Genomic DNA, 72089 nt, shown 5'->3' with positions numbered 1-72089 from the left:
TTGATCACTTATAAAAGACATAAGCAATCTTTTGAAAGATGTTTATAACAACCATTTACACAAATATCATTATGTTCAACTTGCATTCCCCCCTTAAAAGCATTTAAAACAGTTAAAAGATTCATTACGGGGTATGAACTCACCTGATGTGGGTGATTCAAACGAATATGCGCGTAAGGATGAGAAGTTCCACAAATGAAGTCCCAAGACTTAACGAGTCCTAAATGACATATAATGGCATATATTGACATAAATATAGTGTTTAGAAGCAACCAAATGCAAGGAAACACCTCACGGGACTAGTAAACACTTTGACCAAGTGTTGGAATCACATGTGATTCACTAAAAGGGAATGTACGACCAATATGAAGAGTGTACGGACATGGGTGTATGGCCAGGGAGTGTACGTCCATACACTCATGGTAAAAAGTGCACAAAAACCTTTTCCAAGGGTAGAAATGCTTCTGGGACAACTTCTCTTCAAGTGTTGAAGCTAGGAATGCAGTTTGAAGCCCCTTTAAGGGTGTTTTGAGGAGTGTACGGCCACACATGTGTGTATGTCCGTACACACCTCATGTTCATGAATTCTGGGCATTTTAAGGTGTTAATCTAGTGTTCTAAACAAGATTCAAGCATTGGAAAAGAGTACTTACAATTTGGAGGATCAAAAGGGTTCACAATCACCAAGAACAAGTGTGTGTTCTTGGTGAGATTTGAAGATCTAGTCAAAAGAGATGTTTTCATGGATGAATCAAGAGATGATTATAATACTAGGAAGCATATCAAGAAAGATGGAAGAATCACTTACCACTTTTGAAGATCTAGATGAAAAATGGGATGATAGTTGAAAGAAAACTCGATATTCTTGACTTGGAAACTGAAGAATGGCTTAGAAATGAAGGGATAACATACTTAAGGAGGGGTGTACGGCCCAACATGGGTGTACGGTCGTACACTCATGTGTGTTGGGGTACAAAGTTTTCCATGAATGACTTTGTAATCTTTGACTTTTGTAAAACCCACTTACATGTGGAGTATTAGCCTTGTGACACATGAGAGATAGAGAGTGAGAGAGAGAGACATGTTAACACCTCTATATAAGGTGGGTTCATACCACTTGTAGAGGTGTGCTTGAGAGATGTAAAAGTGAGTTTGTAAGTGTGTGTTATTTATGTAGTCTAGATCTAGATCCTTTTTGTGTAACACCATATACAATCAATACATCTCTTAAACACCCAAATCACCATGTTCAATTGTGCAAGCTTTAATTCCGCATGCCAAACCATGTTCTTATTGTTGGATTAGTGTCTAAGTCCATAACTATTTTGGTATGTACTTGACCCGATGGTGTATGGTCCTTTTGGGTTGCCTTCACCAAAGCAACTTGATTGGAGAAATAAATAAAGAGAGAGGTTATTATGATTTATTAATATGTTATAAGAATAATATATTAAAGGAGCAATCATATTTGTTTAATTAATATTGGTCAATAATTAATTAAGAATTAATTTTGTGATCAAGTGTAATTAATTAAACTAGAGGGGCTGAATTGTAATTATGTGATAGTTACAAAATAAGGTAAGGATTATCTTATTAATGGGTTGGACGAATTTAAGGTGATAAGGCCTTAGAATTCGACTAGGATAAGGGTTTTTAATGCTTATCTTATGGTTACTTGGTGGATAGGCAACTAGATAAGGATAAGGACTAAAACCCTAATCTCTACACCTATATAAAGACCCCAAGGCTCATGAATTCGTCCATGCCTTCCCAAGAGGTCCTAGAGACGAATTCTTATACCTCTCTTCTCTCTTTATACCTTCTCCATTTTCTCTTGGTGTTTGTAAGCCATTAGAGGGGTGACACTTGTGACTCTAAGCCTTCCAAAGTCAATTCAAGGAGGAATTGGGATTGTTAATGCTACATAACAATCAAGGTAATATCTTAAACCTAATTATATGTTAATATCGATTTCCATATGCTGGAATTAGGGTTTATAGTCTTGGATTCAAAGCATGTACAATAGAGAAAACTAGATCCAAGCATTAGGGTTTGTATGAGCACATAGGATGTCTTATGACCAAAACCCATCAGTGGTATCAAAGCCTTGACTGGTTTCTATTGTATTGATGCTTGATATGTTTAAAAAATTCGATTTTTGGTGTTCTGCTTGATGGACTCGGCGAGTCCCACTGTGGACTCGGCAAGTTGCCCCTACTCGGCGAGTCCATGGGGGTACTCGGCGAGTTCGAGCGTCAGATGGAGCAAACTTTGGGATTTCTTGTTGTTTTTGCTTATGGATAGTTACCTTATCATATTAGATCAATATAAATCCGATTTTATGATATATTTGACTATATTCTTGATCTAATTGAAGATATTTATCAATTAATAAGATAATTGTTTCCTTATGTGATAATTGATTAATTATTTTGACTAAATTGATAAATTGTTTTGCAAGAAATCATTAAATAAATCAAATATGGATAATTATGTGAATAATTGTTAATATTATTTGTTATTTGATCCTTGTGCTTTGAAAAGTTTCATATTTTCCCTTTTAGGTTTTATAGTTTAAATTTGAACCTAAAAGTTTTGTTGTTTTGAAATTTAAATAGTTAAAACCCTAATGTTTTGAAAAAGGTTTCAAAACTTGCCCTCAAGTTTTGGAATTTAAATTTTGATTAAATGGTTTAATGTTGATGTATATTTAAATTCTAAACCCTAATGTGTTGAAATGTTTCAAAACTTGCCCTCAAGTTTTGGAATTTAAAAGTTGATTAAAAGTTTAATTAGGAATGTTAAATTCTAAAACTCTAGTATAGTTTTGAAAAAGTTCAAATCACACCCTTATGGTTTTATTAATTAATTAAGGTGTATAATTAAAAGAGGTTTAATAAATCCATAAAAGTTTATGTTTACAATTTAATTGAATTAAAAGTATAATTGTTAAATTAGACCACCTTGTATTTTGAAAGTGTAAAATACACCCTATACTATATATATAACATTAAAAGTCTAACATTATATATATATATGTATGAGTAAAAGTCAGTCTTACCGTTAGTAGGCCTCATTCACGAAGCTGGTCTATAAGGGGTGTTTAAGGAAATTGCCTATAAAATGGCGATTAAATGGGTATCCACTCTTACCCACCGCACTCTTGACTAGTGGAGGGTCGTTAGCCGAACGGGTAGGATAGGACGAAACCTTCCATTATAAGTATAATAAAGTATAAAAGTAACTAAATGTTTTCATAAAATTCTCAATCTTAGTTACTTAGGCAAAAGTGAATTGATGCAATTCCATGAAATTACACTTTGTGCCCTTGCGAAGACGTTAGTGGAGCGTGTGTGGTTTACCGGCACACTAAATGGTTCTAAGCAAAGGTAGCAAAGGGTGACTCAATGTTTGTCATAGTTCGGTGGAGCGTGTGTGGTTTACCGGCACATCGAATAGGTGACTGTAACATGTGAGGGCACCATGTAAGTTTGCATGGTTATTCACACCCGCTTTGTGATCCTCGGCATCCCAGTCACGAACAAGAGGGGCATATCGAGAATTAAACATGTCATTGAAAGTTCAATGAATCTCAAAGGATCTAGGAGTTTTCATAGATTTAAAATTTAAATTTCTTTTTCATTTTTCATGGTGGAAATTAGTGAATCGTCATTCACTTACCTTCAAATATTCTTCAATTAGGGTTATGACATCCCTCTCCCGAGTTGTAGAATATTGTGTTGGGTCCTAGCCTTAATATCTCATTTGGGTGATTTACTAAGGACTCAATCTATCAACTAACTTGAATTTGTTTTTCTCCCGTTTTGTAGATGTCAAAGTTCGACAACTATGGTCTTCCCAAATCCCATGGAACAAGCATTCCACATGAAGATGGTATTCCACGATTCAATCGAGGAACGAGAAATCATGCTTCACTTCCTCCTCCTCCTCCTATTATTCTCCCCAACCCACAAGATCGAAGAATTGAAAGGTTCAATATCACTAAAGCCCTATTGGAAATGAAACATGAAGATGGTAAACCCGTGTGTGCCCATGTTCTAGGAATGAAATCACACATTGATAGGTTGATAATGTTGGGTGTGTCATTCCCAGATGAGTTGGCTGTGAATTGGGTTTTGCAGTCACTTTTTGATTCATATAATGAGTTCAAAAGAAAGTATTATATGATGGATCATGACGACAACATCATTGACCTAACTTACATGCTCATTGCTGCTGAATCAGAAATGATTTGGCGAAGCAATGGAGCGTATTTGTTGGGAAAGTCAACCGATCATGCTTCCGAGGACGTTCTAGGAGAACCGACCTGCGTTTGCTACCAAAAGATAGGGCGTTGGATACAAGTCTGCCCAAAGAGCCTGAAGAGTCCAGAAGATGGGAGAGTCAAAGAGTATGGCTACGCTTCAGGTAAAATCCACTGTCTAACTCCATTAAGTTCCTATTCATTGATTCTTAATACATAATCTGATAAGATTGCATTTGAATGTTTTACACGATCGGTGAAAAGAAAGGAAGCTTGGTGAAAGAGAAAGATGAATCTAATCACAAGGAATGGATCTTAATCGCATGGACTTGAAGATTAGATTTCGAGCTTAGATAGTTATGATAGAGTTGTTAGAAATTTTTTTCTTTTGAAATACATAGTTTTCAATGGATTTTGCATTGTAAGGACAAATGTTTTCCTCTGCTTTTATAAATAAAATAAATTTTAGTTTGACTTATTTATTTATTTGTTTATTTCCTTGCAATGAAATCATTATGAAAATCGGTGTTTGCAACAAATGGATATGATTCTTATGGTGTTTATGGAAAAGTCGAGAATTTACCAAATAGGGAGAGTTTCTCATCACCCAAGTTTCAATTGGACAGAAACTTGGAATCATGCAACGTGGATGCACGATGAATGAGAAATTTCGTATTTGGAAATTAGACTAATTCATTGACAAAGTGTCAAGTGAAGGACTAGGAGATCGAGTACACAAAGCTGTGTGTTGATCAAAGTCCACCATAAGAGTAACAAGATATTCGTCATGATTTACTAAAGATTTAGTAAATATGATTATACTTACAAGATTAAGTGTAATTCTGAATTGATTAAAGGGTTTAGATCAATAGCAGAACGAATAAGAAGAATCAAGTAGGCAGAAAGATAAAAGTTTCTCCATTCTAAGAAGATGGGAGAGTACCTTTTATGCTTTATGATAGGTCTTAATGATTAAGAACCATATTTCAATTGATCCTCTAAGTACAATTGTATGTTTAAAAAGAGGAATCAAGAATTGAAGAAATGGTTAAATCAAAAAGTCAATCATACTTCGTTCCAAAACAAGTCTTAAAGTTAAGATTGTGACATTGAATGAAAAAGTATTAAGAAGGTTTATAACACTAATTTAATGTGGTAAGTTGTGATGTCTTGGATAAGACAAAGACCAACTAGGACCAATTTATGAAGTGTTTTGATATAAGCTACACTAACTCTTGAATATTTGTTTGTCAAGAAATGGTTATTGACAAGAGAATCTTATATGTCAAGGAGTCAGTGGGAGTCTTAATGGTCTTGAAAGGTTTCAAGAACAAATCAAATAAACCTTATCGATCATCACTAGCACACGAGTTGAGGTTTACAACCTATCGTGATGACATTATTTTGGTTATGTGCCAATCCAATCGAGTTAATTATGCATGAGAGTTCTATGTGTTCTCATTTTGAACGCATAAAAGGCAAAGCACCTTAATCAATGAAAGGTACATTGATAGGAAAGGATGAGATGCTTAACTACTTGGAAGACATGGTGGCCAGCTGTGCTACCATAAGGCAAGAAATCAAGATTAAGAAAGTTCGATCCATATGAGTTTGAATTTGTCGTAAACTTTGGTTTTAACAAATTCACATGGATAGGAACACATACACCGTTTAAATCTAAGTGTCATAAGATTTCCTCCTTCATGAAAAATGATTGTGAGGAAATGCTTTCACTAAGAAAGATTTTAAGAAGATAATGATTGTAAAATTGCATTCTTGAATTCGATTATGGTTACGGTATCCCTTTCCATAATTTGAATTGTGAGGTTTAGCAATTAGTCTTAAGTGTTTAGACACACATATGAACTATCGAAGGCAAAGGTGTATAAGTTCAATAAGCCTTGATAAAAGATTATCAAAGCATTAAGTATTAGAAACATGAACTTAAGAAATTCAATAAGTATTGATTTTTTTTAGTTAAGATGATTATGAATACATGTCGAAGCTAGTGGGAGCGTAAGTGTTATGTTTTATAATAATCATCATGATAGTGGGAGCATAAATGTTATGATTGTATGATTATTAAGGCACGTATTGCAAAGTTGGCAATATTAATTATAGAAAACAAGAGTTATACCTTGCAAAGTAGTAAGGGTTATAAAGTTGTTTTGCTATAATTAAGGGAGAGAATATTATGCTTCATTGACCCGATGGTGTATGGTCCTTTTGGGTTGCCTTCACCAAAGCAACTTGATTGGAGAAATAAATAAAGAGAGAGGTTATTATGATTTATTAATATGTTATAAGAATAATATATTAAAGGAGCAATCATATTTGTTTAATTAATATTGGTCAATAATTAATTAAGAATTAATTTTGTGATCAAGTGTAATTAATTAAACTAGAGGGGCTGAATTGTAATTATGTGATAGTTACAAAATAAGGTAAGGATTATCTTATTAATGGGTTGGACGAATTTAAGGTGATAAGGCCTTAGAATTCGACTAGGATAAGGGTTTTTAATGCTTATCTTATGGTTACTTGGTGAATAGGCAACTAGATAAGGATAAGGACTAAAACCCTAATCTCTACACCTATATAAAGACCCCAAGGCTCATGAATTCGTCCATGCCTTCCCAAGAGGTCCTAGAGACGAATTCTTATACCTCTCTTCTCTCTTTATACCTTCTCCATTTGCTCTTGGTGTTTGTAAGCCATTAGAGGGGTGACACTTGTGACTCTAAGCCTTCCAAAGTCAATTCAAGGAGGAATTGGGATTGTTATTGCTACATAACAATCAAGGTAATATCTTAAACCTAATTATATGTTAATATCGATTTCCATATGCTAGAATTAGGGTTTATAGTCTTGGATTCAAAGCATGTACAATAGAGAAACCTAGATCCAAGCATTAGGGTTTGTATGAGCACATAGGATGTCTTATGACCAAACCCCATCACTTATGTCACTACAATTGGTATCAGAGCTTGGTGTTCACGATCAACGTGACTTTTGAAGAAAGATTCTCGGTTTAGCAACTTTTGTCGCAATTTGAACAATTTTGGTGAGTCTCTTTCTGTTGGGCTGAAAATTATTTTGAAGATTGCGTCTTTTGGGCTCGACAGATTATGTTACTTTGTATTCCGGTTTGGGCCTGTCCAACCGTGAACCTTTTATGTTTTGTATATAAGTTTACGCTTGCATGCATATTAGGTTAAGGTTTGAGACATCTGAAAAAAACGATACATCTAGACGATAACAGGTTTCTTTGATCATTGTTGTAACCTTCCAATCCTCTACAGTTGATGTTCTTAATCGAGCTATTCTGAGGATTTTGTTTAATCATTCGACACGTTTGATTCCATCTTGACTTATTCTTTTTATTGCGTTCATATTGTTTTTGTTTATATACTTGTTCAAGATCTAATCGATCTTTATAGATTAAAGGTTAGTTTAATCTCATCAATTGGTATCAGAGCAGGAGGCTGTGTAATCGATACACATCTTTTCTGTGAAAAATATTTCAATTAGGGTTTTTCTGCAATTATCAATATTTATTGAGCCGTCATCTCTTTATTGACGTATCTTGATATTTATTATTTTGCCCTAATCTGCTTTATTACAAGTTTGATCTTTGAACAGGTTTTTACGATCATAATGGACGCGACGCAATCAAACCTTATTAATATTTCCAACAGCATCGGTTCGACGACAAAGATTCCAATCTTATACACCCATGACTATGAAGTATGGGCGCATCACTTTGAAGACTACGTGATTGGATCGGAGGATAATGGGTATCTCATATGGGAAGCCATCACCAATGGACCGTTTTCTCATTCTGCATCGTCCAGAATCAGCAAGACACAAAAGGAGTACAATGATCTGCTAAAGGACGTGAAGGACATTGCACAAGATGAAAAGGATAAATTCCAGTGCAATATCAAGGCATTAAGGTTGATCAGATTCGCCCTTCAGTCCGACACATTCAGGTTGGTTAGCTCATGCACGACGGCAAAGGAAGTTTGGGATAGACTTCGTGAACTGTATTCTACAGACGAGGATCTTGAACATTCTATTCAAACTTTGCTTTTATCTGAGTTTGGAGAATTCAGGCAAGGAGCCGAAGAAACGGTGACCCAGACGTTTGATCGTTTTAATCATCTTCTCAGCAAGATGATTAAACACGATATTGAAAGGAAGCTTATCGAACAGAAGGTTACTTTCTTGAACGGATTGAGGTCTGAATGGAGAGCAGTAGTTTCCACAGTCAAAGCCCATGAGCAGTTTAAATCATACTCTTTGGCGAAACTGGTGGGTATTCTTAAGTCCCAAGAGAAGATTGTGGTGCAAGAAAAGAATGTCGTTACTAGTCTTGGTTCGTTGGCCCTCCTATCTAAAAGTAAAGCTGTGATGGAGGATGAAGACCTCAACCTGGAGGAATATGATCTCACGTCTGAGGATTATGTCATGATGGTGTCCAATCCCAAGAGATTCATAAAGAAGAGATTCCCCAGCAAAAAAAACCGAAACTGGCAGGGGAGTTACAGCTCTGAAAAGGTGAACAATGAACCGAAGGCTGAGGAGCACAAGAAGGAACCGATGGTGGATGGCGATTCCGGAGTAAGCTGTTTCTACGGTGGTGGGAAAAACCATTATGCCAAGGACTGTGTCCTTAAGAAGATGGCTGAAAAAGATGATGGAAATGATGAGGAAGCTGTGTTGCAGAAAAGATTGGACGAGTTGAGAAAGAAGAAGTCTACCGCTAACCCTTCTGTTAATTCTCTTATTGTGCAGGGTTCGGTTAAAGGTGACGAGTTCGGTAGCACGGAAGTTTGGTCTACCGACTCAGAAGACGATGAAGTGAGGAAGCCTACCCATGGATAGGCTTATGTGGCTAAGGAGAAAAACAGTGGAGGAAGATGCTTCATGGTGACTGACGTATCTCAAATGAGGGGATACAACACCGATGGAGGAAGCGATGGACCGAAGGTACAGGAGGATATGTGTTTTGCGGCCAAACCACTTAGCCAACAGTTCAGTGAGCTCGATGAACTGATAAAGAAGGTACAATCTGTTTTTGTTTCATCCAAAGTACCATCAACCTCATATGAGAAAGAACTAAAAAATGTTAATACAAGAATTTATCATCTAGATAGTAGCTTAACTCAAACTCGAGTCACCAATTCTAACCTAACTGATCAATTGAGCATGGTGGCATCGAAAAATGAGGAGCGGAGAATGTGGATCGAGTTAAAGGAGTCGGAATTAGTTAAAGTTAAAGACGAAAACATTTATTTGCAAAGAGACAATTTAAAATTGTTAAAACAGCGGAATGTTTTTTGTTTGATTGCTAAACGTTTGTACTCTAATATTACTCAGCTTCACTTGGATTGTGAAATAGGCCAAAAGATCCATCGCATGATTTTGCCCTTCCTAGAGTCTAAGGAGGATGAAATCGATGCCGAAGCCTACAATTGTGAGAGTGTGATATCGTCTGATGATGTCAATCCGACCTACATGTATGGACTGGACAAAATTGAGTCCTTCATTAAATCCAAGGACCACAAGGACATGCTTAAAAACCTTTTGGATGAAAATGACAGACTTAAACTGAGAACCGAAACCATGCAAAAATTTAACTCTTTAAACGCCAACGTAAGCTTAGAAAACAAAATTGATGTTGAAAATGCATCTGAGCTTAACGAGGACGAAAACATGAGTGAAATTTCTGTAGAGGACACGGTTGACTGCTCAGAATTTACTAAAAACGAACCTGAAAACCACAAGAATCTTATTTCTGAAAATTCAGTAGAGTTCGCTCGTTTGTCCCATCAAAAGTCCCCAGTATTAGTTGAGAAAGCAGTTGTGTATCAAAAGGTCAGGACCACTCCGAATCAAGTATACAAGGTGACAGGAGTAACCGAACATCAAACAGCTGAACTCACAGCTATTGTAAACGAAGACAATGCTGATGGCTGCGATGAGTACTTCTGGGAAGCTCCAATAGATAATGCAAACGAAACCATTGGTTTATCTGAAAGAACCTCCTGGAAGAGCAAAGGAAGATACATACCTGAACCCTTGAATAAGCTGGATAATTTCAATAAGCCAAGCACCAGTGGTACAAAAGATATTCCTCAGGAGGATGATCGTTCGGCAAAAGAACACGCTACATCTACTCCCTCGGCTCAAAGTAAAACTCCTGCAGTTCAAAAGGAACCAGCCAAGGAGACACCGAAACCGAAAGCAAATGTTCATCATCAACCTACACAGATGAGGAATAGGAAGAGAGAAAGGAACAATAGATACAGGAAGAACCTTTCTGAAAGGAAACAATTCTGGCATTCCCAGAATGCATATTTCTCACACCAAGACAAGAATCTGAAGTATGAAAACAATCCTGTAGGAAAGCTTGAAAGTCACAAAAACCGAAAGCCAAGGTTCGGTTCACAAGAAGATATCAACCGAAGGCAAAGGTTTGGTTCTGAAAAAGACTTCAACCGAAACCAAAGGTTCGGTTCCAAAGACAGCTCCAACCGAACGCAAAGGTTCGGTTCTGAAGTCAAAAGAGAACAAAACTCTAAGGTCAGTCCCTCCAACGATCAAAAGCAAAAGGGTCACCTAGAGTCTCCAGCCAGGAAATCCTCTCAATCCAAACCCTCTCATTCTAATTCTTCTCGTTCTTCTAATTCTTCTACTTCCACCGATTTATCTCCATCTTATTCTAAAACTGATTCCTCTTGTTCTCAAAAATCTCATTCATCAGCTGAACAAAAGGGAAAGCGTAAGGTCAATGAATCCAAACCAGAGACCAAACCAAACACACCCAATCCTAACAAAATAAAAGTTTTTACCATTAAAAGGAAAGATGAAACAACTCTTATAAAACGAACTTATCTTGTTGACGTCTCTCTTACTGTTCCCGTTCCCATGCAAAGCTCACGCGGACCCAAGAAACTTTGGGTTCCTAAATCTGCATAATTTTTGCAGGTTATAAGTGACGAGCAGTTCGACGAAGAATGGTACATCGATAGTGGCTGCTCACGTCACATGACAGGGAGGAAAGAGGAGCTTAGGGAATACAGATCTCTTGCAAATGGTGGCAACGTCAAGTTTGGAAATAATTCTTTCGGCACCATAAAGGGATACGGGATGATAACAAATGGGGACTTTACTATAAGGAAGGTGGCTTATGTGGAAGGACTCCAACACAACCTCATTAGTGTATCTCAGCTTGTTGGAGGTACAGGTCTCAAAGTCTCGTTCGATGATGAAGGTTCTGAAATCATAGAGAAAAAGACAAAGAAAGTGATTCTCAAGTCAGAGCGAAAGGGTGAAATGTTTCCCTTAAACCTTAAACCCATCAAAAGAAACCCAGCTATATGCTTGTTGTCAAAAGCTCAATCCGACGAAAGCTGGTTGTGGCACCGAAGATTATCTCATCTCAATTTTAAAGATATCAACCGACTTGTCACTGGAGGTCATGTTAGGGGTCTTCCATTGCTCAAGTTCGACAGAGATCATTTGTGTGCTGCATGCGAAATGGGGAAGCAGAGTCGTCAAAGTCACCCATCTATAATCAATACAAAAGTTGTTGAACCACTCGAATTACTTCATATCGATTTGTGTGGTCCTTCATCTATAGAAAGCATCGGTGGTAGCAAGTATATTCTTGTTATTGTTGATGACTTTTCACGATTTACATGGGTGTTCTTTCTAAAGCTCAAATCTGAAGCGACTCAAAAGCTGAAAGTGTTTATCAAGCAAATTGAAGTACGGCTCAAGAAGGTTGTTCGCAACATCAGAAGCGACAATGGTCTCGAATTCAAGAACAGGGAGTTTGAAGAGTTTCTTGCAGAAAAGGGAATTAGTCACAATTTCTCAGCTCCCTACACACCGCAACAAAACGGAATAGTTGAAAGACGAAACCGATCTTTGTGTGAAGCTGCCCGAACTATGCTAAGTTTCGCTTCCTTACCTCTTTATTTTTGGGCTGACTCTATTTCGGCTGCTTGTTTTACACAGAACAGGTCCTATCTCAACAAGAGGTTCAAGCTCACTCCATATGAGATACTGAACAACAGAAAGCCCAATGTGAAATTTTTCCATGTGTTCGGCTCAAGGTGTTTCATCTTTAATTCTAAAGAACACCGCAACAAGTTTGATGTCAAAGCCGACGAGGGAATTTTTCTGGGTTACTCACTCACATCCAAGGCGTACAGGGTCCTAAACAAGCGTTCGAGAAGGATTGAAGAAACATACTATGTGACCTTTGATGATAGCTATGTCAAGAAGCTACAAGCCAAAGAAGACACCGCAGGGGAAATCTTTCCTCTAACTAACAAGGTCACAGTTTCGGTCGCCAATTTATACGAGACATTTCTGGAGCTCTTTGACGAACCAGAGAACGCTTCACTCTCCGAAGCAGGTGCAGCAAACAACAAAGTTGATCATATGAAGCAGATTGTCGAAGATGCTGCAAGAAGAATGCATAAAGGAGAATCGACCACTAATGACTCTCCATCCAACAACGCTTCTGTCCAGGGGGAGCCAAGCTCTCATGTCGAGTGGGAGCCAAGCTCTCATGTCGAGGGGGAGTCAAGCTCTCATGTCGAGGGGGAGCCAAACACTCATGTCGAGGGGGAGCCAAGCTCACAAGTCCAGGGGGAGCCCAATTCTACAACTTCAACCGAAGGTCCTTCATCAACCGAAGGTGCTTCTCCAACCGAAGGTGCTTCAAAACCTGGAAGCTCAGTACCACAAGAAACACCTGAACTTCATGTTTCTCAAAGCTCATCAATTGAGGGGGAACATAATGATATGACGCTCGGTTACGATAGCCAATCTGAGCCAGAAGAAATGATTAATGCTGAACTAGACCCAACCTTTGATCCGAATTACCCTCCTCTTATCAAATGGACCAGAAATCATCCTATTTCTCAAATAGTGGGTGATGTCTCTGAAAAGGTTCTGACCCGATCACAACTGAAGGCAAAACAGACATCCTTATTTTCAAAAGTTGAGTTTTGTATGTTTAACTCATTCGTATCAAAAGCTGAACTGAAGATTGTTAACTCTGCTCTAGATCACTCTGATTGGGTTCAAGCAACGCAAGACGAACTGAACGAATTTGAAAGGAACAAAGTCTGGCGCCTCATTCCAACTCCTCCAGATGCTTCGGTTGTTGGTCTCAAATGGGTTTTTAGGAACAAAATGGACAAGGAAGGTAATGTTATAAGGAACAAGGTAATGTTATAACGCAAGACGAACTGAACGAATTACCTTCCAATCCTCTACAGTTGATGTTCTTAATCGAGCTCTTCTGAGGATTTTGTTTAATCATTCGACACGTTTGATTCCATCTTGACTTATTCTTTTTATTGCGTTCATATTGTTTTTGTTTATATACTTGTTCAAGATCTAATCGATCTTTATAGATTAAAGGTTAGTTTAATCTCATCACTTTCTATGATCTCTCTTAATTTCATTGAATTCGTGCGTTACGTTCTTTGTTGTTTAATTGTTTTGTCTCGATGGATCAAAATTCATTTTCATCCCATTGATTGATCCATTTGTGTTGTTTAGATCAAAAAGTTTTTAAACAAAATTATATTTGATCCATTAAAACACCCAAAATTCACCTGATTCTCATCATGAGCCCAAATCCAAAATCAATTACTGTTCATGTCCATTTTTTAGCCCAATTTTGATATCTTATCACAAGAAGCCTAAAACGTGATCATTAAGCATGTTTGTTCTTTATCATGTGCATTAAAGAGTTGTACGTTCTTGACTTGTTGTGTTCTTGTTTCAAATGTTCCGATTCCATCAAATTTATCATTCTGAATGATCGATTGCCATTTGTTTTGATCAATAAAATAGCTTTCTGAATCGATTTTGTGTTATATGTTCAATCTTTAAATCGATTTTGTTCAAGTTTTGTTTAGAAGTCGATATCTAAATCTTTGAGTTCCAGTTTCGTTTCATGATTTCTTAACTAATCGATTTGAAGTATCGATTAATATCAAGTTATGAATCGATTTTATATAAAAGGCTCATTCTCAAAATCGATCATGATCAAGTCAGTTGAAAAATAGTGAAATTGATCCCTTTGATTTCTATGAAACTAACCAAGAACACTTGAAAGAAGTGAAGAACAGTTGGTTGAACAAGTTTTGATCTGAAATTTGTGGTTAGATTCGTCAATTTCGTGTTTCTTGATCTTTGACTTTGAAAATTCAATCCCAAAAAAAGTCAAACTCGACTTCTATGGGTTGATTCAATGAATTGGAAGAAGAAATTGGAAGATATAAGTTGTTTTTGAACTGTGAATGTCAAAATCATGTTCAATTTGGTGTTTAATTTCAAAATTTCTTGGATTAGAGCTAATGGTGTCGATGCCTGTTCTTATGTTCTTGGTTGATTTTGGAACTCGATCTTGGAATTTATTTGGGGTCGAATGTTCTTAATGTGAGTCAAAGTTGATGTTTTAGGTGAATGAAGAATGAAGAACGATGAAGTTGGAATAGATGATCTCAATTAACGAATTCCTTGGAGTTTGAGTTCGTTATTGCAAAGAATGTATTGGGAAGATGTTACAGGAGAACGAACAATTGATTGCTTGTGTTTGGGGTGTGATAAAGAAATGGGTTAATGGTTTTACAATCGGATGAGATGGTTTGGGAATGAACAAGGAATGCTTGATTTGGAGTCAAGAAGTAGAATTTTTTTTTTTATGTTGATGAATTGGGTTGGAGTCGATTTGATGAATAGGTGGCTGACGAAGGCTAGATTGAAGAATCGATGTGCGAAAACTTGTTTTTGAGATGGTCGATGCTGAATCAAGTATTTGGGAATCGAATGTATGTTGCTGTCGATCGATGCGAAGTCAAGAAAATGGAATTGATTAATTTCCAAAGTCGTGATTTGGGTCTCAATTGAGTTCGCATATGAAGATGATTGGGTTTGGATTTTCGCATATGAGTGAATGAAATCAATGTGAAATTTTTTATAGCAAAGGCAGTGAATAGCAAAATCGGGTTCGCATAAGGTACTTTGGTCAATTCACATGTAAGGTCAAGAATGTTCGCACATAAGGTCACGATTTGTTCTTTGGGGTTAATTGAGTTAGAGATGCGAAGGCTTTGTATTGTAAATTGGATGATTGGGTTTAAAGGTCAAAGTGTTTCGTTCGCATCCATGTTTCAGTATGCGAAGAATTGTATATCGACGTGCGAATAATTTGACAACCTATGAAGCGTTCCCTGTTATAATTCGTTGAATTGAAGAAGAAAAAAAATATTTTCGACTTGGGTCCCTGATGTTTTCACGAAATGACACAAATGGTCCAAGTTCGAATTGATGTTATAAGTTTGTGAAGAATGCAGAATTTTCAAAATAAATCCTTGTAGTTTCAAAATTTTGTCAGATTATACCCAACTTCGCAAATGGGTAATAAAAGCTGAGAAATTGCAGAATTTTCAGTTCTGGTCCCTGCAGTTTGTGCGAATTTTATGCTTTATGCCCGGTTTCGCAAATGGGTTAGAGTTTCGCATTTTTGGCTGTTTTTGGGTGCAACGGGTCACTGCAAAATTTTGAAATTGACAATTTCTACCCATTTTTGAGAAATTTTGTCAAAGGTGATCCGTGAACGAAGATAAAAATTGATTATTTTTTGGATTTTACGGATTGAAGCACAAAGTTTATGCCACATGTTAAGGGGGAGTTTTGACATGAAAAATTCCGAATAGAGCACGTTCTTTTTCCTTGGAGTTTTATAATCAAATTCCGATTATAAAAAGGGGGAGAAGTTTTATATGGAAATTCGAACTTGAATTTTTCATATTATGCGGATTTGAAGACCGGAGTGATCTTGAAGTTTTGAAGCCACGAGATGATGCAATTGGAAGTTCGGAAGTGATGTATTCGAAATGGGTTTGGTTTTATTGAAGATTTTTGGGGTGTGTTTTTATGCACAACTTTACGGTGATTATTTGGAGTTTGGGATACTCTTAATCATTCGTTGATGCTCGGTTTGTATGGTCTCACATCCTAGAGCCCAAATTGAAGAATCATAGAAGAATTGAAGATTAAAGTTCGTTTCGACATGTGTCACCTTTGAGGCTCGAATCCGCGTAGTTGCTCGACTTTGGAAGAATTGAAGTGGGTCATTCATTCCTAACATTGAGGGGGAGAATGTTAGGGTACAAAGTTTTCCATGAATGACTTTGTAATGTTTGACTTTTGTAAAACCCACTTGCATGTGGAGTATTAGCCTTGTGACACATGAGATATAGAGAGTGAGAGAAAGACATGTAAACACCTCTATATAAGGTGGGTTCATACCACTTGTAGAGGTGTGCTTGAGAGATGTAAAAGTGAGTTTGTAAGTGTGTGTTATTTATGTAGTCTAGATCTAGATCCTTTTTGTGTAACACCATATACAATCAATACATCTCTTAAACACCCAAATCACCATGTTCAATTGTGCAAGCTTTAATTCCGCATGCCAAACCATGTTCTTATGTCACTACAATGTGTATGACCGTACACTCCCTCAAATGGAGTGTATGGCTTGTTTGTTGGTTTAGAAGTGTACACGACCCAATCCTATACTCGAGGCTTGAATGTACTGAGCTTTGAAACTTTAAATAGACTCTAAACAAGGCTAAATGATAGCAGAAACGAGTCTGACACTCAGTTGAGTTGACTGGCCGGGCTTTACAAGGCAAGAAATTTCGGGTTGTCACAGTTGGTTCCATGATGATTCGAGCCACTCTTCCCATCTCCTTCTGGGGGTATAACTTAGAGATAGCCACACATATCCTCAGTCTTGTCCCTACTAAAATGGTTTCCAACACACCTCATGAGATGTGGACAAGGAAAGTTCCCTCTTTAGCACATATCAAAATTGTGAAGCTTTCGTTAGACGAGAGACTCATGACAAGCTAGAAGCTAGAAGTCAGAAGTGTATTTTCATTGGCTATCCACAAAAGTCTTTTAGATATTTTTCAAGGCTGCAAAAATCGCTTGACGGTATCTCGGCAGTGGACTAGGGTTAAGGGATTAATTGGCTATGAGGGAATTAATCGGGGACCATTAATTATTAAGAAAATTATTCAAAAATTAATAAATCTAAATTTAATCCTAATAATATAAGTAAATAATCATAAAAGTTTAATAACAAGTTTAATAAGCACAACAAATTATCATCCAAAAGACCAAAACAAACATAAAAGGTTAATAATAAGTTCAATAAACACACCAAATCATCATCCAAAAAGTTCATAATAAGTTTAAATAGAGCAAAAATAAAACATATTATCTCATAATCCTCTCCACAAACATCCATTATTTGAACCCCATCCGACTCATATTCGTCTTCTTCTAACACTTGCTCTTCACTCTAGGACTTAAAATCTTTATCGGAAAGCTCCCTCGTTCTTGGACTTTCTCGAGGTGCTTGATTATCAATAGTTCCTAGATCTTCATTAACTATTTCAGGGTCTACTTCATCTACATCAATAATCCATTCTTGAGCCGAGAGTGAATCATTTGCTAACAACACCTACATATTTCTATCTTTTCGCTTTTGTTTTTTTCCATTAAATTAGCATTGAATTGAACATAAACAAGATTGTTCAATTTGCTTGCCTCCAATCTATTTCATTTTTTTTTTGTATGTAACTAGAAATGTAAACACAACAAAGAGTTGAAATGTGCTTAATATTTAAATTTTATAAAATATAAATTTAATACTTTATATTACTAATCCCTTCAAACGGGTTCCAATTCCTTTCACAACCCGATGAACTACTAGTCAAAGAAAGAATCCTCATCACAATCTTTCAAATGAGGAGTTGTGCCACCAAATAGTCCTCACCAACTAGCTACAATTTTTTAAATAAAAACACACTATTAATCGATAAATATCAAAATTTTATAAAATACTAAAATAGATAACTAAAAGTAAAATGAATTACCTGGATCAAAATCGACATCATTCACCCTATAATTTTTAATTGCAAGATCACAACCAAATCTATCAACTTTTTTCTTGTACTTTGGCAAGTCAATTGTTACAACTTGCATTTGCATCTCAAAATTGTCACAAAGTAATGTATCAAAAAATCAAGAACCACGTTCATTATATCGGGATCATATTGGAGTTGTAGATCCTTATAATGATAATACAAATTTAAAAGATAAGACGTTAAATGTAAACTTGAATCTAGACGACCTTTCATCTTTTTGTGTATGATATCTATAATAGGATTGCCAGCTTTCTCGTTAGCGCCCAATGATGTGAATTTCGTCTTTAGCAACTTTAACCTCCACGTAAACAAAACCCATTGAGGGCTTTCAATCCGCGTCAACCATTCGAAGGACTTTCATCAAAGGGGAGAACACCTTTAAACATTGTGTCACACCAGACCAAAACTGGACACTTGACACCGTTTTATATGAGGCAATCCCTTTAGGCGTACTAGAAAAATTTACATTCCTCTCATTCGGTGCTAGAGAAGATATGTCTTAGTTGCTCCTTTTTTTGGCCAAAGTTTGTAATATTAGAAAGCCAGAAGCAAATCTCGTGACTCCTGGTCGGATAATTTTTCTTTTGTTGGTGTAACTTCTCATCACCACCAATGTTTTGTGGTGAGCGTAAATGAAGATGGTTAGTTTCTTTGCTTGATCTAGAATTTTCTTAAACCTTGGGAGTGCACCGATACATTGAAGAAATAAACACGATTAAATAACATATTATAGTATAAAATTAAACATTTTAAAACAAAATAAAGTAATAAAGTAATAAATACAATAAATAAACAAAATAATGTAAGCAGGGGCGGAACATGAGCATCGAAACCGGAGGGGACGAAATTAAAAACAAAACTATATAAACAAATTTAAAGTAAACCGTCAATAAGAGAATGCTTTTCCATGCTATTATGCAATACAAACATTATTTAAAAATTAACAAACTAAAGTAATAAAATAACATAACTTATATATATTAAACTAACAACTAAACTTAAAAATATACAAATTAATATAACTAATCGGTGATGGGTACATATATTTTATATTCTAATATACTAACCATATTCATGAATTTCTCGTTACCAATAACATGACTTTAGTTTAGCTACCTATAGGAAAGTAGGAAAATAATTGTTTATTCAATAAAATAAAAGCTGTCATTTGCAACTTTTAGACTTTGGTCTGTTTCATATCTTTGAGATAGATATTGAGTGTTTATTCACCAACACTTTCTTATTTATGATCGGTAACCGGAAAGAGAAATGCTGAAAATAAAAAGGATACATAATACCTAATACATACACCTTCTTTGTTACTCCGGCGAAGAGGAGACCAGAGAGGAAAACGACAGCCTGCAGAAGCACATCGGAGGTGACAGACGGCATTCTGGTGACCAGCAGAGAGCAGAGAGAGAGAGAGAGTCTACGGAGGCGGCGAGCAGTTTGACGAGAGAGAGAGAGAGAGAGAGAGAGAGAGCATTGAAATGGCGAGCCGTCCGGCAACCGGTGGGGATGTTAATAGTGGAGAGGGCGTTATTATTCCAGTCAACTTGAGATGTTTTATTATGGGGTTTTCTTCTTTAGGTCAGCGTTGAGAGCTCTTTTTTCCGGTGGCCGGAATGAATTCTTGAGATTTACCAACAGTTAAACTCAAGGATTGACTAACAAGGTTGTAAATAATATTAGATTGTTGGTTTTTTTATATAGTTTTAAGAATAATTTCTTGATTGATTTAGTTTAGAAACAAGGTTATATTTGATTTTATGCAGCGATTTTTGGAAATTCTGTTAATTTTTATGTGATCTCTTAGTTTTTTTTTAACGACATCTAATCTCTTAGTTGATAACAACTTAAAACAAGGGGCCTAATCAGTGAACTTGGTGATATTTCATAATTAAAACATATATATATATAGGTATAAGAAACCCCAAAACCGGGGGGGGGGGGGGGGGGGGGGGGGGGGGGCGCATGGCCCCTAAGAACCTCCGCCTCTGAATGTAAGTACCTTCATGCATAATAAGGTTGATGGTATGTGTCGCACACGATGTCCAAAATAGATGGTCTTTTCTTTTTTAGCAACTTTGCCGCCCCCATGTTATTCGTGGCATTATCGGTCACAACTCAAACAACACGCTCATGACCAACTTGTTGAATGCAAGACTCCAAATATTCATATATATATTTTGGCTTGTATGTGCTTCGTTGGAACATTCTTTTGAAGATAAAAAACAGTCCCCATCTTCGAATTAACACATAAATTCATAATGCTCCTTCTCTTTCAATCAGACCAAACATCCGTCATAATCAAGCATCCATCCTCTTTCCAATCTTGTTCGTTTTTTTCAACAAGTTTTTTGTTCTTTCCACCTCATGCTTTAGAAGCATGTCATTCAAAGCATATCGGTAGAAGCCCGGTTCCAAATTAGCCAACAACCTCCAACATCATTTTGAAGCTATCCCTTTTTAAAGGCATGAAAAGGAATTGCACTTTGATATGCCCACCTACTAATGTATTTATGGACCGCGAGTATTCTTTCTTTCCAGGCAATATTGTTAAGATCAACATTTTTTCCTTTTTTCGCATTCAAATCTTCTTCTGGGTTTATTTTGTTTGCCTAGCCATCCATGGGGCCTATAACATTTGGTGTTTTCAACCCCAAAGAAGCTTCTACTCCATCCACGCTATCATGAAATTCTTGTCCCACCTTAAATCTTAAGGCTTCATCTTGCAAATGTTTAGCTTTCTTTTTTAACTTCCCTTCATTAATAGAATTTCGACATTTCAATTGATCATCTTTTGTAGAACTTGGACATGAAGATACATTCCCCTTCACATGAGCAATATATTGTTTCATTCTAGTAATCCCTCCGCCAAACACTTTTCCACACAAATTACATTTCAATTTTACATTTCAATCTATCCAAGTTGCTTTTATCCGGGATGAAACCATATTTACAACCAATATCATCCGAATTCCGTTTATGTGTATTGGTGGTGATTGATCCCACAGACGGTGTAGTCGAAGCATTAGAAGTCATTGATTGTCAACGGTTAAATCATCACATTAACACATTAAAAAAATGAACACCTTAAAAATATAATATAAATGCTTGACACAATGATTATCAATCAACCAAACAACTTATAGATTCATGTTAATGCCTTAATGCTAAAGTGCTAAAAGAAATACTTAACAGATTCATGTATAGCAGATTTCAACAAATACACAACAGATTCATACTTAACAGATTTCAAAAAAAAATGTTAAACAGCTTCAACAAATGTTCAATTAACCAGATCCCTGTTTAAATCAGTAAATGTTTAAGAAAAGATTCAACAAATGTTTAACATATACCAATTTTCTTAACAGATACCAAATTTCTTATCAAATGGTTAACAGATACTAAATTTCTTATTAAATGTTTAACAGTTACCAAAATTTCTTATCAAATGCTCAGTAACATTGAAGCTTTTGGAGTGAATTGATTTATTTTTCAACAGAAGAAAAATGCCTATTTATAGGCTAATTACTGAGGATATCCTAGCTGTACACTCAATGTTAATTCCTGTAAATCAGAGATTCTACCTATAATTCAGGGATTTACAATAACTAAGATTATTTAGTAATTAATACACATAAATCTACACTCCCCCTCGAGTTGGGTTATATATGTCAAACATTCCCAGCTTGCATACTAGTTTATCAAAGATATTCCTTGGAAGGGACTTAGTGAGAATATCAGCTATTTGAAGTCTTGATGGAGTATAAATGGTTTGAATTGTGGCATTTTCAATCTTCTCAGTGATGAAATGTCGATCTATCTCAACATGTTTTGTCTTGTCATGATGGACAGGATTCTTAGTAATGTTAATTGCAGCTTGATTATCACAAAACATTTTTATAGAACCTCCTGTAAAAAGTCCTAATTCCACCAGTAGTCTTTTTAGCCAGATTCCTTCACAAATACCTAAAGCCAATGCTCTCAACTCTGATTCTGTTAAACTTCTAGAGACCACAGATTGTTTCTTGCTTCTCTATGTCACTAGATTACCCCAAACATAAGAGCAATATCCTAAAGTACTCCTTCCATGAGTTGCACCTCCAGCCCAATCTACATCGGTATAGATGTTAATCTCTTTGGTGCTATTTTTCTTGAATATTAGACCTTTTCCTGGATTCATCTTGAGGTACCTAAGAATTCTCGTAATAGCCTCCATGTGTTCTTCAGTAGGATTGTTCATAAACTGGCTGACAACACTAACTGCGAAACCAATGTCAGGTCGTGTATGTGATAGGTAGATCAAGCGTCCCACTAATCGTTGGTATCTCCCCCTATCTGTAGGTGGGCTATCAATTACTAATCTAACCTTTTTGTTGGATTCCATAGGAGTTGAGGCTGGTTTGCAAGCATCCCTGTTTCTTTTAGTAAGTCTAGGACATACTTACGTTGGTAAATAAAGATACCGATTTTTGATCGAGCAATTTCCATGCCCAGAAAATATCTAAGATTTCCAAGATCTTTGATCTCGAATTCCCTAGATAAGAAGTGTTTCAATCTTTCTATCTCTTCCATATAATCACCGGTCAGTATGATGTCATCCACATAAACAATTAGGATATATATCCTTTTATCGGATGAAATCTGACAAATAAAGTGTGATAAACTTTACATTGAGTGTACCCATTTTCAATGATTGACTTGGTAAATCTACCAAACCATGCTCATGGGGATTGTTTAAGACCATATAGGGACTTCTTGAGTTTGCAAACCTTTTCTCTATTCAAGGAGTTCTCGAAGCCCGGTGGAATATTCATATAAACTTCTTCTTCAAGGTCACTGTTCAAGAATGCGTTTTTTATGTCGAGTTGATGTAGGGCCCGATATTTATTTGCAGCAAGGGATAGCAGTACACGAACAATATTAAGCTTTGCAACAAGAGCAAATGTCTCTTGATAGTCAATCCCGTAGGATTGAGTGAAGCCTTTAGCAACAAGGCGAGCAAGCTAAATTGTTGAGATGTCCCAACAGAAAGAGCGTCATCTTGTAAGACATAGAGCCCATAACACGTCTTAGCACTCCCAGTCATCGTCCCCGAACCCAGGTCCCGAAACACACAAATATTTGGGTAAAACTTAGCCACACAATTGAGTTCACGTGTAATTTTACGAATAGATAGTAAATTATATTCCTATTTGGGTACATAAAGAACAGATTTGAGGGTTAGATTTGGGTTTATTTTGACTGAACCCACACCCGCAACTTTGGAGGATGTTCCATCTGTAATTTTTACTGTGTGATGTTTTGAACTTGCATGAAACTCAGAAACAATGCTCGGATTTCCTATCATATGATCTGATGCTCCATAATCAAGAATCCAAGGGTTAATATGCTTTTTACTGACCATAAGGGCTAGTGAATGGTTACCTTTAGTGATCAACAACCTTATACCGGGAGTGGTGTTTGGTTGAATGGACCGACTTAGAATTTTCTGAAGTGCCTCCAATTGTTCTTTGGTGAAAGGAGATGAGTTTGATGTGTCCCCTTTTCCTTCAACAACACTTGAAGGAGTAACAGCCACATTTCCTTGAGTTTCTTTGTCTTTCCATGATTTTGGTTTCCAATCAGTAGGTTTTCCATGAAGTTTCCAACATGTTTCTCGATAATGTCCATATTTATGACAATGTTCACACCATGGTCGTCCCTTTTGTTGTCCCCGGGCAGCAAGAGCAAATGAATCTTGAGTTGATGGATTAGGGGAAGCACCAAGCATGAACTTTTTCCTACTCTCTTCATGTCAAACCTCTGAGAATGCTTCCTTAACATGAGGAAGAGGCTTGATACTCATGATCCTACTCCTGACGGCATCAAGTTCTTTATTGAGTCCATGAAGAAACTTGAAAGTTCTCCTTTTCTCAACGATATTCCGGTATAGAGTAGTATCATCAGTACACTTCCAGAAATAGGTTTCAAATAGATCTAGCTTCTGCCAATACCGAGTAAGAGTGTTAAAGTATTGTGTGACAGAGGTGTCGTCTTGGCGGAGGTCATAGAGGGTGGCTTCAATTTCGAAAAGTTCTGATGTATTTTCAGAACTGGAGTAGGATTCTTTGACATCATCCCAAAGTTCTTTTGTAGTCGGATATAGAAGAAAGTTTTCTCTTATATCATTATTCATAGAATTAATCAGCCATGACTTAATCATGTGATTATCAGCCTTCCATGTTTTGTACTTTGGATCATCTGATTTTGGAGTCTTAATCTCTCCAGTAAGATATTCCTCCTTTCCTTTTCCACCAATATACATCATCACAAATTGTGACCATTGAAGAAAGTTATGGCCATTAAACTTGTGACTGGTAACAAGAGATACGACTTCATTACCGTGAGAGGATGAACCAGAGATGTTGAGGTTATTGAAGGTAGAAGGATGTGAAGAAGCATCTGATGTGAGACTGCTTTTTTCATGAGCCATTAGTTCTGTTGAAGAAAGAGAAGGCTAGAACAAAGATTGTTGGAAGAGATGAAGGTGAAAAAGAGGCTTCTAATGCTCTAATACCATGAAGCTTTTGGAATGAATTGATTTATTTTTCAACAGAAGAAAAATGCCTATTTATAGGCTGATTACAGAGGATATCCTAGTTGTACAATCAATGTTAATTCCTATAAATCAGGGATTCTACCTATAATTCAGGGATTTACAATAACTAAGATTATTTAGTAATTAATACACATAAATCTACAAACATCAATCCTAAAATCAGTAAATTTCTTAACAGAAGAAGCTGTCAAATGCTATTGTTCAACAAATTCTGGATAAACTGTTGTTAACAGAAGAAGTTGTCAAAGAGAAGTAAACCTAACCTTTGCTGGATAACTCGATTAGTGTCGACGGGAGGAGTTGAAGTCGAAAGAGGAGCTAATCTGGAGTCGAGAAACTTCGTGAAATGGAATCGTTACTCGAAGGTGATGATAACAGGAGCTTGGAAGGGGACTGCAACGTCGTTGCTCGAAGGTGATGACGAGCCGGAAGCCGGAGCTAAAGTCGACGACGTGAGAGAATGTTAATCGGAGTTAAATTCGAAAGTGAACGAAGAAGAAGTGTCGATTTCACTTCTTTCGTTCTTGCTTTTGGTTTGAGTCTAGAGAGAATGTCGATTTTTTTACTTCATCAAATGAGAAATCGAAAGAAATCCTAGAAGCAATTGTTACATCTTGACAATTTTGCCCTTAATTTTTTTAAATTACGTTGACTTGCGTCGACCGATTTGGGCACCTAGACCCACCTAGCCCCGTCTTTGACCGACTTTGACTACGTCTGATTATATAGTCCGATTAGCTATAAACGTCGATGGTAGTGGACCGCCAAGCGCCTAGGCGCTGATTAATCGGCTGCCTAGGCCGATATTTGCAACACTGATATTTGTTCTACAAATCTAGTGAGAACGTGGTCTTTGAAGCACAAAGATGAGTCTTTTACGAGAGAGAGATCATATGCAAAGAGGACAGTGGGAGCACAACTGACCTTGAAGAGATTCAAGAGCCAATCAATAGAGGAACCTTAGAAGATATTAGCACTCAACCAGAGGAAGAAATTCCAGTTGAGCCAACTGACAATTCATTAAATCTTCATCGTTCTACTAGAGTTGGTGTGCCACCAATATTCTATAGTTTTCATATAACATCAGATGGTGATAAGTTTATCGGTGATCAAACACTAGTAAACTTGGATGAGCCAATTAACTACAAGGAAGTAAACTTGGATGAGCCAACTAACTACAAGGAAGCAATGATAGGCCCTGAGGCTTTAAAGTGAAAATAGGCAATGAACATGGAGATCAAGTCCATGTATGACAACCAAGTTTGGAATTTTGTTGATTAAGAACCTGGTCGAAAAAACAGTTGGTTGCAAATAGATCTTCAAGAAGAAGACCGACATGGATGGAAATGTGCACACATTCAAGGCACGACCGGTTGCAAAGGGCTTTACGCAAACCCTAGGGATTGACTATGATGAGACATTCCCACCAATGGCCATGATAAAATCTATTAGGATAATGCTCGCCATAGCTGCCTTTCATGATTATGAAATTTGTGAGATGGATATCAAAACAAATTTCCTTAATGAGAAGTTGGCTGAAGATGTTTACATGAGTCAGCCAGAGGGTTTTGTTGTTGCAAAGTTTCCCAATAGAGTGTGTAAGCTTGTATCAATCCATCTATGGATTGAAACAAGCATCTCGCAGTTGAAATCTTTTCTTACATGAGAAAGTCAAAGAGTTTGGTTTCTCTAGAAGTGAGAATGAGTCATGCGTATATGTCAAATCTAGTGGGAGTATGGTAACCTTTTTAGTATTGTATGTTGATGACATACTACTTATAGGAAACAAGATTCCAACCTTGCAAGAAGTGAAATCTTGGCTTGGAAAGTGTTTTGCTATGAAGGATCTAGGAGAGGCATCCTATATTCTCGGGATAAGAAATTTGAGAGATATAAAGAAAAGACTATCTGGATTTAGTACATACTTGGACAAGGTACTAAAACGATTTTGATGATATTAGGTCGATTAACATGGCCTAGACAGCTCTAGCGCGCCAGCCTTGCCTTGCCAGCCCTGCCTGACACTCTTGCTAGCCTGCCTGACGCTCCCTTGTCAGCACTGCCTGGCGCTCCTTTTCCAGCACTGCCTGGCCCTATCCTTCCAGCCATGCCTAGCGCGCCTCAACAACTATAAGGTCATGTCGCTACTTAATGGCGTGGCATACACCCACACCAATAAGTAGCCGCTTCACGACCCACCCAAAAACCCAAACTAACTCAACTTAAAGAAGATCAAGAGACAACTCACAAACCAAAAACGGGTGTTACACAAAACTAACAAGTTAACATATGTATTTTGTAAATAATAATAATAATAATAATAATAATAATAATAATAATAATAAAGAGTAAACATAGACAAATTAAAAATAACATTACCTTTTTAATTTATTTTTCATAAAAGTATTATATAAATCACTTTCGCTTATTTTACCTTTTTAATCCATCAAAACAACCATTTTAACCTCAAAGAGTGAACCAAATCATTTTCTAAAAAAGCGCCAAATGCCCTTCACCCTTTGACACCCCCTGACGACACTCACCTCCCATGATGCCCATCAATATTCACAATCGTGGAACCTTTCATAATTCCCACAGTCACCGACCTCTTCCTGCGCCACTGTAACCACAGGCACCACCCTCACCCTCAACATTGTCTCAAGGCTTCAACCATCGGCATTGAAACTCTCAAAGAGGATTATCAGAGTTATTATTCCGTCACAGGTAAACAATATTCGTATATATTTGCAATTCCTTTGAGAAGTTCAAATTTGGTATCATATTTGGTGTTACCCTATTTGAGGGCACTAGTTGGGTTCTGTGAGGAAGGTGGTCATTTGGGATTGTATATTTGGCTTAAATTAGTTAGGATTTATAGGGAATCTTAGGGTTTTCTCCTACTGCATTTGACATCATCTTTGTTGTAGAAAGGCCGAAAAGGAGTGCACTCTCCGTGTTCGATGAAATATGTAATTTGGGATGTATTTTCAAGCCATTTTTAACAATTTTCTGATTTTTAATTCTTTCTTCAGAGTTTACAGGATGCATAATTGGATTTTTAGTGTGGATAAGTTGGGACCTGTTACGGGTATAGGTATAAACACTTTTTACTTATGCTACTTAGTAATTAGTTTATAGTTTATACTATTTATTATCATTAGTTCCCATGTTATATATAGATGGCTTTCACCAGGTATGCCTGCTACATTTGGACTTTACTCTACACCACAACTTTTCCAATACAACATTGCTTTCATGTATAACTGTATTCTTGAGAAGTGTTGTTTACTTGTTTTGATGGTTAGGAATATGATTTTATTTTCATCTGTCAATTAGGATTCTATTTGTAATACGAACCATATGCTTATAAGAAAAGTGAGTGAATTACATTTTTAACCATATGGTTTAACATGTTTAAGCCACGTAAATTGATTGCACATGTTAGTCAATTTATGCAACAAAATAATTTTTTAGACATAATATGCATTATTCAACTATGTTTCATTCTAGGACCAGTTTATGCACCAATGTTTTTTTAGACAAATTCTACAACAATGTTTCACATTCATTACAAATTTATGCAACTGACATAAAGTATGCAACATTGATCATTACGCAACTTTAAATAAATGACCAAAGGTTTGAAGATTGTGAAGAAATGGAAATATAATGTTTTTTCATCAAATATTTCTAACTAAGCCCGCCACCACATAAAATCAACTTGACAGGTAACGTCTTTTAATCCAACTAAACCAGCCACCACATAAAAAATTCATTTCATCATATGGTACAACCGTATGTCGACAAAAACATGCACAAAGTGACAAATTAAACAAGGGATAATGTCACTGTAGCACATGGAACTTTTTACATTTGGCTAATTTGGTCCTTAAAGTTTTTTTGGTACATTAGACCAGTAAACTCGTAATTGACCTTTTAATTACACCATTTTATCAACTTTAAGAAGGTTTCCCGGTTATACGATGCCATTTTATCAATTAATATATATTTTTTGTCTAATCCGATGCCACATGAGATATGTCACGTCAATTAATGATATACGAAGCTTAAAGCCTTTCATCTTCAGCTATCGAACTTCACTCGTCTTCGTCTTCGTTATTCAGGTGTAAAAGAAACTGATTTAGGGTTTGTGAAGCATTCCTGTGATCGAGCTGAAAGAAACAAAGAAGTCACAGCAATGGCACAATCGGAACCTAATGGACTGTTTGCGATGGTGGAACTCAACTACCAAGAGGTATTTAATCGAAATCCTTTCTCTTACACTGGTGGTGTTCTATGACTTATTCTGAGTTTGTGACCTTCTGCGAACGTTCCATGCATGAAGAGTGTAAAAAGTTTTACTACTGTGAACCAGACATGTCCCTGATGGAAGGGCTTAATCCTATTTCAGATGATGTGGAATATTCTGCTTTTATTTTTGATGCTTATGGAACAGATGGTGTAATTTCAGTTTATGTGGATCATATTGGGGTTGGTGTTGATGGGTGGCATGATGATGAAGATAATGATGATGATGACCATGAGTCTTGTATTGATGGTGAAAATGAAGACAACGTAGATGAACTTAGAAATGTTGCCTTTGAATTTAATAAGGATGTAGTGCATATGAATAGGACATCAAATGATCCTTTCTTGAGTAAGCTATGTGTTGATGATGAGGATGCAAACAACATTGTAGATGATGACAATGGGAGAGAAGTTGAAGTTAACATACAAACTCATTCCATATTTAATGAGCTATTACACTAGAAAAAACAAAAACCAATTCTAGGGATGAGATTTAAGGGTCCAGGGCAAGTAAAATCAATGTTGTGTAACTATGTTGTAGCTAATAGATATCAATTGTGTTTTGAAAAAAATGATAGGACTAGACTTTTGGTGAGTTGTAGCAAGGGTGCTTGCACATTTAGATTATGGGCTTCTTGGATGAGTGATGAAGAGAGTTTCCAAATCAAGTCACTAAAAGTTGATCATGATTGTGCTAGGAACTTCAAGTTTGGATCATTGGTGACATATGCATGGATTGGGAGTCACTATACCAAAGAGATTGTAGAAAGTCAAAAAATAAGTGTAAGGAAGCTTAGGTTAAAGGTAATGGCCAAGTTTGGTATCCAAGTTAGTATGGGGCAATGTAGAAGAGCAAAGAAGTATGCACTAAAACTTGTTGAAGGTAACCTTGTTGAACATTCTGGTAAGCTATGGTCATATGGTCATGAGATTTTAAGGACAAATCCTGGGTCAACTGTGAAACTAGATATGGAGGATGGTTCGGATGGAAAGAAATATTTTAGCAAGTTCTATTGTTGTTTTCAAGGAGTTAAACAAGGTTGGATTGAAGGGTGTAGAAGGGTAATTGGTCTTGATGGATGTTTTCTTAAAGGTGTTTGTAAGGGAGAATTGCTTTGTGCTATTGGGAAGGATGCAAATGACAAGATATATCCTATTGCTTGGGCAGTGGTTAATGTGGAGAACAAGCAGAATTAGAAGTGGTTTCTAGAGCTTCTCATTGATGATCTACACTTGAATTTAGGCAATGGTTTCAGTTTAATGTCAGACCAACATAAGGTTAGTATTTTACATAGTAATGCATTTATGTTAATTTTACACTATCTGAATTAAACCTTTTTACTACTACAGGGTTTGATAGAGGCTGTTAAAGAGTTGTTGTCATATGTAGAGCATAGGCAGTGTGCTAGACATATTTGCCAGAATTTGCAGAAGAGATTTACTGGTGCCATATATCATACCTTGTTTTGGAGAGCATCTAAATCCACAACTGAGCATGCTTTTAAAGTTGTGATGAAAGAAATTGAGACATTGAACCCAGATGCCCATCAATATCTCATGGAGAAAGATCCTAAAACATGGTCAAGAGCTTTCTTTCAAACTGGAAGGTGTTGTGATGCAGTTGAAAATGGGTTCTCAGAATGTTTTAATGTTGTAATAGTAGATGCCAGGAAGAAGCCCATGATAACCATGTTAGAGGAGATAAGATTATACATGATGGACAAAATCTACAACATGAAATTAAAGGGACAAGAATGGGGAAATCATATTTTTCCAGAGATAAGGGATAAGGTGAATTTGCTTAAAAAAAACTCAAAGGCATTATCAGGTACTACCAAGTGGATTAAACCAGTTTGAGGTAAGGGGAGCAATATATGCATATGAGATGGACTTAGAAAGGAAAACATGCTCATGTAGGTTGTGGCAATTGAATGGATATGGATGTGCTCATTCTGTAGCTAGCATATCCTTTCTTAATAGGGATGTAGAAGCCTATGTAGACAACATGTTTAGCACAACCACATTTAGGAAGGCATACAATTACATAATTACTCCCATGAATAGCAGTGACATGTGGCCAGAGACAAACTATACTCCACCATTGCCTCCTATTAATAGAAGGATTTCTGGTAGGCCAACTACTAAGAGGAAGAAATCCACTACAGAGAATACAGGAACACATAGGGTTTCTAAGGCTGGAAAGAAAATCAGATGTAGTATTTGCAAGGAGATAGGTCACAACAAGGCCACTTGTCCTCAGAGAAGGCCCCAAAAGTTAAATGTGGAGAAACAGAAGAAACAAAAACTATGTGTGAAGCAAAATGCAGGACATGTAAAACAATTTAAAATATAAGATTAATTACATATAATTTGTTACTAACATAATTATATCATGCCATGTAGGGTAGTACAAGTGAACCACAATAACATGAAGAGGTTGAAATGACTCCAATTGAGATGGATACTACTCAAAATGATATGCAAGTTGCTCCTACTGATGTTGAATCTAGTAGTGCATGGGATTTTAGTCATTATATGCAATTTACTCCACCTAGATGTTATGAAGGTGATGAGGGTGTTATGGTTGAGGAAGCTGTTGTGGTTGAGCAAGTTGTTCAATATGAGGAGGCTAAGGAGGTTGATCCTGTTATCCAGGTTGATAATGTAAATGTTCAGGAGGTTGATGAGGTTAATCCTAAAGCCCAAGTTGATAATGGTAATGGTTAGGAGGTTGCTCCTGTTAGCCAAGTTCAGCAGGTTAGTGTTAGGCCAATTTCAGAGATTTTGAAGAGGATAAGGAGAAGAAAGTCAGAGAGAATATTGAAGCTGAAATTAGGCAAAACAATTGGTGGTGTTGATGATCCAGGAAATTCGAAGGGAAAAGCTCTTGTAATTGATTAGTGTTTATTGTAATGTGTGTTTAAAGTTTATGTAATGGGATGATGGTAAATTGGATTTAAAGTTTATGTAATAGGATGATGGTAATTTATATTTAAAGTTTATGTAATAGGATGTTGGTAATTTATATTTAAGTATGTATGACATTAAAGGGTATTTTAGTCATTTAAGTATGTATGAAAGAAAAGGGTGTTTTGGTCATTTAATTATGTATGAAAGAAAAAGGGTATTTTGGTCATTTAAGTACGTATGAAAGAAAAAGGGTATTTTGGTCATTTAAGTATGTATGAAAGAAAAAGGGTATTTTGGTCATTTAAGTATTTATGAAAGAAAAGGGTATGTTGGTCATTTATTTATTTATGACATATAAGGGTATGTAGGTCATTCATTTATGTATGCAAGAAAAGGGTAATTTGGTCATTTAAGTATGTATGCCAGAAAAGGGTATTTTGGTTAGGGGTGCAAACGAGCCAAGCTACTCGCGAGCTACTCGAGATTGGATCGTTAAAAGCTCGACTCGAAATCGATTTTAAACGAGCCCGAGTCGAGCTCGAGCTTAATATTAAGCTCGTTTATTAAACGAGCTCGAGCTCAAGCCTATGTCATTAAGCTTGATTAGGCTTGCGAGCCTAAACGAGCCTTTATATAATATAATTTAATATTATTTATATATATTAAAATAAAAACATATTAGGGGAATTATGGATTTAGGGTATTAGCAAACGAGCTTCTTAACGAGCTCGAGCCGGGCTTAAGCTTATTTAGATACGTCAGATAAAAAACGAGTCGAGCCCGAGCTCGAGCCGAGCTTGTATAATTCTTTACGAGCTCGAGCCGAGCTCAGCACAAGGAAGCTCGAATCGAGCCGAGCTCGAGCTCGAGCCTCATATAACTTAAACGAGCCCGAGCCGAGCCTGGCCAGGCTCGGGCTCGGCTCGGCTCGTTTGCACCCCTAATTTTGGTCATTTAAGTATGTATGACAGAAAAGGGTATGTTGGTCATTTATTTATGTATGACCGAAAAGGGTATGTTGGTCATTTATTTATGTATGACATGAAGTATGAAAGTATGTTACCATTTTAAGTAAAATCATGACATTTGGCTTTCAATATTTATGCATGGAAAAAATTGGAATAATGTGCATGCATGGGGATGTTTTATATGGTCCTGGATATGGTTTTTTAATGGCTTCATAGGTCCCATCTTTTCATTATTAAAACACTCACTCACTACAAATGGTCCCCATACACATAGTGTACTTCCACATGGACCACTCCCTAATTTGTTCCCAAATTTAAAACATGCACAACAACCAATCTAATTAAATATATTTGTTGGGAATATAGACCATGCATATGCTTGATAAACATAATCTGATTATACAAAATGCCTTACAATTGGGACTTTGAATATTTTTTTACATTACTTCATATGCCCTTTCATTAGGGACTTACCACCTTACAACATCAACACATTAAGGTTGATAACCCCAACTTGTAACTAAAACCAGCTTCAATACATACAAAATGCCCATAATTACTGACTTTCTAGTCTGCCTTTACAAAAAATACAAGGGATCCCAAAAAAAACAAAAGCTTACACTAACCAACCAAACTAACTACATTGACCCCCCTAACTTCAAAACACATAGGGCCAAGCAAGCAAACAACAAGGCAACTATCATCCTGTACCTGCCTATTGCCTTCCTTGCATCATGAACTTCTTTCTCACTCTTTGCCACCTTATACTGCTCCTGTGACAGCAGAAACTCCACTTCAGCATTCCTTCTCCTCAATTTGTTCATCTAAGACAGTTCATCTTTGACATCCAGTTTCTGCTTCAGAGAATATAGCAGGTTTTTGTAGTACCCGTCTGCCTGTTCTTCATCTTTCCATTCAAAGAAGCTACATTTCCTCAACCTAGTCTATAAAAACCCAATAAAATTAGGGTTTGGCTGACAATCACAAATCAACTACCTTTAATGTACCAGCGAAATGGGTTTTATTCGCAGTGATCGTCAAGAAGCAAATAAAATTAGGGTTTTTAACAGATGAAACAAAATACAAATACACCATTATCGTCTTTACAGAAAGAAACAACACATCAAACCATAAAATACTAACTTATCAAAATCAAGAGAATCGGGACCTACCATACTGTTTTGACAATTCCAGAATCGCCTCCTAGGGTTTGTTATCTTCCAATAGGTTCGTTCTTTAGCTGGAACGACACAATCACAAACCTTTACCCCTTCTTGCGACTGAACATGAGTGACTTGTAGCTGATTCCTTGACGTCGATGAGCTCGAAGACATTCTTCTTCAAGATGGAAATATTCCGGGAGGGAGAAGTCTTTGACTTTTCAGAGATGGGTAAGTAAAGATTTAAAGGAGGTCCGAATGAGGGTTTGAATTAATAAGCCTATATCGACAACTGGACTACTTCGACACATAAGCTTCCCACGTAAGCTTATTGGACACATCAGCGTTCCACATAAGCATTGTAACCGGGAAACCTTTTAAAATGGTGTAATTAAAAGGTCAATTACGAGTTTACTGATCTAATATACCAAAAAAAAAACTTTAAGGACCAAATTAGCCAAATGTAAAAAGTTCAATGTGCTACAGTGACATTATCCCATTAAACAATGAATGAAAATATAATGTTTTTTTCATCAAATAATTTCTACATAAGTGGCATTTTCAAAATCTGAGTGTGATTATAAATAATGACAACTCCAATATCAACCTAAATTTGATTATAAAAAAAATGTTACACCTCAGATGCATCAAAAATCAGATAATATGCATCAGTGTTCTGTTTCTCAATAGGTTTAAAATAATCAATGGATGGCTCATAGTCATGGGCATAATTGTCACTTATATGGGTTTTGTGAACAATTGTCAACTCAAAATCATCATGAGATAGATTCATTGAAGGTGGCGATGGAAACCGGCACTGAACATAAGATATTTGTAACCAAATTTTATTCTTTTTATTTCAGAGATTGAAAAACAAAGCTTTTATATGGGTGACACTGACACACTCAACTTACAAGAGAGAAATGGAGTCGCTTCCTCAAGATTTAAGTGCTCATATACAAAACAAACATTAATACACTTGACTTAAAAAAGGAGCCAAAAGTTTATGGGTCTTTTTTCATTGAAGAATTTTATCAAACACCGGGCGTTCATAAAAATTAAGAGCACAGATCTGTCGAATTAAGAGAAGTTTTATGTTCTAGCAAATTAGCTTCATTTTTTTTTCTTTCTTACCTGGTGTGAGCTAAGAAAGTTTCATGTATGATGGATTATCATTCTATGCACCTTCAACCACTGAATTTATTTACTATTTAAAATAGTGGAACATGTACAAACCAATTAATAAAAACTTGTGTAATTATTGCTAAGTTGGTCACAGCTTAATTAAATACAAGAAGTGGACACATCATAGATAAGATTACTTGAAAATAGAAGTTCAATAACCCGAATTGAAAGAGTAGTAAGCAAGCAACTGTGACAAAAAGTCAATTCAATGATCAGATAACTAAGGTGGAGAATCATGTACATGATTGGGAAGAAGGAAATAAGTGTACAATGTAATCTTACCTGTGCTATATAGCTAACTTCAAAACGAACCAAACCACACGTGTGAATTTGATGTTGCTCTAGAACTCCCATCCCTGTAGGAGAGGAGATTACAATAAGTTGTAAATTCGAGAGTAAAGTAAACGTTTTGTTCGATCAAACATATTAATCTGTTAATAATAACCAAAGGAGACACCACATACCTCTTGTTGATAGGTCTTTATAAAAGAGTTGGGGTCTTCTGTTACATGACACAATCCAAATGTTGTATCTATTAACTTTAGCTCCGGAGTAGTTGATTGCCCATTTGTGAAAACTGTTATTTTTGGACAATATTTGATTTTCAAAGTATCTAATGATGGCCATTCAAAAGCCTCCTTCCCCAGGCAAAATCCCATGAGATTTGGAAGTTTGAAAAGTGTTATGGATTTTAGACAAGGGAACACAACCTCAGTAGTCGGTCTGGTTTCGGAATCTTCAACTTGCTTCACAATCACTTCCATACTCTTGCAGTAACTTATTTGTAGCTCTTGGAGCTGCAATAAGCTACCAAGCATGCAACTACTGAAAACGTGTCCAAGAAGGTTACAACTTCCAATTGAGACCTTTGTAAGGTTTGGAAAGTTCAACACTATCCTCCTATTGGTCTTCCACATATGTTTCAGATTATTTAATTCACCCAAAGTCACCTCTTTTAGCTTCTCAAATACCACAACAGATTGTGTTTCAATATCCACATCTTCATTTGTCCCTTCTGCTACTTCAAATACCTCCTCTATTACAGATTCATAGCCACGGGTAATAGAAAACTTTTCAAGATTCTTCAAATTAAGCAACTCCTTGCATGGAAAAATTATGCGGCTTTCCAACAATTTGTCAATCCATTGTGCATCTACTTCAACTAAATTTGAAAAAGACCACGGGAATTGAACTAGCTTCATCAAATCTGGAGTAGAGCACATAGGGAGTTGAGTCTGCTAAGAAAAATCAAACATAGATAGATCATCACAAACACGACAATTACTAAAGAAAAATACATTTAATATTATAAAAATAATAAAGGATTGCAAGTTATGTTATTCTTCAATGAGCCAACATGTATTTTCAATCAACAACCTAGTTTATGACACTGGTTACATTATATTTTGTGAAGATGAGCATCATGAAGAAAATTTCTGCATTATATATTGCATTTGCTCAAACAATTTAGATTGCTATCGATGATTGTTGAGTCTTTTTAAATAAAAGTAAAAATTATAGTTTGTGGGTGAGTGGGTGGGGGGGGATAAAATAAAAAGTAAAAGTTAAGTGTTTTGGCTACTTCAAAAAGGGTAATTTTTCATGTACTGGATATTTACATCCAATTTTTTTAGGAAAAAAGATAATTATGTTATTGTATTTTTTATTGCATTGTCAAATACAACAAATGATATACTTACACTTTTAGAATCATCTTAGTTATACTATTTTCGTCAATTTTAGGAAATAAACGCTAAAAAAATGTTTAGCTTGTAAAAGATGAGAGAGAAAAGAAGAACTTGATTAAGTAACAACTAACATCACAATATTTGTAAAATATGTTAGATAACTGAATTAAATTGGATGAAACGATATAAATGATTTAATTACAATATATACTTCCATACAAAAATCTATTTGTTAACAGATATGAGTGAAAATATGTAAAATAAGGCAATGCTTTAATTTCCATCTATTTTGTGTTTTCTTTTCTTAACCGAATGAAGATGTTAGTTCTAAGTTCCTAATTAATGATTTATGTCAGGTACCAAACGATCACATTCTATGAAATTTACAAATGATTTGAATAAGAATGAACTTGAAAAGTATCATTTGTAATACACAAGAAAATAATTTTTTATGTTCATACATTTGATATAAATTCTTAAGTCTTGTATTTTTAAGGAACGTAAATATTTTGTGAATTTTAGAAGCACTTTTTCTTAGGTGCTTATTTTGTTATTCCTTTAATTGAATACTTTGTTTTTCTACAAACCGATCAATTTTTTTGTCAAATTAAAATACGTTTTAGCGAAAACTGCAAATTTGGTCCCTGTATTTGTTGATTTTTGTGGTTACAATAGAGACACTGTAAAGAAGAAGGGGTTGTTGATCTGATTCTGATCAATCGGAAACTAGTATAGTATATGTTCAAAAATCTTTGGACATGGAAAAAACCACCCTCAATGAATGCGTCAATTGGGCCTTTTGTCTTTACTTCATCTAACTTGATTAAAATATTAAATTGCTAACTTATGAATTAGTGAATATAACATCTTTTATAACATAAGAGACCACTTAATATCTTAGGAATGAAATATTAACTTATATTAAAAAAAATTGCATATTTTCGTTACTTTTTATAGATACAAAAAATGGGAAGTGGTTATATATGAACCGACCTGGAAACCCCCCCCCCCCCCCCCCCAATAGTGTAAGCAAATACTATGTTTTGCATATGAACCATCTAAATTTGTAAGCAAATAATACGTTGAACATCATAAAACGACATGCTGATCACCTGGTTAAATGATGAAATAAAGTGATAACATACCTCATCCTCATGTGTAGCATTGGTCAAATGGAAGTTGAGGCCATATTGGTCAAGACTATGCTTGCCTAATTCTGTATGTATGTAGTTGAGCTTCGGAGTCATGGAGTGACCAGATGTGAAATTCATCATTTGTGGGCACCCATAAATCTTAACCTTTTCCAATGCTTTCCACCTGAACTCATTCTTCCCCAAGAAGAAACCCTTCAGATCTGGTAAATCTGCAAGTGTAAGGGACTTGAGACGAGGGAAACCTATTATAGATTTAGATGTTTCTGTGTGTTCTGCGTCTTCCTTCACTATCACTTGCATTGCCTTGCATTCTGCTACAGTCAATTCTTTGAGTTGCTTAAGGCTTTCAAGTGTGGAACTTGTGAATATATATTCCAAAATTTTACATTTTTTGATGTGCAATATTGTTAGGTTGGGCAATTGAAGCAGAGTCATATTTGCCGACCTTGGGATGGTGATTGCAGTGCAAGTATCATCACTTCCATCACCAACATTAGTAGTACTATCAACACCATCTTTGTTTATTTCTTTACTTTCAAATATCTCCACCATTGACTTACATTTTAATATTCTCAACTCTTCAAGCTTATTCAGTTGTCCCACTACATTGGATGGAAACACTCTTGATAGGGCAGGACAGTTCCCTATAGAAATCTTTTTGGAGTATTGGCATAAGAACCAAGAAGCAACACCGACTTGAGAACACTACAACAACACATGAAAAATCAATGGATCTATTTAAATTAACAAAGCTTAGCTGTTTGCTACACACATACACACTACAATTTAACATATCATTTGTTTCTAAAAGTGTGGTAACAAACACGAGTGCTTCCCACAACTAAGGTAATTAAGTAACAATGTGGACAATGTAAGTTGAACTACAAAAGGGCAATATACAGCAAAAATGGATAAAAGGTCTAGGAATAAAGAGAAACCAAATCGTGGTGTTTGGACTCCTTGAGGAAGAAGGTTTGTCAAATGACCAAAATACCCTCGTTATACATATATGACAAAATAAGTAAAAACAAGAAACTAATCAGTTGTATGCTATGCTTATATTGTTGGCAGGAGAGAACAAGTAGATGGTGGATGAAAGAAAAGGCACACTAAATCAATCATAAAAGTGGCCTTAATTATATAGGCTTAGAAGAGATTATGACAACCTACAAATAGGAAACTGACACAAGAAAAATAAACCTGCTACGTGCTAAATAACACAGCTAATTAGCATTTATTCAGATTAAAACTTGAAAATGAAGAGACTTTGAAGTACTTTGATTAGCAATTAATCAACATATATTTCTCGTGCAGATAATGGTTAGTCTCATCTTTGAAACTAAAAAAAAAAGACAATAAATATGAGATATAAACACATGAAAGCATGATATAAACCATAAAATATACAAATGTTTCACCTAGACTTATAGCTATGAAATTTACTTATCTGAACTGAAGAAGGTCTAAATGAAAGAAATAACAACGCATTTCCATTTATTCGTTTATTATAGCATCCTACTTTCATTTCTTTATATTGCAGTAATGGAAATCCTTTGTATTTGAATGAAATTGCAATAAATGGGTGAGTTACTTAAATTACAATGCTTTAATAGGGAAAAATGAAAGTAAGATGCTCTTATAATCAAATCAGTGAAAGTAAAATGCTATTTCTATAATTTTAGACTTTGATAAATGACCCAACACTACCATATAGGTACTTTGAAAATCCACCCAACTATAGCATTGTACTTTCGACTTTTCTTATCAGGCCGTTGTAGCCACATATAATTGGGTATATTTTTTCAAAGTATGATGCTATAACTGGAATAAATGAATGTAGGATGATATAATAATAAAATAAAGAAAAGTATGTTGAACAGAGAAAATGACTAAAAATATAGTGGTTTTTCTGTATATGGTTTATAAAGAGAAAATAAAAGGCATTGGACTCTATAACCCATTACCTCCTCAATGTGGGAAAATGAAAACATAACTTTACTCCTAAATTTATTATGAGGAAATGAGTTTGAAATCAATATGCTTATATTTCCGTACCTGCATTGATTACATGCATCATCTTCTTCATGTTTTAAATAATTTTACTAACATGAAGGGTTAATTTAGGACACAGTGACAAAAGGAAGAAAAATTTAATATGGAGAATGTTAGCATCTGATCAGCCGTTATCAATAATTAATTTATTCCAAGTCTTCCATCATGTGTGTGCTACATCTAAACCCACATATTTTGGTCTAGATAATCTGATCTTTAGAAAAAGAAAGTTTATATTTTAGCATTTATGAATATAGAATTCTCAAAAAAGTTTATATTTTTGCATTTGTGAATATAGAATTATTGACAAGGCCAAATCCAAGAAACAGATAATGACTCTTATCAATATCAGTGTCTATAGTGAAAATAAAGGTGCGTTTATTATACATCTATGATTGTTCAATAGATTGTATATTGCAAAATCTATCTTGATCCTAATATTCAGAATAGAAAGCATTTTTAAAACAAAAATTTCTTTTCAAGGGAGTCATTTTCAATATAGACTTGGGAAATTATATTTGATAAATGAAGATCTTGAGACTTCCCATAACTGACAATCTTGTCGTTTGGCTCGATGATCGATCAATGTCTTAAATTTAATACTTTTAAAAAAAAGTTGTGAACAGGAGTCTTTTGCCATATATTGTATTTATATATTTTCAGTCGGAACACTAGATATACTTATAGGTAAAGTTTGATATTTTTCAGTTCCATGTCAGAAAAAAAAAAGATTTTTTTTTGAAAGATTTAAAAAAAAAAAAAAAAAAAAAAAAGATATTTCTTTTAAACAACAAACTGAACTTTATTAAGCTAAAATTGCAAGCTAGGAAAAAAAAAAAATCATTTTTGTTCCAGTTTTCATATTACTTAACAATTAAGAGTAATGTTGATATGACTTATATATATTTATCAATCAATTTTTTTCTCTCCCTCACAATCCGATCTAAATCCACCATCTGTTTTAGTTAACTTAACTAAAACTGGATAAAAAAATGCATTTCATATGATTTATAACCATGCTTAAGAGAGATAACTTTAATGACCTATGCAAACGAATAAACTGTAAAAAAAATTAGGTATTCAGTTAGTTATTTTGTCTTTCCAGATTCAGAAGAATTAGCTTATTGAGTTATATAAAGCAGCTAATGGAGAAGAAAATATTAAAAATAAATAAATAAATAAAACAAATAACTGAATGTGTAAAGGATCCACTAGTTAAGAGAAATGATACCTGGAACTGATCGTGGATGGAAGTAGTTGTGATTGTAGTACCGCCATCGATACTCTTTAGGCTTGGCAGATTAAAAAGGTAGAGCATATCAAGAAGAGGGAAGGAGGAGATGGTGTTTGTGTGAGTAGAAGATATTATTTCTTCATTTTCATCATTAATATCTCTATTTGAAACAACTTCTTCAATACCATCACAACTCCTTATCCAGACATGCTTTAAGTTGGGAAGAAGTTTGCCCATGAGAGGTGAAAATAAGTACTTTATGCTATGACAGTTTTCCATGTGTATGTTTGTGAGGTTGTGGAATGAGTAGGATTGTGATTGGTTTTGAGGAATTACAAGTTTCTTCCAATTGCACTTCCACACATCACTCATCCTCTCCATATCTTCTAAATGTAAATACCTGAGGTGGGGAAGTAGTAGTGGTGGTGGTTGATGATTATATTTATGCAGACTTGTTGTGAAATCTGTGCTGCTGTTCCTGGAACTCTCTATCTCAAATACCACTTCAACATCCATACAGCATCCATTTAACAAAAGTGTTTGAAGGTGATTAACGTGAAAAGGTTTGGGATGAATTGAGGATTCAACGTCAGGAATATTACCATCCACCTCTGAAATGATCTCTGCCTTGGATATAACATTAATCTGCACATATCTCAACAACAAATATAATTAGAAATAAATATGTAAAATACATGCACTTACACAATGATATTTTTCACACTAAATTACAAAATTGGTCCCTGTGTTTATCTGTTTTTTTTATGGTTTAGGTCCATTAAAGTGTTTACAAATTTTGGTCCCCATTAACTTGATTATAAATATGTTAATAATAATATGAAGGTTGAAACAGATCCACACTTAGCAACGCAGAAATATAGCCTACTTTTCTATTCTTAAAAGCGTAGTAGTGATATAGATAATTTGTCCATGTTTTTAAATTCCGAGTTTTAACTTTGTTTTTATCACAAGTTGAAGTGTAAAGATTTATAAATAATTTGATAGGATACATATCTTCACGCAGGTTGATAATCTTATTGCACTTAAAGTGTGAACATGCTAGACCACCACTCATGTTCACATATTCAAGGAGGGGCAAGAAGGGAAATAAACCAATTCTTACTTATTCACAAAGAGGCAAGAAAGGATTTAAACCATGAGTAAGCAAATTGTGGGCAGCAAGGGTAAATAAGTAAATTAACTATTTCAGTTATGCCTTTATATTGTAAGAGATCAGTTAGGAGAGACCATCTTATCAGTTATTTTAGAGATTACTCTCTTTGGGAGATCCTGGCTTCTCAAACTGCCAGATTTCTATCACATGTATGTAAAATTGATCATTAGATCATCAATTTCCTGTGTGAGATCTATAATTTCTTGTATTTCTCTTTTCCATCCTTGTGTGATTGAAATTCAAGAGTGAGAATCTAGCAGAACACATCGAAAGAATTGTGTAGAATTGATTGATTTGTTATAGTGTGATATAGTATATACGTGTATGTATGTATAGAGACACATATACATAAGTTATAAACATCAAAACAGAAATTGAAAGCTCAATGACATCACATACCTCCTGGCTGTTCTGAACCAATTCAATGTTGCTCCTGGTTTCTTCAGAAGGTCTCCTTCCATCTATACTCACATTCATAAGTGTCCTCACATCAGAATTGCTCACGGTCGGTGTGAATACGTTTACAAACCTCTCACACCTTTCTATTTTTATCCCTTCAACAGCTTGAAAGCTACAGATGAGGATATCAGAGCTACTTTCACCTTTCATCCTCCACAACTCTCTTAGCTTCCCCAAACCATCTACATTAATGAGTCTCAAGTTGCTACTGTATTCTTCAATTTCACCAACACAACTCATGTCGATGTTAAATAACACTTCAATGCTTCCACAATTAGAAACAACAAGCTCTTCCAGACGACCCAGCAAAGACATGGGATTGGTTGGAAACAGATTCACAAGATTATCACATTCCCTCACTCTAATCTCTCTCAACATGCAGGCATTAACTTCGTCACTACTACTAGATTGATAAGGCCATATCTCTTTCAGCTTATTCATCCTCCCAATTTCCAATATCTCCAGCTTAGGAATCAGCACCTGCACAACAATTAAGACTTGTTAATCATCAATAGTGAAACCAAAATCGAAAATAGTTTGCTTGGGGGATCACAATCCAATCAATACAGACTTTCATTACAAGAAAATCTATGAAACTGTCAACATAAATCCTAATATAGAATTACCTGTTTGTTAAAGAATGGTTGAATTGCAGAGTCATTACTGGACATAGAAGATGTTGCAGATGTTTTCTTTGGATAAATGCTACCGAAGTTAGGAAGGCCATCAAGTTCCAACTCCACCAGCTGTGGTAGCTCAATTACATTAGTAGTGTTGCAAAGACCTATCAACTTTGGTAGGCTTTTCAAACTTAGAAACTTTAGCTCCTGAAACTTAATTTTCCCAGCTCCACCATTCTCACTATGTGCAAGGACTTCAAGAATAGAGCACTCTGAAACTGTGAGGCGCTCAAGCTTCACCAAACCATTTGCAATAGGGACCGTGAAGAGGAATCTCAAGTTTGCACACTTGAAAACATCAAGGACTCTTAGATTATTAAACACCTGTCGAGGAAGATGAACTGATTCCACTAAAACTTCTTCTAGATCATTCATACCATCCACCTCCAAATAAAGCGCCTCAGTTTTCTCAAATAACTCATTCATTCCAAATTCCAATAGCTCATTCTTGTTAGTGACCAACCTCAACGTGTTTTCAAATGAGTGCATATTTTTGTCAGTATTGGCTACTAAACCACATCCCATAGAGATCCTGAACCTTTCAAGTTTCGTAAACAACACATTCCCGGGCTTACCACTGTTCCCAAAGAACTCGATTTCTAGTGCAGAAAGGTGCTTTGAAAGTTCTGCTAATTCAGCACGATTGCTGTTTGTGAACCTAATTGCCTTTTCATCAGCTACTCTCATATAAAGCTCTTCAAGACTGACCAAATCTTTCAAAACACCATCATCAATACGAAGATTGACACAGCCCGTCAAATCCAGTAGCTTTAGCTTCTTCAGCTTTCCAATTGTGGATGGTAACTTTCTGATGCCACAATGAGCGAAACTGAGCACTTCCAGATCCGAGAGTCCTCCAATAACAGAGAAATCAAACATCAATAAGCATTTATGGAGAATGAGTGTTCGTAGTTTGGTGGAGCATTCAAGTGATCTGGGAAGCAATGGATACTGCATTTTTTCATATGCTACAACTTCAAGATTTTCCATTTTTTCATAAAAACCTTCAGGAAACTTAAGTGACTTATCTCCATCCATAAGTCTCAAAAGTGATAGGTTTGGGTACTTAGAGTCACCAGGAAACTCAGACATACCTGTGCAAGTAATAGAGATTCTGTTGCAAGACTCTTTCACTTCAGCTCTACTCCACTTTGAAATATCACCATGGTTGATTATCCATGGATGATGACCTTTAGAAACTCTACTTATGACAAAAGCAAGCACAAGATCATGCATTTTGACACACCCAATGCAATCGCTATCCATCAACAAATTTGCATTTCTAAGATTCTGCACACACATTTTTGTCCTGTCTCTAGCCTCTCCCAAAGTGGATACTTCACTTAATAACTGTAGGCCCCATGCATATCTTGTGAGTTCCTCAATTGGGATATTAAAGTCATCAGGAAACAAGCCACACAGAAGAAAAATCACCTTTTCCTCCTCTGTTTTTATATAATTATAGCTTATCTTAATAACTTCTTGCACATTCTCATCAAGATTCTTCTTCTTCAACCGTTGAAAAGTATCTCTCCATACAAAAACTTCTTGAAATTGAAGGGTTTTGGCGATGAGTTTAATGGCAAGGGGCAAAAAACCACATCTTCTCACAATTTCACTTCCTATTTGATTGAGCTCCATATCATGTTGTTTTGAAACTCCTGTGATTTGCCAAAAGAAATTTTGTGCTTCGGGCTCCTCCATCACATCCACTCGAACTAGTGTCGACTCCGAATTAGCTTCTACTGCAATTTGTTTGCAAATACTTTCATTCCGTGATGTCAACAACAACTTGAAGCTGTTGGGCAAAGGACTCAGTCCAATATCTTTGAGTTCAATCGTCTCCCATACATCATCTAATATCACTAAAAGCTTTTCTTTTTTTTCTGACATCTTCCCAAATGTGATACGAAGACGATCTGCCCTTGCTGCTACACTCGTTTCAGTTAGAGATGTGCCCATATATTCTGCTACATCTTGCTGAATAGAAAGCATGTTAGTCTTTTGCCCAATGACCACCTTCACAATCCAATCAAAAAATTTCTTATCTTCTGCAGTCTTCTTCAGTTGTTCCATCATAGTGGTTTTCCCCACACCACCCATTCCACATATGGCTATCACTTTGCTCTTGTGATCTTGTTGAAGGGACTTAAAGGCGTCCTTAAAAGACTTCTCTCTTGATTTGAAGTGATTTTGGGATTCACCATCTGATGGTGCAGAACTGGATGCGATTTTCGAGTTTACTTTCCCAAGAGGTCTTTGAGCATCACTCCAAGTTATCTTACTATTTTCATCAATAAGACTTTCCATCTCCTCCGTAGTCTTGAATGCCTTCCTTCCAGCTCGATACCTCATTTTCAAGTTACAACATCCGCTCCCAATACTTAGAATGCTTTGAGCCTTTTCTTTAGTCTTTTCGACTTCTTCCAACCACCCTGGTACATGAGTAGGTATCTCCAGATTACTTCTATTGTTTGTTTCCATGTGCTTTTTGACATCACAGCTTATATCATCCAGTAGCTTTATTTTAGTATTCATGTTCCTAACATGTTTCATGGACGAAAAGAGATATCCCAATTGTTTCTTGACAGGAGCAATTAAAGATTCAGCAATAGGACTAATAATTGCAGATACAAACTCCATCTTTCAATATTCTGGCTTTTACAGAGACCTGTAACAGATAAAAAAAAGGCAATACATCTGTTAAAAGTTATTAATTATTAACTTGCTTAGCTATCTTTTTTCAGTTATCATATACAATCCATAGATAATTAGTGTTATAAAAGTTTCCTTGAGGATTTAGGACACCTGACACGTTTGGCTAGAAAAAAATTGGTAGTAGGTAAATACATGTGTATGTAAATTCATAGTTAATTTGTTGTTTGTCTTCCCTTGTCAACTTAGCCTTGGTTTTTTTTGAAATGATTGAAAGTGGGAATAGATTATTGAATTCAACATCTTCATAGTGTAAAATTGACAGAGATGAGGAAGAAATATCGTGTCTTTAATTAGGGTATCCATTAGTTGGAAACAGAGTCCCACAGTGATACAATTAGGGGGTTTATTAGGGCTAGAACTGATCTCTACGTGGAAGCATCTGTCCTAAGAAAACCATTCCTCCAAAACATTGTTCAATAATCAAAATAGGGAAAATGAGGAGGCACTGTCATTCATTTAAACATTCACTTGATTTTATATGTGGAGCATACACGAACAATCCACAACAAGTAACAAAATAAAACATTTTTTTCAGATAATTTCGTCAAGGATCGATAGATTGAAAACTAAAAACAACTAAGAAAAATTATTCATAAACAAAGAGAAAAACTTTCAACAAAAACATACCTCTTCTACTATATGCGCCTGTGCTAATGCTTGCTGTTTTTGCTGCTTTGTAAAGTGCGTATGTGTACAACTGGTTGGAATTGTGAAGAAGAAGGCCAATATATTGAAGTATGAAGAAGCCTCAATTATTGCTGTTGCGCTGCAAATACTATGGATTTGGATGAATGGAAGTAATGCAGTCAACAGTCATAATCTAGGTACTAAGAGCATTGCCTAACATACTACAGAGTATAGCACAAGTAATATACTAACAGTCAAAGGTCCCACCGGTTTCTATTGAAGCACGATACAATGTCGGATCCCTAACCCCACCCTAATATGTGATATTTCATTTACATCACATATATATCACCCTAATTTTGGGCATCCCCTTGCAAAAAAGAAAAAGAGAAGGAATAATGACTTGAAAGGGTAACGAACTTTTGACTTTTATCACATTTAGTCACTAAACTTTTTTTCGTTATCTATTTGCCATTGAACTATTGAAACTGTTCACATTTTACCCTTATGACCGGCTGTTACCGGTCATAAGGGTAAAATGTGAACAGTATCAATAGTTTAGTGGCAAATAGATAATGAAAAAAAGTTTAGTGACTAAATGTGAACAAAATCGAAAGTTCATTTCCCTCTAAAAAGTTCAATGACTAAATGTGAACAAACTTCCTATTGTATTATGTTTTAGCAAAATTATTTATTTTTGTTTAATTGTAGCAACATTTGTTGATGACGAAATCTATGAAATAAAAAAATAAAATGTAACATCCGGATTTCCAGGTATCATCATTTAAGTATTTTTCTTTTGAGTTAAGAAGAGAGACTTGACGAGTTGACGCCTCAACTCGTCGAGTAAGGTCGCGACTGATGACTCGGATTAATGAATGAACTCGACGAGTCGGTGAGGCGACTCGACGAGTTCGCGCTATTGGCAGAAACCCTAAATCTTTGGGCTCGAGCCAAATTTAAAGGCATTTATGGCCTTCAATTGTGACTACCTTTCCCATAAGTGAGAACCCTAGCGAGCTTGAGTGTGTAGAGTGAGAGGAAGAGCTATCTTGAGCTTTTTGGTGTGATAGATGTGGACCCTTATAGGTTCAGAGAGCCGAGAATATGAAGCTTTAGTAGAGTAAACCTTGGGGGTTCAAAGTTAGGAATCATTTATGGTATATATAATTACTTTCATCTTACACATAGATATGAAGTATTTTATATCAATTACATGCTATGTGTATATTATTTGAATACTTGTTGTCTATACTGGATGAACGATTTTATACATGTTTTAAAAGATTTAAATGGTATATTTATTTTATATCTACAAATATGTTGCGGATGAAACATGGGTAGATAAAATAGTTGGTGTGTGATGAAATAAAATGATGAGAGATAGGTGATGATAGAAAGGTGGTGATAATTAGGTAAATAGATGATGATGAATATGTGATGTAGGATGAAAGGAGATACCATAACCTTTACCAGCAATGTGGCGATGTAGTCATCTACCAGAGTATAGATGGCGACCACGGATTATTCTAGATAACCCAGTGGAAACACCAGCAGACCAATAACCTGTAGGTGATGAATTACGAGTTCATGCGATGTTGTAACTACGTATTTATGTGGTGATACTCTAACCCCTTACTATGAATTACGATTTCAGACGATGTTGTAACTACATATTCATGGGATGTCACAAATTTCGCATGGCAAACCAATGGTCATAATTCACATCAGTGAGAATGGTTCATTTTTTTTGTAAAACCAAAATCAGATTGGAAATTTTGATTTTTTATTTCGGAAAATGTCAAACCATTGGTTTTTTTATTTCGGTTTTGGTTTTTTGTTTTTTTTTAAATATATTTTCAGGGTTTTGTTTTGTTTTTTTTTATTTCATAGTTTTCTTCATCAACTAATTTTGCTACAATTTAACAAAAATAAATAATTTGCTAAAATATAATACAAGAGGAGGTTTGTTCACATTTAGTCATTGAACTTTTTAGAGGGAAACGAACTTTCGATTTTGTTCATATTTAGTCACTAAACTTTTTTTGTTATCTGTTTGCCATTGAACTATTGAAACTGTTCACATTTTACCCTTATGACCGGCAATAGCCGGTCATAAGGGTAAAATGTGAACAGTTTCAATAGTTCAATGGCAAATAGATAACGAAAAAAAGTTTAGTGACTAAATGTGACAAAAATCAAAAGTTTGTTACCCTTTCAAGTCATTATCCCAAAAGAGAATTAGTAAAAAATTTCAAAATAATTGTATTTATTGGGATGATTATTACTTGGTCTAATATTTGAAAAAGCTTATGTAATAATTTAATTTAACAACTAAATCATGTGTTTTAAAAAAACCATATCATATTAAATTAAATGGTTTAAAATAATGAAAAAAAATAGTTCAAACAAAATGAACATCCTAACAAAAAATCTTGGACACTCATATTCTCATAATATTACATTGAAGTGCTTGAATATATGATTGGAACCGGTACCACTTATCAAAATTAGACTAAGTATACAATATATCCAAGTGATTGCAAACTTCTTTAGTTGTTTCATATTTCACCAATGCAGTCAAAGTAAATTCGATCACAATTTTTTTTATCTAACTGCAAAGAGTTGTCCTTTTCCGTTTGAGCCAAATTAATGATAACAAAAATAATCAAATATCAATAGCAAATACGTTCGAATGACTTTTAACATTTGAACGCACAAATTTACATAAATTTAATCTGTGGCCTCACTATCAGAAACCACCATCTGCAAAAATCATAAAGCCTAATGAAAAATGAAAAAACAAATAGGAAAATAGGAAATGAATAGACAATAAAAAGTTATACAAATTTAAGTAAGATACTTCTTTTATTAGTTAAACATCTATCCTTTCTGTATTCTCTTTTTCATAGTCCATAATGGTTCCATTGGTTTTCTTGGACCGAGGGTTTAAATGGTTGAATTAGTGAAATATAATTTCATGTTTAGCAAAATATTACTTTTATGGTTTTGTTGGCTATTTTATAGTAAAAAATATTTTATTTACCATTAAAAACACTTAACCTACTAAATACTAATCATTTGATCATTCCAACAGCCCACATCAAAATATTATCTCTTTAATTAAAACATATTAAAGTTGATTATCTAACATGTCCAATGCAGGAAAACAACATTATAAACAACAAAATTAAAACTATGGCCGGTCATAAAGAATGTTACAACTACAATAGTCGCATTTTATTGGTCATACACCTCAAATGCATCACTAAGTTAATAATAATAACCATAGATCCTAAATTTCCCAAATAGGTTTAAAACCAATTTAGCAACGGTTAAGAATTTACATGTAAGGTTAGGCATCAATATTTAGTAGTGGATACTTAGACTTTCTTTGGTAATCTTATATGCATGATCAACAAACATAGTTTTATTTTAATTAGAATTTAAAATACTTTTAATGAATCTATAAATAACAAAATATTAGAGAATTTTGACCATAGATTTTGTAGTTCGCCAACCTATCAAGTTGGTTTGTGGAGATGTGTAGGCAAATTTCTCAAATAGATTTTGTAAGACGCCTTTACTCAAACTTTAACACTAGAAGGTGAGACTTCCTACAATTAAAATGTAGTTTGTTACACATGACGGTATATGACAAAATAGGTTGTACTGCATTTGGTATGTATTGGACCGAGACTGTGTGACTGATTTCAATAAGACAAAAGTTGCAAATGTTTTTAGGGAGTCACTTTCAATTTGAAACGTATGCAAAATTACCTTATTTGTTGTTGATGTATCGATATGTTGGATTTCTAGAAAAGACCACCTACATATAGAAAAGTTATATAAGTTGGTTGTATATCTCTGAAGGATCAAAGAGATTTTGTGATCATATTCAACACATCCCAACTCCCAAAACATAAATCAGCAAAATGACCAACATACCCTCAATAATTATCAATTGGATACGCGACAAGATATTATAATAGTATGAATTGATATGATACCTTGTTTAAAAGTTGCACATTGGAGGAATCAGTTGCCACAGCATGTAACCCAAGGCAATTGTCTTGACTCTTGATCACTACAGAAAGGGCAGAAAGTCATATTAAATACACAACCATCTTCTTTGCTCCAAATTCCTTCATCACCACTTCTTTTCCAAATTCTCCCATCAACATATGCAATATCAGACACCACAACATCTACACTTGTGAGGCCCTTTTCTCTCCCTTTCCAACTTGACACCAACTGCACCTTAGATGACGACATCAAAGAACAAGGGACAGAGTAAGTTTCGGATATAAGGGTGGGAAATAGGGACATTTGCACAGTGCCCATATATTCCAGGGGCTCAATTTTTTTTACTTATATTATGTGTAATTAAAATTCCAAGCCCAAATGCTTAGCTTCAACAGTCCATCAAGCATGCAGCAGTCCAGAGATAGACAAAATTTTGCCGACTTGTCGAGAAAGTCGAGATTTTGTGATTTCCGACATTATGTGAGCGTGAGGTCGTGAAACGTCAGAATGGCAGTCAATCATTCAACATTCGGGACATCCGATTACTCCACAGTAGGGATGAGAATTTGACCCGAAAACCCGAACCGAACCGAAACCCAAACCGAATTAGGCCCGAATAAGCAATTCGATTCGGTTTTCGGGTATCTATATCAGGCTTATTCGGGTTTCGGGTTATTCGGTTCGGGTTACCCAAATAAGGGCCTATTTGGGCCAAATGGACCGAACCGAATTAGAAAAGTCACATAACTCACATTTTTTTCCATTGATCGATAGCTTATTCAGTCTTGTACTTATATACTTATATATAGATTTTTGGATGTTTTGGTGTTTAATGTTTAGTGTTTAATATGTTGCTTCATAATATATCTTAAGATTTTGGTGTTTGTATTTTACATTTTAATCAATAATAGTTAATCCATGTTATCCGTGTTTATATTCTTAGTTCACAAATTCTAACTCTTTTTGCACCTTTGGAACAATTATATATACTTTGTATTATTTTTAATTAACAAATTTGTTTCTTTAAAAAATTTGTTATGAAATTATAAAATACAAAAGTCATATAAAATACAATAGTTATAATCACATTGTAAATGTTATTTTGGTTATTCGGGTTATACAATAATAATAGGTCATTTTACATGTTATTTGGGTTATTCGGGCTGGAACCGAACCGAACTGAATAAAACCCGAACCGAATCGAACCCGTATTGCTTATTTGGTTCGGTTTTCGGTTCATACAAATACCCTTATTCGGTTCTCGGGTTATTCGGGTTCGGGTCGGGTCGGTTCGGTTCTGGCCCGAATAACATCCCTACTCCACAGCGTGCAGGACATACAGATTTCAGATTTTTATTCAACGACATTCATAATCATTCAGATTCAGTAGAAGGTGAGAACTGAGAAGGGCAACGGCGATATTATTCCACAATTTTCTTGTTTTATTTTATTCAAGATTTCCGGTCGATCATAAATCATTCAGTTATAAATTATTCAGACTTCAGTTATGTTTAATTGTTTGTTTTATTTTTGAGATATTGAATGTTGAACCACAATATCACATGATCATATTAGATAATTAGCTTACTTAGCAGAATTACTCATCATAAATTGAATTACAATTAGATTGTAAATTGTTCCATTGAAATTGAATCGGGATGTAAATGTTATCATATTATAGTTAGTGAATGATGAAATCATACATCATAAAAAATCAGTTTATGTAATTTAATTCGTTACTCGTTAATCTCTAAGGCCTTTTTTTCCACCTCATCTTGGGCATTTGAAGCCTTAGGACGGGCCCTGGACAAAGTAGTCATTTTCCGCAAGACCCAGTGGGTTTTTACAAAGTGAACACGATATTTTTAGATCTTTCTTGGTTTCATCACTAAGATTCATGGTTTCTTTCACTAGAAATTTGGTTTTAGGGTCAGGGGAATCAAAGTGGGCCATCTTGACTGATGCAAAAGCTGAAGACTTTCTTCTTTTATGAAAATGGGAATTGACACTTGAATCTAGAGGTGAATTGTTTTGAGGGATTTTTTGTTTTTTAGGTGGTGTTGTTGTGTTCATGCATTCAGAAGCTGAAGTGGAACAAGGGGAAGAAAAGGAACGAGTGGGAAACCTTGATTGGATTATGGTTGACTCGGAGACAGATTCAAGAGTAGCAGGGTAACTGCTCTTGATTGGTGTTTCCTTCACAATGGGTGGCTCATGATCAAGGGCATTATAGTCATTTATCAGGGTTTCATGAACAATGGTTAAGTCGAAACCGTCATCATGAGATATATTCATTGATGGTGGCAATGGAAGCCTGCACCCATCATAAGGCAGACATCTGTTACCAACTTCTATTCTTTTTTAGAGTAATTACAAGAATGATCTCTGTGTTATTCCCAACATTTCAGGTTTAGTCCAACTTCTATAATAAAATGAATTTTCTACCCTCATATGTTTCTTTCTAAAGTACATTTCATTTTTGGTCCCTGAGTATAGCTGAGGTTTTTAATTTTGGTCCCAAAAGGTTGTCATGCTAATTTGGTCCTTATTTAAGATTTTTATAATGTTTTTTGTCCCTGCTCCTAGTAAAATGGCTATTTTGGGATCGAAGTTGCAAAAATCACAACCATAGAGAAAAAATGGTCACTTAATTTGGAACCGAGACCAAAAACATTACACGAATGTCAAATAAGGACCAAAAATGCAAAAGAAAACATTTTAGGACCAAAATTGCAAAAAGCAGCCATACTCAAGGAAACAAAAATGTAACTTTACTCTTGCTTTTAATTTTTCTATAATTTGTTTATTTTTAAACTATTGTTACATGTCATTTTAAAGGACCAATGACAAATCAGAAACAAAAACCAATGTTAGGGACCAAAATGAAACAGAAAAAAAAAAGTTGGATTGAATATGCAACTTTAGGTATAACACAACGACCATTCATGTAACTAACTCTTTTTATTTCAATGATTGAAAGAACAACATGCCTAGATAAAATATCAATGTTTAAAATTGTAACATCCAAAATTTCAAACAAATTTAAACTTTTTAAAACATGTTAAGTTCATCAATATATTACAACTTTGTTTTCAAAACATTGATTATCAGAGTCTTTTCCAAGAAACATGACATAATAGGAGGAGCAGTACGATCACGCCTTAGCCTTGTCGCGATCCCCTAAGGTACCTGAAACAATAAACTGAAACTGTCAGCCCGAATGCTTAGTGAGATACCCCCAAAATACCGATACACATACAGTCCACATACCAATATCAACATTAGCATATCATATCAATAACACAGAACAGCATGCACCGGGTCCCCAACTTTACAAGCTGGACTACCCCTGGGCCCTCAGTACAAGTCTGGAATGCCTACCTGACCCTCAGCTCGTATCTGGAATGCCATCGAGCCCTCAGTATTAGTCTGAAATGCCTATCGGGCCCTTAGCTTGTATCTGGAATGCTCTCGAGTCCTCAGTATGAGTCTGGAATGCCTATCGGGTCCTCAGCTCATATCTGGAATACTCTCGGGTTTGTTGGATACCGTACGGATCAGTACAACCTTAACCCACCCCACATAACATGTCGACATGTAACAAATAAATGGACATACATGTAATCAATCAGTATCACAGGCAATCCTACAGATCTACCCGACTAGCATATCAACTGGCACACATTACTAACTCAACTCAACATATCAATAACTACTAGGATATGAAATCCAATGGGTCGGCCTTGGTGCCTTAGACCCCTTAGTATGGTGAGGATAACTCACCTGCAACTGCCGATTTGAAGAAATAATACCACGCTACTCCGACCGCCAGCACGAACTTCACCACTGATCATCACCAAATAAACAAACCAATAAACACCAATAATTACCAAAATACCTTTGGGAGTCAAACCAGTCAACCCTTGGTCAAAGTCAAAGCCGAAGTCAACATTCCTAGTTGACTCTACTCGCCGAGTCACCCCGTCGACTCGCCGAGTTCCCTTATCCGGAAAACTCTCATAACACACTTAACTCGCCGAGTAGCCCCAAAACTCGCCGAGTCCAACGATCTCTGAGTTCCATCCTGACCAACTCACTGAGTCCCCAACCAAAACACTAATTCAATGCTTTAACTGAAAGGGATCGGGGTTCTGCGACCCGACTCGCCGAGTCCAAGAACAGACTCGCCGAGTCCAAGATAATCTTCATCAGACTCGCCGTGTTGTTCTTCCAACTCATCGAGTTCCTGCCCATCTTCATACAACTCGCCGAGTCTACCCATGTGACTCGCCGAGTTACTATGCGACTCAAGTCTGATATCAAGCCCAACTCGCCGAGTCATCTTCCAGACTCGCCGAGTCCACACGTAACATCTTCATTCAGACGATTTCAGGCCATTTTATTGCTTCCAATATGTAGATCTGGACTCCTAGGGCCAGATTCACACGTAAAGTTTCCAACTTTACATGCATGCAAGGCTCCACAAGCTCCAATCAAGCTATAAGGAGGTTTTTGGGACATAGATACTCTAAATCAAACCCCATGGCTGATGCTTTAAGCTTTCATAGTCCACTATTAACCTAGATCTGAAGTTGTAACTTCAGATCTAATCTCTAAACCCGAAATGGGTTCCAATCAAGCTAAAATTCCCAAAACAACAACCAAGAATGGATCTAGAAGGAGAAACTCAAGGTAACGACTTGTTACCTTAGAAATGTGCCCAAGAAGGAGTAGATTTCATATCTACAATGGCCTCCCGATGCTAGCCTCTTGATCTTCTAACTCTCTCCTCTTAAATTCTTCTTCCAAGCTCAAACTTCAACAATGGAGGCTCACACACACTAACTAGGGTTTCTGGAACTCAAATGGGTAGTAAAGAGGCTGAGGGTGGCTATAATGTGCTTTATATATAGCACAAACCCCGTATTAGGGTTTTTCTCCCTTCAGCACCAACTCGCCGAGTCCAGCTGTCGACTCGCCGAGTTTGTCACTTAACATGCGTCCAGAATCGCGACCCGACTCGCTGAGTCTATCCATCGACTCGCTGAGTCGACCTTCTGTACTTTCACTTAAAACCATGAACTTGTACTTCTGAACTCGGGGTGTTACAATTCTCCCCCACTTAAATTAGGCTTCATCCTCGAAGCCTGTTGTGGCACACCATCTAGATAACCCTCCCACAATGCAACTTCTATTCTCGAACCGACCCAGATTCTTCTAACCACTACTACCGAAACCCTAACAACCCAAATCTTCCCTTGTAGTGTCCTGACCACCGCCTCAAGCCGGCTATCGGTTTCTTTCTCCGATAACAACATTTATTAACCACTGATCACCCGATGTAACATCCCCTTCTGGCACGTATCACAATATTGTCCGCTTTGGGCCACTCGGCACGAGGACTTCCCAGGGGGTCACCCATCCTAGTACTACTCCCGCCCGATCACGCTTAACTGCAGAGTTCTTATGGGATCTGCTGCCCTCACGGCTTTAAAACGCGTTGTGATAGGGAAGGTATCCACACCCCTTATATGGAATGCTTAGTTCTCCTTCCCAGCCGATGTGGGATCAGATCTAACACACTTTCACCCCCCATTATAGGGTTCGATGTCCCCGTCGAACACATCGACCCGTGCCCTAGCTCTGATACCATTTGTAACATCCCCCTCTGGCACGTATCACAATATTGTCCGCTTTGGGCCACTCGGCATGAGGACTTCCCTGGGGGTCACCCATCCTGGTACTACTCCCGCCCGAGCACGCTTAACTACAGAGTTCTTATGGGATCTGCTGCCCTCACGGCTTTAAAACACGTTGTGATAGGGAAGGTATCCACACCCCTTATATGGAATGCTTAGTTCTCCTTCCCAGCCGATGTGGGATCAGATCTAACACACTTTACATTTCTAGTCAATAGCATGGTTATAAAACTCACATGGAGTATTAAAAACACATTGATTTACGGGGTTTTTCAGATGTATTGGAAATTTTATACGTACATACATTTTCTAGAAACAAACATTGGTCTTGAAAGAAGGCTACATTTATGCTAGTAGAAAATATAGGATTTTCTAGGAACAAACAAACAAGAACAAAACATTTCATTTCATACAAACATTGTCATTTAATACTTATGAAACTCACCAGCTTAAATGATGATCTACTCTTTCAAAACTACTTATATGTCCTAGGGATTCAGTAATTACAGGTAACAAACAGCTTTTGAAGAAGAGACGCTACGGCGCCAGTTTAAATTCAGATTTTGGCATCATATTGTAATTGGTTTTGAACATGTACCTTTTAACAATGTAAACTTTCAATTATATATATGATGGTTGTATTGCTTTCTTTACTATGTATTCATTTGTTACGTTACCACATGAAGTCATCCGCCCCCGAACGTTTCCGCCGTTCCGGTTTGGGGGGCACGGGTCGATGTGTTCGACGGGGACGTCGAACCCTATAATGGGGGGTGAAAGTGTGTTAGATCTGATCTCACGTCGGCTGGGAAGGAGAACTAAGCATTCCATATAAGGGGTGTGGATACCTTCCCTATCACAACGCGTTTTAAAGCCGTGAGGGCAGCAGATCCCATAAGAACTCTGCAGTTAAGCGTGCTCGGGCGGGAGTAGTACCAGGATGGGTGACCCCCTGGGAAGTCCTCATGCCGAGTGGCCCAAAGCGGACAATATTGTGATACGTGCCAGAGGGGGGTGTTACAAATGGTATCAGAGCTAGGGCACGGGTCGATGTGTTCGACGCGGACGTCGAACCCTATAATGGGGGGTGAAAGTGTGTTAGATCTGATCACACATCGGCTGGGAAGGAGAACTAAGCATTCCATATAAGGGGTGTGGATACCTTCCCTATCACAACGCGTTTTAAAGCCGTGAGGGCAGCAGATTCCATAAGAACTCTGCAGTTAAGCATGCTCGGGCGGGAGTAGTACCAGGATGGGTGACCCCCTGGGAAGTCCTCATGCCGAGTGGCCTTAACCTGTTGTCTTACCTTCCTCTGTCTGAATCGTCAATCTGGGACCACTATACTCCTCCTCTTCCAAGAAGACTAAAAACATGCTTGCGCATCATCCAACATTGCCACAACCTCAACGGGCATCCTACCCATAAGTGCTTCCATATATCTGGTCCAACCCCAATGCTTACTATCAATAACTGAAGCACTTTCGATCATCCATTTACATTATTGCTTTCCTTTCAGAGGACCCACACTCCTTCCGGAGCTACATACCTTCCCTTTCCAGGAAATCTACTCCCCAACCCTTACCACACTTATAAGTGCCACCGAGCTAAACTCCACTCTACACTATCTATGTAGAGCAACTGTTATTCCTGAGCTCCCATATACTCCGAATCCAATCACATACTAACTAGGCCCATGCACGACCTCCAGCCAACACCATCATTATGATCAATACTTGGGACCAGACCATCTCGATTACCATTGCATGGCGAGATATTCACTCATTCTCCACATATTGATCCACTAACACATACCGAGTCTTTAGCATGACTGAACCGCCTTTCCAGGCCTTCAGCCTTCCTGGACCACTCTCAGAACCTTCAGCATGTCTGGACCATTTCCCCGAGATCATAATACCACTATATATGAAATTCTGGTCCAAACTCATAACTTGAAGCTCAAGGACCTACCCTTGTATATCGCACAAATCTTGTGATTCCTTGCAGCCGATTACTGCTCGCCCGAACCTCAACAATGTTTCCATTCCGAAAGCGCTCCAACAGAAGAATGAACTACTAGGATCACTAGGCCTACAGCCTACGACTGGAATGCTCCTGATAAACTATCAACTGTGACATCCCCATTTTCACGGCCAGAAAAGACCGATTTTTGTTTATGCTTTATAAAAATCAGAGTTCTTCTTTTAATAAAAATGTTGCGCAATTTGTTCCCAGAAAAACACGATAAATACGTTATTAAAACATTTTCGAAGAAACGTATTTTATTCATTTTAAAACGTTTGGGATGGCATTCGTTAATACAGAAACATAAGCATAAACAGAACTTACATTTATTTACACTAGTGATCTACATCTCTTTAAATCTCTCAGTGTAATGTGACTTCGTATCAACACCTGTGATATAAATAAACTGAGTGGGTCAGGTTGGGAAACCTGGTGAGTACATAGGGTTTTCAACCCACAATAATATAATTATTATGTTTAATTAATCAAACAATCAACCCAATTACCCATCCTCATTATCTTCTTTAGTCTTAAGGATCTACCCTAAAAATCAGCAATTCCTCGTTTATTTATTCCTAAGGATCATCCTAAGGAATCGGCACGAAGTCCATTGTTACCAAGGCTTATAGATTATAAGTGGTGAACACGTAGTCCAAAACATCTGGTAAACACTTAGTTCAAAAGTAGCTAGTGAACACACTTAGTTCAAAATGCCTAGTGAACACACTCAGTTCAAAAATATCTAATGAGCACCTAGTTCAAAAACACCCAAAGGTTACGAGCCTGCTAGCGTTCCACTGGACTGTCTAGTATCGTCCATGGTCGTCATCTATACTCCACTAGATGACTGAATCACTGTCAACATTGATGTCTTTCATCGCGTTGTCACACAACAACTATTTCATCTACCCATGTTCTACCCAACACATTTTGTAGATATAAAATACATATACAGTTTAAATCATTTAAAACATGTATAAAAATCTTTCACCCAGCATAGACAGTAAGTATTCAGACAATATGCACACATAGCACATAATTTATATTAAAATACTTCAAATCTATGTGTAAGATGAAAGGGACTATGCACTCACTTAAAAGTTGGTGACTCAGCACTCGGACAGCGCTTCGATACTCTCAAAACAATTTTCCTTCGATAAAACCTAATACCAATACCACTAGGGTTTAGTCTAACGATAACCGCGACAAATTAATAGTCTAGCTATTATTATTATTATTATATAAGAGTTAAATAACACTCAATATAACTCATAATTATAGCCCAAATACTTATTATAAGTTCCTAATAACGTTACTATATTAAAACATAAGCTATACTAAAGATAGGGTAGGCATAGCTCACTTACAGCGGGTTTTCTTGAAAACCGGGCTTCGCTGGAGCAGCGTTCCCGAGCCGAAAGGCTCTTTTCTCGGGGCCGTCGGGCGCTCCGAGGCTTCCGCCTCGTGCTAGGGAGTTACCCTAGGCTTTGGGGGGGTTAGGGAGGCTTAGAGAGAGAGTTTATAGAGAGAAAGAAGAAGGTTGAGGGGTGAGGCAATGAGGGAACCCGGAACCTCTATTTATAGGGTGAAATCCTGACGGACTCGCCAAGTTGGCTTACTGACTCGCCGAGTCAGTTCCACGAGCCATCACCTGATGGCTTTCCTTGGGGAGAAACCCTTGGCCCATATTCAGCCACGTCACCCTTTTTTGCAGCAGCACCCTGCTGACTTCTAAACCCTGTAACTTTCTCATACGATCTCCATTTTTGACATTCTTTATATCCACGCGTAGGTAAAAACAAGATCTACAACTTTCATTTAGACTCTGTTGGCTAATTCTCGACTGATCTCAAATTTAACAATAGGAGGCGTTTAGACTGTTAAATGACCGCGAAGAATTCGAAACTTCTTCATACGGACTCCATTTTCATCCATCTTTTTACCGTTGATTTCCTATTAATGAGATCTTCAACTCTCATTTAGGTCGCGTAAGCCAAAAACCGCTCGAACTAAAATTCGAGTTTCGGGTCGTGCACTACTAAGCCGAATCTTTGAAAAATCATAACTTCCTCATACGAAGTTAGATTTGGGCGTTCTTTTTATGGATTTTCTTGTTTTAACATACTCTATGACTTTCGTTTAGATCACTAAGGCTAAATCTCGCTCTATCGTAAATTCACTTTTTACGCTTCCCGGTGCCGTGCCGGTTTTGCCGTAAAACTTCGACGGACCATAACTTCTTCGTTATAACTCGGATTTCGGCGTTCTTTATATGTACGGAAACCTTGTGAAATATTCTACAACTTGGTTAAGATTATTTATTCTAAATAATCTTTTGTTGAAAAGTCGTTTTCGACCCTTGTTGCCTCTAAATTGACTAGCCCGGATCTACGGGCGTTACAATTATCTCCCCCTTAGGATGATTACGTCCTGGAATAATCAACAAAACAAGGCTCACATGATGACTCCATTCGTTATCTATTCATCCTAAGTCATAACTTCGATGTTTCTTCGAGCGAGTATCCAACTCTTAAACTCCTTGACTACAGACGATGCTCGATCTTGCATTTGCTCCATATCCCACGTTAGACTTCAGATTATGATCTTCAAGTCACAATCTCGATCCTCACTGGATACGAACTTAAGATAAGTTCTCTTATTACTACAATGGACCGATTTGTCATATTCTAATGAGCTCTCATCGTATGTTACAACGCTCAGACTCAGGTCTCCTAGAGTCAAATTCCAAAACAGAGTATACCTTCCTTCATGTTCTAATGTGATACAATCACATTTCAATATGTAGCATTTCAAGCTACCAACTTCTTTAACAATCATCACGGTACTTCTACTGATCGCCTTAGCTTTCATTTTAATCTTTTGGTTTAATTCAGATTCTACATCGAACTTGGTTCTCTGAACGACGTAACATACTCATCATAGTCGGACTTCATTTGATATAACCACTAGGGTCGGAATAACAACAATCTTCTTAGTCATTACCGAAACGATGGTAACGATATGCTTGAATAAAACGAAATCATTTACTAGTTTCTTGGTAACCATGTGACTTTCCCTGATCCAAGCGTGAGTCCTGTGCTTCCGGTAGTATATGCATCTACTACCTTTCACAGCTACTCATACTCGGCCCAAGTATTGTCTCGCAGTCCCCAAGTCCTAAAATCACGAAACAATTTAACACATAGGAGTGTGTTCAAATAATCATAAAAATTTCCCTAGACTCTACTAGGACTTCTTCCATGCATATCTTCAATCATCAATTCTGCTTCAACTCGGTTGGTGATGGACATTCCAGATGATAGGAAAACTTTAGGAATTACATCAATCGTTCTATCATCCCGCCAATCAAATGTGTACATTCAGATGTACCCTACTTCTATAGACGTACTCCTATTTTATCAGACGTGTTCTAAAGGCAAGATACCTCTCTTATTATATCTTCTGATAGGTATTATTCAGTATCATAAGTCGTTTCTTTTCCTCTATTTTCTCAGTTTATCATGATTCGCATCACTTCCAGAACTTCTGCCATTGTGATAAGTTCGGGTGCAGGCGCGACGACCGATGCATGAACCATCACATTCTTAGGCTCAGGTTGTCATCTTCCTGTTGTTTTGTACACCTAAGCAGACGTTCGGTATACCGAGACGAGAATTTAAGATAGGAAAGATTTTATTTACGATCGACGTGTAAATCTCCTTGTCACACCGAAACGTTACATGCTAGTTCTAATATCGTAATCATACGCTTATAATCCTGAACACATAAGGTTTCCAGATCCGGTCGGCAACATACCATAGATCCGAACAAATAACAACATATAAGACATATGTATAGCTATAACATAAATCATTTGGCTCATAAAACATTTTAGGCATCTTTCCTAAAATAAGCTAGTGCTCACACCTCACAATCATCGCTTAGCATTCTAAGTTTAAGTCTAGAAATTTCCTACAAATTCCTAGTTCGCTTAAACTAATGCTCCTGATAAACTATCAACTGTGACATCCCCATTTTCACGGCCAGAAAAGACCGATTTTTGTTTATGCTTTATAAAAATCAGAGTTCTTCTTTTAATAAAAATGTTGCGGAATTCGTTCCCAGAAAAACACGATAAATACGTTATTAAAACATTTTCGAAGAAACGTATTTTATTCATTTTAAAACGTTTGGGATGTCATTCGTTAATACAGAAACATAAGCATAAACAGAACTTACATTTATTTACACTAGTGATCAACATCTTTTTAAATCTCTCAGTGTAATGTGACTTCGTATCAACACCTGTGATATAAATAAACTGAGTGGGTCAGGTTGGGAAACCTGGTGAGTACATAGGGTTTTCAACCCACAATAATATAATTATTATGTTTAATTAATCAAACAATCAACCCAATTACCCATCCCCATTATCTTCTTTAGTCTTAAGGATCTACCCTAAAAATCAGCTATTCCTCGTTTATTTATTCCTAAGGAATCGACACGAAGTCCATCGTTACCAAGGCTTATAGATTATAAGTGGTGAACACGTAGTCCAAAACATCTGGTAAACACTTAGTTCAAAAGTAGCTAGTGAACACACTTAGTTCAAAATGCCTAGTGAACACACTCAGTTCAAAAATATCTAATGAGCACCTAGTATTCAGACAATATGCACACATAGCACGTAATTTATATTAAAATACTTCATATCTATGTGTAAGATGAAAGGGACTATGCACTCACTTGAAAGATGGATACTCAGCACTCGGGCAGCGCTTCGATACTCTCAAAACAATTTTCCTTCGATAAAACCTAATACCAATACCACTAGGGTTTAGCCTAACGATAACCGCGACAAATTAATAGTCTAGCTATTGTTATTATTATATAAGCGTTACATAACACTCAATATAACTCATAATAATAGCCCAAATACTTATTATAATTTCCTAATAATGTTACTATATTAAAACATAAGCTATACTAAAGATAGGGTAGGCATAGCTCACTTACAACGGTTTTTCATGAAAACCGCGCTTCGCTGGAGTAGCGTTCCCGAGCCGAAAGGCTCTTTTCTCGGGGCCGTCGGGCTCTCCGGGGCTTCCGCCTCGTGCTAGGGAGTTACCCTAGGCTTTAGGGGTTATGGAGGCTTAGAGAGAGAGAGAGAGAGAGAGTTTAGAGAGAGAAAGAAGAAGGATGAGGGGTGAGGAAATGAGGGAACCCGACACCTCTATTTATAGGGTGAAATCCTGACAGACTCGCCGAGTCGGTTTACTGACTCGCCGAGTCAGTGCCACGTGCCATCACCTGATGGCTTTCCTTGGGGAGAAAGCCTTGGCCCATATTCAGCCACGTCACCTTTTTTTGCAGCAGCACCCTGCTGACTTCTAAACCCCGTAACTTTCGCATACGAGCTCCATTTTTGACGTTCTTTATATCCACGCGTAGGTAAAAACAAGATTGATCTGAGATCCGGATAGACGATCTATTCGACCAACTGCAAGGGGCGAACTATTTTTCCAAGATTGATCTGAGATCCGGATATCACCAGTTACGAGTGCTCGAGGAGGATGTGCCGAAGACAGCCTTCCGAACTCGTTACGGACACTACGAGTTCGTGGTGATGCCATTCGGATTGACCAATGTGCCCGCAGTCTTCATGGATCTGATGAATAGAGTATGCCGACCTTACTTAGATCAGTTTGTCATTGTTTTCATTGACGACATCCTGATCTACTCCCGAAGTAAGAAAGAGCATGGTGATCACCTACGACAAGTTCTAGAGACACTACGAAAAGAGAGACTTTATGCGAAGTTCTCGAAATGTGAATTTTGGATCCGAAGAGTCGAATTCTTAGGACACGTGGTAAGCGAAGAAGGAATCCACGTAGACCCATCCAAAATAAAAGCCATTGAGAACTGGTCAGCACCAAAGACGCCTACAGAAATTCGTCAATTTCTAGGTCTCGCTGGCTACTACCGCAGGTTCATTCAGAACTTCTCACGAATAGCAAAGCCTCTTACGACCCTGACCCAGAAAGGCGTGGCCTTTGACTGGGAAGAGAAGCAAGAAAGAGCGTTCCAAACGCTCAAACGAGCCTTGTGCACAGCACCAATACTATCCCTTCCAGAAGGAATAGAAGACTTCGTAGTCTATTGCGATGCATCCAATCAAGGACTCGGATGTGTTCTGATGCAGTGAGGTAAGGTCATCACCTACGCCTCGAGACAGTTGAAGACACATGAGGTTAACTACACGACCCACGATCTTGAACTAGGAGCAGTAGTGTTTGCTCTGAAGATCTGGAGACATTACTTGTATGGAACGAAGAGCACTATCTTTACCGACCACAAGAGTTTACAACACATTTTCGATCAGAAGGAGCTCAACATGAGACAACGACGGTGGGTCGAGCTACTCAGTGACTACGAATGCGATATTCGTTATCATCCGGGTAAAGCCAACGTAGTAGCAGACGCCCTAAGTCGGAAAGAATATTTTGGTCGCAAGGTCAAGTCATTATCAATAACCATCCATTCACACCTGACTAAGCAAATTCAGGTGGCTCAACTTGAGGCCATGAAACCTGAAAATGTGTCGAGTGAATCCCTTAGGGGAATGGACAAGAACTTTGAAGCCAAGGGTGACGGAGCTTTATATTTCATGAACCGAATCTGGACACCGAGACACGGTGGGTTCCGAGACTTGGTCATGACCGAGGCGCACAACACTCGGTATTCCGTCCACCCAGGTTCATATAAGATGTATCTGGATCTTAAAAAGCTATACTGGTGGCCTAATATGAAACCAGAGATTGCTACCTTCGTAAGTAAATGCCTTACTTGCGCAAAGGTTAAGGTCGAGTACCAGAAGCCCTCGGGTTTACTGCAACAACCAGAGATCCCGGAATGGAAGTGGGAGCGGATCACTATGGATTTCATAACCAAGTTGCCCAAGACGACGGGTGGACTCGACACCATATGGGTCATCGTTGATAGATTGACCAAGTCTGCACACTTCCTGCCTATCAAAGAAACCGACAAGATGGAAAAACTTACGAGAACATACATTAGGGAAATTGTACGGTTGCATGGTGTACCTGTTTCCATTATCTCCGATAGAGATAGTAGGTTGACCTCAAGATTTTGGCAATCACTACAACATTCCCTAGGAACAAGGCCGGACATGAGCACAGCCTACCATCCACAGACCGACGGACAGAGTGAGAGAACCATCCAAACACTGGAAGATATGTTGCGAGCCTGTGTGATTGATTTTGGGAAGGCATGGGATACTCATTTACCCCTCGTCGAATTCTCCTATAATAACAGTTATCACACAAGCATCAAGGCTGCTCCATTCGAAGCTCTCTACGGCCGAAAGTGCAGATCCCCTCTGTGCTGGGCTGAGGTGGGTGATACCCAGCTAGCAAGAGGGCAAGCTTCCGACAGTACTCTCACCGGTCCGGAAATCATTCGGGAAACGACAGAGAAAATCGTTCAGATCCGTGAACGATAGAAAGCCTCTAGAGACCGACAGAAGAGCTACGCCGATAAACGAAGAAAACCTTTGGAATTTCAGGTGGGAGACCGAGTCCTCCTCAAAGTCTCACCCTGGAAAGGCTTGATACGCTTCGGCAAGCGTGGGAAGCTTAATCCGAGGTACATAGGGCCTTTCGAGATTCTTGCCAGAGTCGGCCCCGTAGCTTACAAACTCGACCTACCCGACACACTTCGTAACGTACATTCTACATTCCACGTATCTAACTTGAAAAAGTGTATGTCCGACGAGACTCTCGTAATCCCACTCGACGAGATCGAGATCAACGAGAGCCTCAACTTCGTGGAAGAACCTGTAGAGATCATGGACCGTGAGGTCAAGCAGACGAAACAAAGCCGTATCCCTATCGTGAAGGTTTGCTGGAACGCCAAGCGAGGACCGGAATTCACTTGGGAACGCGAGGATCAGATGAAGTTGAAATACCCTCATCTTTTCGCTTAATTGTTTGTAACTTTTATTTGCTTGAATTCTAATTTCGGGACGAAATTCCCTCTAACGGGGGGATGATGTGACAACCCGAAATATCCATTTGTACGAACCTCATCTATTCAATAGAAGCTAGTTCAGTTTCAGTGATTTTCATACTTTTCTGAACAAGTTTGTGTACATTAGGGTTTATGTTTTAGGTGATATCAGGAGAGTGGATGCTCCTGGTTTTGTGAAATTTGGGCATTTCAAGTTTCATAATGTTACAGTCCAATATCAGGAATAAAAATATTTTCTGCCAAAATATTCCAGGACTATAAATAGTTTTCTGAATTAAATAAATTCATTATTTACAATTCCAAATAGAGAAAAGCTATATTCTCTCTGACGGATCTTCGGGTTTTCATCCCATATTGTGAGTCTACTTTCCTAAATGTGTTTCAATACTTGTTAGATGCTTATTAACATCAATAACATGCTTAGATTACAAGATCCGGGAGTTTACCGCCCAAGAACGTTCTTGGGGAGTAAACTCCAAAATGGAACATTATGGCTTCCTAGTCCCGATTCCTTGTTAGACAACTTGTTTAAGGGTTAGTGTATAATCATTAGGGACTAAAAAGCAACCAAGAAACACAAGTCATTGGAGTTTACGGCCAAGGAACTTCCTTGGGCCGTAAACCCCTTTTTAAGGGACATAAGTGCCCTAAACTTCCCCAAATGCTTAAGAACTTTAATCCTCAAATGCTTGTGCTTATTTAAGTCATCAAAACCCTTCAAAATCATAAATTTGTAGGAGTTTACGGCCAAGAACCTCTCTTGGGCCGTAAACCCCTTTTTCTAGGGTAAAAAGCATTCCAAACTCACCTTAAGCCTTAAGACAATTTACCTTGAACTCATGGGACTTGAATGGAGAGTAAAACACATCATAATCACTCCTTGAAAGGAGTTTATGGCCAAGGAACATATCTTGGGCCGTAAACTCCAAGTGAAGGCACAAAAGTGTGCCTCTTGTCCCCATTAGCCTTAGATAAATTCATGGAAGCCATCCTTGATGTTTAAGAGCCTCAAAACAATTAAAAGCCATCACCCCATAGGAGTTTACGGCCGTAAACTCTAGGGTGAATGGACTTTAGGCCGTAAACTCCCCTATGGAGTATTCTAGGGCCTTAAACTACTTCATGTGTTATTCCAACAAAGCTAGGAATGTTCTAGGATCAAGATAGCACCACAAACCACCCAAAACCACCATGTGAGGAGTTCATGGCCATAAACCCATGAGTTTATGGCCGTAAACTCCAAAGGGTGGGGTTTGTTGGGTGGTGAACTCCTATGCAAGGCCATTTGATGTTTCAAACCCTTTTGCCTTGTCCTGTAACAACTTAGATGCAACCATTTGGACCTTAAACACTTATAAAAGTGTTTACATGTTTCCTAAGTGTCTTAACTTATTTATTTAAGTTATTATTTGTCTAATTAGTTATATATATGCTTATTATATGATAACTAGGCTCGTGCGTGTAAACAAGTCTCCGTTTGCCACCTAGCACGGTATCCGACACTGTAATTCAAACGACTCACCACAAGTGAGTTCATACCCCTTGAATCAACCTTTGAAATGATTTTAAATTTTTTAAAACACTTTATGGGGGGGGGGGGAATACAAGTCAAATACTTATAAGTTATTGCTTCAATCACATGTGATTGCATTTAATCACATGTGATTAATAACTAGGAAAACAACGATTTTTACCACTGTTCAAACTGTTTATCAAACTGCTTTACTTTGAAATGTTTTACAAACTCTTTTACTATCCAAACTTATTTATAGACTGTGATTCAAACAAATGCTTCTTATACTTAAATTGTTTTATCAACTTATGCCTTCAAATTGTTTTATAGATCGACATCAAGTCGATCTTCTCTTGAAATTATATTTATGCTTCAAATGTTTTATGAAAACTTATTTATGCTTTTATATATATTCAATTGCATGCCCATATATGTATAGATATATAAATAATGTTTAAAGGGCTTAGGAAGGCCATCCGCCCTATTTCCTTTTTCTCGATTTGGATGTGGTCTGGTGGGATTTCGGGTGACCATCCGAAGGTCGTTTCCATATTACTTATATATCATATATACATGTATTGACATAAAAGTACTTCCATATTCATACTTATCAGTACATCATTAGTTAGTTACCATCGGGGTAACACAGGATCATACATATACAGATATACTAGAAACAAGTACATATACAGATATACTAGAAACAAGTACATATACAGATATACTAGAAACAAGTACATATACAGATATACTAGAAACAAGTACATATACAACTATACTAGAAACATGAACATATACAACTATACTAGAACGAGAAACATTACATATACATGAATACGTAACAATTGTGATCCACTGTGTCGGAGCATGCCTTAAATGTCATGGCCCGAGTTGTAGCCAGAATTCTCTTGGAGGGAGAGCGTGAGTTTGCGTATAGATCTATACTGGATTGACTATCCTACACCTTGCTGCTAGCTACAGCCGGACCTGCAGGTCTGCGGGTGCCAAACGTCATTTCTTTTATTACGCCCATTCATTAGGTCGTTGTTACCAGTCGATAGCATGGTGCAATTTATCACATTATACCTTAATATAAATCCGGTTTAAGGTAGTAGTATTTAGTACAATAGTAGTCTTATTATACAAAGCTACAGTACTACAATGATTTACCCATTACATATTTTAGTGATAACCTCACTTAAGCATTAATGTACAAACTATATTTTTAACAAATGATAGTTATACTTGGGAAATTACACACTTTTACAACAGACGAGTTTACAAAACAGTTTAGCCTTGGTAGAAGGTTACTTTTATAGAAAATATAGGATTTTCTGAGAGATTCAAACTTTTACAAACACTTTCAAACATTTACTTACATTTTTACAAACTTATACATTGAGACAGGTTCAAACGCTTTTGACAAGAAACATTGACACTAAAATACTTATGAACTCACCAGCTTAATGCTGATAAACTCTTTCAAAATAACTTGTATTCTCAGGTCATCAGTAGACAGGTACCGAGGCCAGCTTTTGAGAAGATGGAGTGCATTCAAGACTCATCTCATATTATTTTGTGTTACATTATTTTTGGTGTCTATAACTGTACAGAACACACTTGTATTAAAATTATATATTTAATGCAATGGATGATGTTGTTTGCTTATTTACATTTACTGTGTTGTGATACTATAAATGACGTCCTCCACCCCAGAACGTTTCCGTCGTTCTTGGTTTTGGGGTGTGACACATTGGTATCAGAGCATTGTTTATAGTGAATCAAGTATAACAACCCATAAAAGATATACTAAACTATAAACCCAAATGGGATTAAAACACTCTGACCAAGAGTCTATACTTTTAAATAATAAAATATTTAATTAAGTATACTAGTCTACATTCATACTAAAATCAGTGTCACAATGACAAAAACAAAAGTATTACGATTGTTGAATATCACAAGTGAGCTCGGGGATGTATGGTCAATCCTGGGAATGGCATAGCCTGATCAACTATGCTGGTCCTAGGAGTGATTAGCATATGCCCTAGAATGGTTGTGATATGTTAACAAGTCTAAAAACTTACCAACAATACCACAAGAAGATCAGTAGAACTTAAACTTAAAAGACAATAGGTGTATTTTGTGCTACTAGTTACACGTATACTATATTCTTATACCTCTCTTCTCGCGTAGATCTAAATGGCTGGATTCCATCATGGCGACCCGTACTTTCCCAATGAAGGCAATGCCGGGTGGATTGATGAAGAGCCCGAAGATGAGCATCCAATCCCTTTGGATGATCACCTCGCAGAAGGCTTTTCTGATGGATCTGACTCCGAGCCTGAAGTCAACAACCTACCGCTTGTAGGTCAAGCCCCGAACAATAACCCTCGACCGGCGTTTCCAGGTCCTACACCCATGTGGGCAAACAATCTGAATCGCTGGAGTGATGAGGAGGGTCAGCCCTTACCATACTTTGGGGACCGAACCTTTTACAACATCAGCGATGGTGGCTCTGCTGATAGGGCTCTACCGGTAATCATCCGCAGAATAGCTCGTAATGTCGAGCAAGGTCGAGCAGCCATCGGCCGGGTCATGGAGGTTGATGCCAACTCAGGTGTCAACACAGTCCGCATCCGCCGTCTTGAAGAAGACATGGAACGGACCCAGAGAACCAACGAAACTCTGCAGCAACAGCTGGCTGCCTCCCGTGCTGAAGTCTTAGAACTTCGAGCTCGTCAGAGAACTCAGGACCGACACCTTCAAGAGGTGTTTCGCCAAATGTCCGACCTCAGGGCTCGCCCGAGGAACTCCCATCGCCATTAGATGATGTCTAGTACATCTCTGTCTTTTGATTTAGGGATAGCCTTGAACTTATGTGCTCTAAGTAGCACTTGTCTGTAAAATATTCCTAACTTTCGATACTCTAATAAGGAATCTAGGACTGTCAGTCTTGTCCTTATGGTATGATGTAAGACCTACTGTTAGGTCGATTTTCCTTGAACTTATTACATCAGTAATACTCGTACTATTGAAATCTATCTAATCTGTGGGAAAAATTTGCACACTTGCGTATTCCTACTAATATTTCTTATTGTGATTTCAAACACTCATTCAACTGTTGGGCTATGGTTAGTTAGTCCATGTGTCACTCTCACGTTACTTGCAAATTGATTCTTACCATCTTTCTTATCTTTATAAACTTATAGCTGAAGGATGCCTCCTCGCAAATCTCCCAGGAATAGGAATAATCCTGCACCTCCACCGCCTCCACCGCCTCCGGTCATCGATACTGCAGCCCTGAATGCTGCCGTAGCTGCAGCAGTGGCAACTGCCATGGCTTAGTATCACTCATCAGATGCCAGCAGAGGTGGAACCCCTGTGGAGTCTATTCCGATCGAAATCCCTGTGCGCTCAAGGGAGTGCTCTTACAAGGATTTCACAAACTGCAAGCCGAAGCCTTTTTGTGGAACCGGCGGAGTCATTGCTCTCTCGCAATGGTTCGAGAAGACTGAATCAGTCTTCGAAATCTGTTCATGCCCTGCTGCGT

At 36.9% G+C, this 72089-nt stretch overlaps 3 protein-coding genes across 6 annotated transcripts; 1 reads left to right on the top strand and 2 right to left on the bottom strand.

The window, feature by feature from the left end:
• Nucleotides 1–24103: 24103 nt before the first annotated feature.
• On the bottom strand, nucleotides 24104–24781 carry LOC145088988 (uncharacterized). Its single transcript, XM_079027494.1, has one exon. The coding sequence runs from the start codon at nucleotides 24779–24781 to the stop codon at nucleotides 24104–24106; it is 678 nt and encodes a 225-aa protein (XP_078883620.1).
• A 5694-nt stretch (nucleotides 24782–30475) lies between these two features.
• On the top strand, nucleotides 30476–31642 carry LOC145088987 (uncharacterized). Its single transcript, XM_079027493.1, has 5 exons — nucleotides 30476–30493; nucleotides 30566–30795; nucleotides 30886–31043; nucleotides 31174–31547; nucleotides 31619–31642. The coding sequence occupies exons 1-5, from the start codon at nucleotides 30476–30478 to the stop codon at nucleotides 31640–31642; spliced, it is 804 nt and encodes a 267-aa protein (XP_078883619.1).
• Nucleotides 31643–33469: 1827 nt separating this feature from the next.
• LOC145085908 (uncharacterized) lies at nucleotides 33470–47365 on the bottom strand. Of its 4 annotated transcripts, none has more exons than XR_013700215.1 (8): nucleotides 47225–47365; nucleotides 43826–46550; nucleotides 43140–43679; nucleotides 41564–42211; nucleotides 38272–38985; nucleotides 35903–36676; nucleotides 34266–35794; nucleotides 33470–34037 (listed from the first exon to the last, which is right to left on the bottom strand). XR_013700215.1 is itself a non-coding variant. In XM_079023594.1 (7 exons), the coding sequence occupies exons 2-7, from the start codon at nucleotides 46520–46522 to the stop codon at nucleotides 35780–35782; spliced, it is 5388 nt and encodes a 1795-aa protein (XP_078879720.1). In that variant the 5' UTR covers nucleotides 46523–46550; nucleotides 47225–47365; the 3' UTR covers nucleotides 33470–35779. The 4 variants fall into 4 exon arrangements, 2 of the variants coding, with proteins under 2 accessions (XP_078879720.1, XP_078879721.1); XR_013700214.1 differs by having other exon boundaries at nucleotides 33470–35625; nucleotides 35721–35794; XM_079023594.1 differs by having other exon boundaries at nucleotides 33470–35794.
• Nucleotides 47366–72089: the final 24724 nt, after the last annotated feature.

This window comes from Lactuca serriola, chromosome 2 (genome assembly GCF_051521515.1).
Source record: "Lactuca serriola cultivar US96UC23 chromosome 2, Lser_US96UC23_V15, whole genome shotgun sequence".
Classification (NCBI taxonomy): Eukaryota; Viridiplantae; Streptophyta; class Magnoliopsida; order Asterales; family Asteraceae; genus Lactuca; species Lactuca serriola.
This window is presented reverse-complemented; position numbering and strand designations above follow the sequence as displayed.

Coding starts and splice junctions, on each gene's coding strand:
- LOC145088988 (XM_079027494.1), bottom strand. CDS start 24,781: ATGGCTCATGAAAAAAGCAGTCTCACATCAGATGCTTCTTCACATCCT.
- LOC145088987 (XM_079027493.1), top strand. Junction 30,796..30,885: donor GAGAAAGATCCTAAAACATG/GTCAAGAGCTTT, acceptor AGTAGATGCCAG/GAAGAAGCCCATGATAACCA. Junction 31,044..31,173: donor AAACTCAAAGGCATTATCAG/GTACTACCAAGT, acceptor CTCATTCTGTAG/CTAGCATATCCTTTCTTAAT.
- LOC145085908 (XM_079023594.1), bottom strand. CDS start 46,522: ATGGAGTTTGTATCTGCAATTATTAGTCCTATTGCTGAATCTTTAATT. Junction 42,212..43,139: donor TGGTTCAGAACAGCCAGGAG/GTATGTGATGTC, acceptor AGATATGTGCAG/ATTAATGTTATATCCAAGGC. Junction 36,677..38,271: donor ATGCTACACATGAGGATGAG/GTATGTTATCAC, acceptor GATTTTTCTTAG/CAGACTCAACTCCCTATGTG.